General features: G+C 44.7%; 2 protein-coding genes across 2 annotated transcripts; both read right to left on the reverse strand.

The window, feature by feature from the left end:
• Positions 1–18,755: 18,755 nt before the first annotated feature.
• LOC139352766 (uncharacterized) lies at positions 18,756–20,133 on the reverse strand. The gene is made up of 3 exons (XM_070995396.1): positions 20,080–20,133; positions 19,836–20,025; positions 18,756–19,075 (listed from the first exon to the last, which is right to left on the reverse strand). Exons 1-3 carry the CDS (start codon positions 20,131–20,133, stop codon positions 18,756–18,758), a joined length of 564 nt encoding a protein of 187 aa, XP_070851497.1.
• Positions 20,134–41,070: 20,937 nt separating this feature from the next.
• On the reverse strand, positions 41,071–55,691 carry LOC136117567 (uncharacterized). The gene is made up of 3 exons (XM_070995397.1): positions 55,588–55,691; positions 46,015–46,369; positions 41,071–45,648 (listed from the first exon to the last, which is right to left on the reverse strand). Exons 1-3 carry the CDS (start codon positions 55,689–55,691, stop codon positions 41,071–41,073), a joined length of 5,037 nt encoding a protein of 1,678 aa, XP_070851498.1.
• Between the last annotated feature and the right edge of the window lie 16,398 nt (positions 55,692–72,089).

A 72,089-nucleotide genomic window follows, 5' to 3' on the forward strand; every position in this document is an offset into this window, starting at 1 on the left:
TTTATTTTAAATTTTGGTTTCTGAGTAACGGGTATCTGATAGTCGAGGTACTCGACTATAGCGTTCTTCCTTGTTTTATGAATAATCTTATCAGAGGTGATATTGATTCTGTAGATTTGGTAAGCCGCCTAAGTTTCAGTGTTCCTGTTAGACTAATGCGAAACTTCCATCCTATCAACTTGCCCCGATGTTCATCTAATTTTAGTCAGCATGAGCCCTTTCGCGTTCTCTCTAATAATTATAACAACCTATATCATTTAATTTGTTCCTCAACTTCTATCCCTGTACTAAAAACTAAAATCGTAGCTCATTTGCTTTAATCTTGTTGATCTATGTTTTGTCCTGTCTTTATTTGTTCTATGTACCTTCCTCGCGAACCGTATTTGCCCGAAATAAAAATGGGCCCGCGCGTAACAAGCACATGCTTGGTGTCGTTTGGGCCACTTGTTTGTACTGCTCTTAGTGCATCAACGTTCAACAATATAATATAAAGGAGGCATTATAAAAACCTCGGCCAAGGTTGCAAGACAATATTTTTGGAGGTATATGTCAAGGAACATTGAAATCAACTCACTATTACCGAATCACCAATACTCGACAGGGTTAGGTTAGGTTGGGTTAGAGCGGCTGCCAAATCATTGACACACTTAGTCCTTAAAAGGTCCATTGTGGTACCGCGTGGATCTGTATCCCCTTTCCTAAAAATCTGCTGCCTTTATTGCAGCTGGCTTAGCATAATTCCCATCCGGTTGCTTTAATGAATTTTATTATTCGTTTTAGGCTTATGTTTGCCAGTTCAGATATACTGCTCATGAAGGGATTCCCTAAGTGGTACAGTCTAGATCTGCTCAGGGCCGGGCAGGAACAGAACAGGTGTTCCACCGTTTCCTCTTCCTCCTCGTCCCTGCAGCTTCTGCAGAAATCGTTTCGGGGCGCGCCCAATCTGCTTGCGTGTGTGCCAACCAACCAGTGGCCTGTTAACACTCGTATTACCATTCCGCACTCGGTACGGTTTAGTCTTAATAGTTCCGAAGTTCTCTTCGCGTCAATGATTGGCCATGTCTGGCGAGAGATGCGACAGTGCTTAACATGTGTCCATGCTAGGCTCGCAAGTTTCTTATATTGGTTTTTAATGTTAAGCTTGCAGGTGGCCATCGGCATACCAATGTTCTCCTTGTCCGGAAGGAGAGGAACGGTAGTGCCATGCCTGGCCAGCTCATCTGCAATACAATTGCCTGTAATGTTCCGGTGACCCAGGACCCATATGAGGTAAATTTTAAACTGCAGAGCCATCTCGTGCAGAGATTTGCGGCAGTTTGATATGGTGTGGGAGTTTGTATTGGTCGAGATAATCGACCTGATAGCCGCCTGACTATCACTATAGATGTTAATCAGTTTATTCTGACAGTTTGCATCGTTCAGAAGCATCAAAGCTTCGATTATGGCAAATACTTCCGCCTGGAAGACGCTACAGTGATCCGGAAGGCTGAAGGATTTCCTGATATTAAGTTGTTCGGAGTATATACCTCCTCCGACTTGATTATTTAATTTTGAGCCGTCAGTGTAGAAATTGACTGCCTCTGTAGGGCTCGGCTGGCCTTGCTCCCAGTCTTCTCTGGTTGGGAGCAATGCTTCAAAGGGGGTGTGGATGTATTCATCAGGTTTGCATAGATCTGTACTGGGTGGGATCATTGTGTCTTGCTGGAGTATCCTGGCACTCCACTGCCCTAAGTCCCTCATCCGAACCGCAGCTATCTTAGCTCGTTCCATGCCGGCTAAGTCCAGACTTAGAAGGTTCAGAATAGCATTTAGCGCCTCGTTGGGGATGGTGCGAAGGGCTCCGATTATGCATAAGGATGCCATTCGTTGTACCTTGTTTAGGTTTGTTGTGGTTGTCTGCTTCATTAGCGCGGGCCACCATATTGACACTCCGTAGAGCAGAATAGGCTTAACTATCGCTGTGTGTATCCAGTTGACGATTTTTGGGGACATGCCCCATTTCGTTCCGATGGCCTTTTTGCAGGAGTAGAGGGCAATTGTTGCCTTCCTCGTTCTCTCTTGGCTGTTTAGTCTCCATGTCAGACGCTTATCTAATACTAACCCCAAATACCTGGCGTTGTCACTGAAGGAGAGAGAGTAGTTATTTAATATTGGTGGGTTTAGTTGAGGAATCTTGTATCTGTTTGTAAACAGCACCAGTTCCGTTTTCAAGAGGTTTACCCCTAGACCTCTTTCTGTTGTCCAGTCAGAGAGTATTTTAAGTTTGGCGGTCATTAGATCGCATAGTGTCTGAGGAAATTTTTCTGAGAAAATAATGGCTACATCGTCCGCATATGCCACAACCTTGCATCCGCCCCCTTCCATGTAGCACAACAGCTTATTTACTGCGATATTCCATAGCAGGGGGGAGAGCACACCACCCTGAGGGGTTCCCCTGTTGACGAACCTTGTTTGTGTTGAGATTCCTAGGGTGGAGGTTACCATTCTGCTCATCAGCAATTTATGGATTAACTCCACGACTTGGATCTCAACACACAGGTCGGTGAGGGATTCGGTTATGGCTGTAGGGAGAACATTGTTGAAAGCGCCCTCTATGTCCAGAAATGCAGCAAGTGCGTATTCCTTGTGATTGAGTGACCGCGTGTAGAGCTGATTCGGGGGACTTGCCATTTGAATATGCATGCTGCGCTGCTGATAACTGTTTCGAGTCCATGACTGACCTGATGTGCAGTCCAATCAGTCGCTCAAAGCTCTTAAGGAGAAAGGATGTCAGACTTATGGGCCTAAAATCTTTCGTCATCGTGTGCGAGGCTTTGCCCGCTTTGGGTATAAAGACTACCTTTGTTTTCCTCCATGTTGTTGGCAACGTTCCTATCCTAAAAACGGTACGGAAAATTGTCTTTAGCCAGTTGATGGCAAGTTGACCTGCGTGTTGGATGTGCGCAGGTGAGAGATGATCGGGTTCTGGTGATTTGAAGGGTTTGAAGCTGTTTATGGCCCAACTTATGTTGCGTTCGGAAAGAAGCGTTTCCAAGTCAATGCTTAGACCTGCATGATTTTCTGGGAGACGTTCTACCGGGAGACTACCCGGAAATTGGGTGTCTAGTATTAGGCTTAGGGACTCCTCACTAGAGTCTGTCCACGAGCCATCTGGTTTTTGAAGGTACCCCAAGGAGGGGGTTGTTTTGGAGAGGATCTTCCTAAGCCGAGCTGCACCGGCTGTTTCCTCTATGTTTGAGCAGAAGGTCTGCCAAGCTGATCTTTTTTCTTTCCTTATGGCCTTCTTGTAGGAGGCTAGTTCTAACTTGTACTGTTGCCATTTTAGATCCACATTTCCTGCTTTTGCCCTGTTAAAATGGGTTCTGCAACTGGATCTGAGTTCTGAAAGTTTCTGTGTTCACCAAGGAGGCTTTTTGGTTCCTCTCGGTTTGCGTTTAGGGTGGGCTGCTTCGAAAGCCGAGTTGCAGGCATTCGTGAACATCCCTACTATGTTATCAAGACTGAGTATATCACTGTTGTCATTTGGGGGTTCTATTGGAAGAATGTTTAGTAGGGCTTCCCTATAAGCGCGCCAGTTGGTACGTCTATGGTTGACGAATTCAGCTGGAGTAGAAGGGTCTAGTGATAAAGTGGTTTCTATAAATCTATGGTCAGAGAAAGAGTGTTCGTTTGAGACTTCCCAGTTTCTGACTGCTTCTAGCAGATTACCTGACACCATGGTAAGGTCAATGACTGTTTGGCTATTTTTTGTGATAAAGGTGGGGGTATTACCCCTGTTGCATAGAAATAGATTTGAGCCAAGGTTGAAGTTAAAAAGAGACTCACCCCTGTTGTTGCTTGTTGGGCTTCCCCACAAAGTGTGGTGAGCGTATGCGTCGCAGCCGATTACCAGTCCTATTTTGAGCGCCTCGCTATCTTTGACCAGTGTCCGGACAAGCTCGTCTGGGGGGTCTTCCTTCTCAAAGGCCATGTAAGCTGAAGCCACCCTGATTGTAGCCGCTGGAAGCTCCAGACTTGCTACGGTGTTGTCTCCGTTGCTGTAATTATGAAGCAGAAATATGCTAAGGTGCCTTTTGGCTAAAATGCAGGTTCGAATTTTGCCTTCTTTTGGATCAAGCAGCAGCTTGAAATCTTTGGTACCCAGTCCAGCAACCTTGCCTCCTACCACCCAAGGCTCCTGTATGAGTACTAGGTCTGCCCCGCCGTCAGCCAGGCGGAGCAGGAGGGCAGCCGACGCTGCTTTACTGTGATGGAGGTTCACTTGCAGTAGTCTTAGCGACATTTGCCGAGTTCCCCTCCACCACTGTGACGTCCGCTTCCTCGCTGCCGCTGGTGTCGCCGTCGTCTTCGTCCGCCGGATTCATCGCCTGCATCCCTCTGCTTAGCGACGCGTCGGTTGAGTAGCCATCTTCCGGTTCATCATCTCCAGGAGCCTCTATCTCCTCGGGAAAGACCTGTTCGGCTGGGTTGTCGGTCGGGTCCTCCTTCGAGTTAGAGTCTCCCTTATAGACTTTGATGCGGATGGCACTGAATCCGAAGTTCAGCTCCCCGTGAGCGGCCTCTATTGGGGATACTGACTCCTTATTCAGTACCACTATGGCCTGGCTGATCGGCCCCTCGTGAGATTCCACCTTTACGATTTTCCAGTCGTCCGTGGGCAAATTAGGGTTGCATCTTTGCCACATAAAGAGGATGTCCTCCGGTGCTTTGATAGACGACGGCAGCCATATCCTCGCTCGTGGTCTGCTGGGGACGTCGCACCAATCTAGTGCAACGATTTCCGCCCCAGGATACACCTCTCCGAGCTTCTCCGTCGCCTTCTTGTAGAGGTCAGCTGATCTCTGACTGTCGCAAGACACCACCTTGACGCTGCCCTGGAACCAGCCTGCATCCTTGCAACATGGCGTCGGTTGGGGAAAGTCCCGGAGCAAAGCCATGCAGATGATCCGGCCTCCGGGGTTTCCCTTGTCAACCAGTCCAATCAGAACCTTGTCCCGCGCTATCTCCGCAAATGACAGGTTCTGTTGGACCCTAGATCTCTTTGCCGCAGGTCCAGGCAAATCTAGAGATCGTTGTCTCTTTGGCTGTGCACTTACAGCATTAGGCTTCTCTTGCCCGTAGTTGGGGAGCACCGTCTTCGCCCATTCCACCTTCTTCAGCCCTTCGGCTGAGGGGTTGGCAATCTTGCTCCTGTTATGTGAGCGGAGTGGCGCGGCTGTCCGCTTCTCCGCATAGGTGAATTTATTTTGCTCGGTGGTTGGAGCGACCGTCTTAGTCATACCTCCTGCAGTTTTTGGCGCCGGCGCGCACTTTGCAGAGGTGCTGGCGGCCGACTGTCTTCCACCTATCACCCCCAGTTTGGGGTGGGGCCCTTTTGGGATAGCCCCCGAGCTGGTGCCAGCACAGGCGGAGCCAACGCTCGCAGATCCTGTCGCACCCACCTTCTCCTCTGTCACGGGTTTCTTAGGAGTGCCCGACTCCATTGTGTTTTTATTTTTATTTTTGTTGGCATTCATATTTGATTCCCACGAGTTGCGGAGAAAGGGAAGGTCCACCCGGGCAGAGATCCGCGATGCCCGGGTAAGGCGATAAATAGAGCAGGGGGCCGCCATCTCCCTGAGCCCAACGTTAGAGACTGAGCTAGTTTTTAACTCGGGCCCTCAGCCAGGCTGACTCTCGGCACGGTCCGATTTACACCTTAGTCCGGCCCGGGGTGAGATGTTGTGTGGGATAGGAAGGAGGTAGGTTGTGCGTTTGGGGAAAAAGGGTTGTGTAGAGCAACTATTTAAATGCCGCTAAACAGCGACAGATACCCGCTGGCTGTCCGGGGCTGTTTATTACAGAGGTTTCGGTCTGACGGAATCCGTTTGACCTAGCACACTGCTATTCACAGCTGGCCTTATAGGCCGTTCGCTATCCGCAACCTGCGACCCGCTTGGTTGCCTCCAGCTAGGCGTCCTCGGAACCATCTCTCAAGTTCCTTGGACCAAGCTCGACAGGGTTATAGTAGATACAATTTTGCCTTTACCCAAATCAGACAACGGAAATGAATTTGCAGTCACATTAATATTAGACCTAACTAAATACTTAGTGGCAGACTTGTATTTTGGATATGGGAACTGAATGCAAAAATTGAATTATCATTCAACTATGTAAAAACCTAAAAATTTACCTAAAGGTCATGTCAACAGTGCCCCACTACCAGACAGTAGGAACAGTAAGATGAAGCCACAGAACTTTCAATAAATATATACGTTCATATATATCAGTCGATAAAACTAATGGGGATGTATGGCTTCCATATTTTGTATTTAGTTTTAGCGCAACACTTTCCATGACGCTCAATTACTGCCCATAAGAACTAGTATTTGGAAGACAAAATACCCATTCGTTGTGCCCTGTAAGCAACGATCCGAAAGGTCTAATGGCTCTAGCCCCAGGTAAATTCTTAGTTGGGGATGCTCTACTCGCTCTGCCAACAGAGCAAGCCGATGAACTATGTGCAAGATGTGAGAGATGGAGGAACTACCAGCACTTGGTACACCAATATTTTAATTTGGTGGTGAAGCACTTTGGGGTTGCCTACCGCAAAAATTCATAAATAGCATAGATTTTTATCCAAGCCCTTTTGGCTGTAGGAGTTAAATCCCGTTTTTATAGGTCCTTCTATAATAGTTTTTAAAATATGTCCTTAACTTGCTCAAAAGGAATCGTATTTCGAAATGGCATACCTTAAAGGGTTTTAAGAATGATTATTTGGCGATCTTCATTAAATTATTCAATTTAAGTAGTATTACAAGTTATGACCGTTCTTATGTCATGCCTCTTAATTTTCCGAAGGTTGTTCGAAAACGGGCCTCCATCCGAGCTTTCATGGTCCATTATATGGTATTTAAAAGGGCTGTGAAATGATTTTGTCCCGAATTTAGTGTCAACGTGTTGTGAAGGATTTGTAAGCATCACTTTGAATTTTTATACCCGTTGTTCTTAGACTAAAAGGGTATACTAGATTCGTCGGAAAGTATCTAACAGGTAGAAGGCAGCGTTTCCGATCCCGTAAAGTATATATATGTTCCTGATCAGGATCACTAGCCGAGTCGATCTAGCTATGTCCGTCTCTCCGTCAGTCCGTATAAACGCTGTGATCTTTGAAAAATCTGCAAGTTTGCTTCCTCGCGCAAGCTTTCTTCCGCATAGTGGCGCCCACAATTTTCGTGCTACAAAAACTGTAACTGAAATGTAGTAGTCTCGTCAATACCTATCAGTTGACTCAAAAAGATTGCCACGCCCACTATAATGCCCATAACGCTTAAATCTATCTGCCGCGCATGTATTGAGATCGCGGGTAGGTGACGCATTACAATCTCGCTTTGTAGCTTGCATTTCTCCAGCTCCCTTTGGTCCCTTTAGCGGAGTAACGGGTATCTGATAGTCGGTGTACTCGACTAAAGCGTTCTTCCTTGTTTTTATTTATGATTTTTCCAGCTTGTGTTTCAATAGTGGTGTTTTTATTTTCAGCGACTTTCACCGCCTTGTATTTGGGTATAAGCTTTTTTTAATGGTTAGCAATTTTGGCATAGTTACGGACAAACTTTTTTGTGTAATTCCCCGTTAGGCGTAGAAAACTTCGAAGTTCTCTGATATTTCGTGAAACTGGATATTTTGTAACTGGTTCAATTTTTCCTGGATCCGTTTTAATTACAATAAGAGAAACAATTGTGAGGAGTGGAATAACTCCCCACAAATAGAAGCAGCAGCAGATGGCCGGCCGCTTACCAGATACGCGGCGATTTCGCGTAGTAACGGCGGGGCGAGGAGAGTTTGGAGACTTTGATGGAGAACGAGAGAGTTTGGAGACCAAGGATGGAGAGCGAGAGAGTTTGGAGACCAAGGATGGAGATCGAGAGAGTTTGGAGACCAAGGATGGAGAGCGAGAGAGATTGGAGACCAAGGATGGAGATCGACCCAGAATTGAGACTTCGCGGGCAAGGCAAGAGTGCCGTGTGCAAAAACAGGATACAGGATAACTTTGGACCGGGAGAAGAAGTGCCACATCTCGGCAGTGGATCGGCACACAGGCGTGCCATAAGCATCACGGGAATCAGCGGGATGGCAGCAGTGGGCGGAGCATCGATTGGAAGCGGTACGTGAAGGACAAGTGGGTCAACCAGGAGTCACGGACTTTGGACCCGGAGGGGAGAGATCCAGCGGGCCGTGCGCAAAAGGGAAACAACGGTACCCGGAGGCCCTATATAACACCGCAGAGCGCTGGCAGCTGGATCAGTCGATCACGAGGAACCAAACCTTCAAGATCAGTTAAAGTACCAAGTGAACAGTCAGTCAAGCAAGTAATCTACGAGGGAGCCACAACCAAGCGAGTCGTCGGAAGCAGCGCCGTGGGAAGCACACAAGGAGCAAGATCGCCACGTCGAGACGTTCGGGATTGGGACATCAGGAATCTCCGAATTGAGACACATTGGCTGAGTTCCGGAAGGCATCACGCGGCTAAGTCAAGGCGTTTGTTTTCTAACTTTGTCACGACCACACCCTGGCGAGTCGCCCGGCTGGTCTGTCATAGACAACCGTCAGCTTGGGGAGGAAAGTTGTCTGCGACCCAGCGTACCTTGCCCGACCAAGCAGGACCTGGCGTGACGGACGAGCGGTAAATCGATTTGCGGTTTCAAGACGCGGCCGCCTGGAGAGCCCTGCCATGACCGGCGAAGTTCCCGAACAGCAACCGCCCAACTGCCCGTGTGCCAGAACGACAAGCCACTGGTCAGGAGACAGCGCAGAGGACATCAACAGCGACGCCAGCAGACATTTCCGGCAGCCACGTTACCATCGCCGCGCGGAGCTCATTGGGGAGCGCAGGAGCGTCGCGGACGTCACGCATTAGGGTGAAGACGGGTGGAACGTTCGTTTGCGCTAGGCGTAAAGCAAAGTGAACTGCTATGCAGCTTCCTGTCGGCAGCCTTGACTGTCAGCGCGATCTGAGCAAGAACCTAGCGGGACCGTCCGCGACAGAGCAAGGGACAGGTATTGCCTCGAAAGGCGTCGGCCTGGAGAGCAAGGCTTGTTCACCCTAGTCTGAGAACGGTGACGCTTCCCTAAGCCCACAAGGCCGAACTCTCTGCGAGTCTAAGGCGCAACAAGCGACCCCGAGGCGAGCGTCCCGAAACCCAGGAGCCAGCGGAAGCCGAGCCAACGCGTCGAGGAGCCAGAAAGAGGCGCGCCAGCAGCCTCTACCGAAGCCTGCCCAGCCACACACCCGCTGTATAATAAAGCCCACTGTTACCATTTGAACCCTTTGTTTTCTCACTGATCTACAGGGCAGTGACGTCATATAAATTTGGTGGGACGAACACACAATCTTCTGAGCTAGCCTCACCAATCTCGTAGCGAGCAGACACAAAATCAGTTCGTTACATCTGGCGCCCAACGTGATTGTCCCAACAGTGAGAACAGCACAATAAAAATGGGAAAGAAGTGGATTTACCGCCTCAAGAAGGAGGACTTCGCTTAATGTCGCCCTGGAGGGCAGGCTAGAAGACATGAGGAAGGCACTATCGGAATACTACTCAGAAGCAGAGAACGAACCACAACTCGTCGACATCTGGGCCGAGCTGGAGGCGACATACCACGACAACATTGACAACATTGACAACATGCAAAAAGAGGCCCACAGGAGCGAATCAAGCCAAGATAAGAAAACAGCGGCGCTGACCCCGAGACCAAGCCAGTCGGACTATGCAAAGGTCGCTAAACAGGTCCGCGAATGGTCGTTCAGGTTCGACGGGGCGGAAAAACCATTTGAGTTCCTGGAGCTGGTAGAATGGTCCGATGGTAGAATGGTATGATCCCTCGAGCGATGCCGGAGTTGCTTAAGGGAAGGGCTTTGAAATGGTTCATCGCCAACAACAAGCAATGGAGAACCTGGGCAGAGTTCATAAAAAGCTTCCACACCTGTTTTCTGCCAAGAGATTTCTTCACCAGGCTAGCGGATCAGGTACGGCAACGGAAATAAGGCTTCAGCGAGTCGTTCAAGGACTACATGATCGACATGCAGACGATGGTGAGGCTACTTAACTACTCTACGAAAGAGACATTAAGGGTCATTAAAGAGAACTGCACCCCAAGCCTACGGATTTTCTTAAGAGCATACAAAGTGTCGGACCTGGATACGCTAATGATCCTAGCCGATGAGTACGAAGAACTTGAAAAGGAACGGGAAGTTTTCGCACAGAAGAACAAGTTCTCAAAGACCAACTCGGCGTTACCAACGCAGGTAACATGCAGAAGATGCGAGGAGACAGATAACCAGGACACACGAGGAAATGACCAATGGTCCCCACCACTCCAAGCCAGACGACAGCAGGCCACAGACGAACCACGCGGATGCCAATGGACACCACCCCCACAGCAACAGAGACAGCCAAACAATACCTTGTGGAGGCCGCCAAGAAACACACAGAAGCCAAAATATGCCACCCATATCACAGACCCGCAGGAGGCCTGTCGGAAATGCGGTGGGAACGGACACTGGGCTAGAGGATGTCGAAACCAGCGGCTGTTATTTTGCTGGCTTTGCGGCAAGGTGGGTGTCAGGAGCGTCGATTGCTGCCAACGATCGGGAAATGGCCAGCGATCTCAGCCGCAGAGAGGCGAGGAGAAGCTATCAGTAGCAGTCGAGTTGGACGATAATACAGCGTTCCTTGAAGCAGAGCTGGCAGACTTCAGCACAATGACGGGAACATCGAATATGGCAGAACACCAGATCAAAATGAAGGATGACAAGCCAATCAAGCAGAGATACTACCCCAAGAACCCAAAAATCCAAGGGGAAATCAACGCAAAGGTGGACGACCTGCTCCAAATGGGGTTCATAGAGCATTTAAAGAGCCCATACAGCTCCCCCATCGTGATGGTGAAAAAGAAGACAGGCAAGTGGAGACTGTGTGTCGACTTCAGACAGATCAACGCGAAGTCAGTGAAGGATGCCTACCCAATGCCCCGCATAAACTACATCCTAGATCAAGTAAGGTGAATCGGCGTACCCTGGGAGTTCATGCGTTGCCGCGAATTACAATATATATGTACGAGTATATACTTTCCGAGTGTGCAGTGTGCGATTCCAGTATCCAAGTATCGCCTTAGAGTTCAATGTATGATTTTTGGGTGCCGTTTGAATAAAAGAAAAGAACCTTGTTCGTTGACAGACAGAATTATAATGCCCTTTATTGTTTCGTAAACTAAGAACTAACTTATGGGATCAGGTGAATCGTGTAGCTTTCAATGCGGCTGGCTTCGTTCACTTCCGAGGCGCCTGGCTCTGCTCACTGCTCAGGCGGTTGGCTCTGCTGACTTCCGCAGGTGTATGGGTTAATGACCTGTAAGTCCGCAACGACGTGTGCGGTAACTCGCGCGTTCAAATAATATGTTTAACTTTTGTCGTTTATATTTATTTGTTTATTTTGAGTAAGCCACTTTTTATTGTGACGGTATGGACGTCACTCCATTTTTTGTGATAAATATTCGCATTTCCATTTTAGGTCAGTAACATATATCATTAAAAAAACATTACATCAAGATTGACTTTTAGTAATTGTATGGAAACGTAAAAGTCCTATAATTGCAAAGCTTACGTTTTGCCAGATTCACCCCTAAAGAAAAAAGACGTTTTTTATTGAATAAATATAAAAGATGAAAAGATTTTTAGGTTTTTAAAAATTTTAAAAGGTAGACATGAAATTCCATAGATATGGTGCCAGCGATTTGTATATTAATAGGATTTTTGAACAATGTTAATTTTAGGAAAGGCTTGAAATGCAAGCCGGTAAACACAAAAGTCAGCCAACTCGAAGGGACACCCTGGCAAAGTATTTTTGATAATTTTAAAAATATGATCAATAAAATATTGAAATCTTTAAGAGTAGCGCAACTCAATCCGGTAACCTTAAATAAAAACGGTATAGACCAAGAAGCTATTATGTCTATATTCCATGATGCTCCAGTACAAGGACACATAAGGAGGCATTATAAAATCCTCGGCCAAGGTTGCAAACCATTATTTTTGGAAGTATATGTCAAGGAACAATGAAATCAAATCACTATCACACCAACATGTGCATTCGTCAGGGTTATAGTAGATACATTTTGGCCTTTACCCAAATCAGACAGTCACATTAATATGAGACCTAATTAAATACTTAGTGGCAGGTCCAATAGCAAACCAAAGCAGAAATAGTGTAGCTAAAGCAATTTTAATTTAAGTTCAATTTACTGAAGACTTGTATTTCGGATATGGGAACTGATTGCAAAAATTGAATTATCATTCAACTATGTAAAAACCTAAAAATTTCAATGAATATATACGTTCATATATATCAGTCGATAAAACTAATTGGGATGTATGGCTTCATTATTTTGTATTTAGTTTTAGCCCAACACTTTCTATGACACTCAATTACTGACCATAAGAACTAATATTTGGAAGACAAAACACCCATCTATTACAGCTTCGTTGTGCCATGTAAGCAATGATCCGAAAGATCCTTAAAAGGTTGGTTGGATGATCATTTTTTGATCTGCATTAAAATTTTTTATATGTCCATGTCATACAATAATTATGAGCAGCACTCCAACAAATGAGCGCAGAGGATTCGAAAGCCGTTTCGCTTGCTGGTTATCTCTCATATTTCTCAACTCGAGATGTAGTTAAAGAGCAACTCAGCTTTACTGACTACTGACAGGGAAAGAGCTCGGACTAGTTCTCCTAACCTACTCACCCCAACTCCTTCTTCATGGACCTTCGAGTCATAGCCAGCCAAGAGCGCAGTGTCCTCGCTAATTTCTGCAACTGCAGCAACTTCAACAACATCAACGGTCACCGTCATGAACAGCTCGACTTGGTAAACTTTGTCAACTTCAGCAGCACCGATTAAAGATATAAAACCAATTGTAAGTACGAGGGCCAATATCGGCAATAACAAAAAACAATAAGCGCATCCGGAATGGATTGTTACATCCAAATCAAGCTTAGCCCGCAAAATAAAATAGTCGGTAAACAACCGTCGGATGTTGAAAATAATCAATCGGAACCTGCACAAGCGGTCCAAAAAAATCAAAGCCCCCAGCTTCCATAAGGGAACAGAACTCGAATGACCTAGAAAATAACATGGTACACGTACCAGCTCAAGGCCAGCAAATGCTTGCAAGTAGTGTTAAAGGGCATGGAGCCCGACGTATCCGCCGCGAGATAGCATAGGCTTCAAAAGAAAAAGGCCTTTTTCGCCAAAAATATTATAAATATAATCAACAGAATGAAATTGTCGCAACTACTGTTTAAGGTCGAATTGGATCCAGGGAGCAGAGCCTTGATGAAAAAACGACGTACATTGCACAGGAGGATTTCTGTTAAAGAATGCAATGCAATGCACAAGCTGGAAGGAATATATACACAGTAAAACAATTGCAGACTTCGGTCAGACTGCGTAGCTTATGGAGGCGTTTACAAACCATACCGCACACTACAGAGGCTCCAACGAGAAAAAAATCTGCACGCTACCAGAATACACAAAATGAGTTCGGACAAATACTAAATAATATCAAAGCCATGTTGTTAACCTTACAAACAAAGTATGATGGAGCATATGTCCCTTATGAAAAAAACAATGCAAAACCTTAGTCAAAATCAATGCATAATCGATGCCTTGCTTTCTAATATTCATGGGCAATGCCAACGGCGCTTCACGGTGGAACCGGATCTTAGTCAGGGAACGCATCAAACACCACTTTTACACGAAGCTTGCAAAAAATTATTTGCAAGCTACATCTATAAAATAACAATCAGGCAACGACAATATTACTATTGCCCTCTGTCTGTCTACTGCCCACCGCGCTTTACAATAACGGAAGATCAATTCTTGGACTTCTGCAATTCGCTCGGAGATCGCTTTATAGCAGAAGCAGGCTACAATGAGCAGCTGACCCCAGAAAAGTTCCGGACTTAATTTCCTTCGCTGTTACAAAGAAGATCCCAAGAATTCTAATACGCAGGAAATCTCTATCGGATTTATCATCGGACAAGTCGCCGGTCGGAATACCTCTTCTTCAAATCCCAGAAATAATCAAGCACCCCTACGGGCTGACGCTCCATAGAACTAACTGGCTAAAGTACAAGAAGTACGTAAGTTCCCACATTGATCTCCCCCCACAACTCAACACCAAGAATGACATCGACTACTGTGTCGATGCCCCGGAATCCCTACTCATTGCACCTCAACACCGCAAGAGACGACTCTGCATAGCAACCAATACAAAACTAATCTGCAATCGAACAACTGCAAACGACGGCTACAATGCACATGGCAACCTAGCAGATCGTCCCATTCGAAGCAACTTCTTTTCGAAGCCAACCGCAGACTCACTAAAACCCTAAAGCAACCAGAAGAGCATGCCCAGTTCAAAACTTAAAAATAAGGTACTTCCCAGAAAACGTGAAAAAAATCTTTTGTTATAATAATGCCTGAAAAAACCTAACAATTTCCTTGTCGTACCTGTCCAAATTATTCGAAAAATACTTTCTCACTCGCATAGGACCATTACTAAGAGCACACAATGTAATCCCGGCACACGCATTGGAGTGCCGGGGAAGGCACAGAACTATCGAGCAGGTCAAACAGATAACATCAGAAATTCGCACAGCCTATGAACATCGGGAATATTGTATTGCGATATTCCTCGATGACTCCCAAGCATTTGACCCAGTTTGGCTAAAAGGCCTTATGCATAAAATCATAACATTACTGCCAGAAAACACTCATAAGTTGATTGAGTCGTACCTCTACCACAGAGTCTTTTCGGTGTGATGCAATGCAACAACATCCAACTAGTATACCATTGAAGCTTGAGTTCCACGAGGAAGCGCACTGGGCCCTATTTTGTTTATCTTGTACACAGCAGATATTTCTACAAACGAAAGGCTTATTACGTTAACATGTGCTGACGACACCGCAATACTGAGCCGCTGAAGATGCCCAACTAGGGCTATTAGACTGGTGATTCCAAATTAATGAACAAAAGTGTAAACATATAACAGACAATCGTGCTCCCGGCTAGTTTTGAACAATGCGCAGATCCCCCAAGCCAACGATGTAACATGTATCGGCGTCTACCTCGACAGACGTCAAGCCTGAAGGAAACACATTGAATACAAGAAAGTACGTCCTAAACTTAGAGCTAGCAGCCTACACTGGATTATAAATTCTCGATCACTCCTGGGTCCTCAAGGTTCTTCTCTACAATTCCACTCTTAAGGCCATTTGGTCTTCCAGCTTTGGGGGAACGCAGGCAACAGCAACATTGACATTATGCAGCGCTCACAATCAAAAATATTTCGAACAATAAAAGATATTGGGTTACCATATTCTGTTCGAAACGAAAACATCCACAGGGATCTTGGCATACCGACGGTTAAATATTATATATTATATATGTTATATACTGCACCTAAATAATCTCGCTAGGGATCTAACACGTGTCTCGAACAGAACTCGTCTACTTCGAAACGATCTTCAACATAACTGTTAGTTAGTTTATATGTATTTCCAAGATTTGATCCACTTATTGTTAGTCTCATTAAAGTGAAGATTCAACAAATAAAGAAAATCATAAAAAATATATTCTTCTTTTTTGGAAGGTTTGCAGAAAATTGACCTCCATTTTAACTTTTTTACCCGTTAACTTGGCCACTAAAACTCGGATTGCGAAACCTTAAATGGTTTGTGGAATGATTATATTATGATATGCATTCAAATATTTAACTTTAAAGGTAGTCGATACTCTGACATTTCTTATGTCACGTTGGCTAATTTTGCGAAGACTTGCAGAAAATGGGGCTCCATTTAAACTTGTTAAACCCACAACTTGGTCAAAATGAAAAGTATTTTGAAACGGCATACCCTTAAAGGTTTACAGAATGATTATGAAGGTGTTTCGAAAATGCGCCTCCATTCGAACTTTCCTGGCCCATAATTTCGTCTTTAAAAGGGCTGTGAAATGATTATTTTTTCCCGACTTTATAGTCAACTTGCTGTGAAGGATTTCTACGCGGCACTCTGAATTTGTATACCCGTTACTCTTAGACTAAAAGCGTTTACTAGATTCGTCGGAAAGTATGTAAGAGGTAGAAGGAAACGTTTCCGATGCCATAAAGTATATATTTGTTCTTGATCAGGATCACCAACCGAGTCGATCTAGCTGTGTCCGTCTCTCCGACACTCCGTATGAACGCTGTGATCTCTGAAATTAAGAAAGGGCCACGCCCTCTCTAACGCCCACTAACCGCTCAAAACTATATATCCTACAATTTAAGTTGTAGAAAAAAATGTTAACTTAAATGTATTGTTCCCATCAATACCTATAGATTGACCTAAATAGAACGTTGCCACGCCCACTCTAACGCCACAAGCCGCCCAAAACTGTAGCGCATCCAGTTTTAGTCCTAGAATATAAACTTAAACTGAAATAAATTGTTCTCGTCAATACCTATCGGTTGACTCTAACGCAAATATTGTAGTAGTCTCGTCAGTACCTATCGATTGACCCAAAAAAAGTTAGACACGCCCACTTTAACGCCCACAAACCGTCCAAACCTGTGGCGACCAAATTTTTCAATACGGCGCTCCCCAGAAAGACTGCGTAATTCCAATAGGATAGAATCCCAAGGGCCTTCTCCCCTGTCGAAGTGTTACATATCGGAGGCACCGCCTGGGAAGCGGGGAGGCGGTGGAGTATGTTACTGGGTTAGAGTCCCAGACTTAGGCAAGCTATCTCGTCTCCAATTTGGCTTTTGATGCTTTGATGACACCTCTAACCAAAAAAACGCATAGAGTTTCTGAACGAAGCTTGGAAGGAGTTCTACCAGATCAGCGATTGCATTGCTCTTCACGAGGAAGTGGATGGTTACGTTGATCCGGAGATCGAAAATGCGGTCTTTGAATCTAAGTACCTAAGGGCAAACGCTAGATTAAAGGAAACAAGTAACGACGCAATCTTAAACTTGCTGCAGCAAAACCAACTTTCAGTGACTTGCTGTATGTCAGAGCAAACCGTACACGCCGGATCAAGTCGTTGGTGATGTCACATTGGCGAATTGTAACTTGGTACTCACGCAGATTTCCAATCCGTACGAATTGCGAAAAATGTAAATTAAACTGTTCTATGGCACCTACACAGAGTGACCATCTTTTAAATACATAAATGAAAGCACAATCCATAACAAACAGCTCTTGTCCACCACCAAGTTCCAATACTTCTCGTTGATAAAGCTGACTTGATACGACATTTGGCCATTAAGGACACGGAGTACAATACTGCATGAGAACGTCTTAAGGTAAGATACAATTATTTATGGGGCTGCCAATATCTACGAAGATCGATGCAACAGTTCTACGAAAGGTCTAGATTGGATGCGTTGAATAAAACGGGACACGATTGCTGGATAATATATCTAGCCGATTGAAAGCAGAGGCTGCTCCATATGTAATTCTGCAGAACACACTTCGTATGGATGTCAGAAGTTCATGGATATGTCTGGAGTGCAGCGGCAGTCTTTTGTGAAGGAGAAGTCCCCATTCTACAACTGTTTGCGACCTGGCCATGGGGTCAATAGGTGCAATTCGACCCAGAAATTCAGGCAATGCCCTTCTTCATGTTCAGTCGAATCCACAAGCTATTGGGAATCTTGCCCAAGTAGCAGAGGAAGACAAACGATGCATAAATAGAAGTATGTACAGAGCTTTCCAATTTTTAGAAAACAAAAAACTAATCACAGAAATCTTAAGTAAATGTTTCATTCCAATTTTCTACCGTATATGTTTACCGAAATCAAAATATCGTTGTATTATTTTGAAATTAATTATCCGATCCTTCCTATGGCAGCTATATGTCAAAGTCGTCCTTTTTTTTTAATTTTTTCGGAATTCTGAAGTATAAAGAGAACGATATTACCAAGATAAGAAGTTAATATATCGAAAAGCATTAAAATTATTATTTTTTACATATTTCTAAAATATTATTTTATCGTTCCTATGGAGCTATACGATATATAGTAGTTGTCCGATCCAGCTCGTTCTGACTTAAATACTCCGTGCAATATAAATAAGACATGTAATGAACTGATATTGTTGGTCTGCTCGCTACGAGATTCGTGCGGCTAGCTCAGAAGATTGTGTGTTCGTCCCACCAAATTTATATGACGTGTCTGCCTCGTTGATCAGTGAGAAAACACAGGGTTCGAATGGTGACAGTGGGTTTTATACTCGTGTTATTAATACAGCGGATGTTCGCCTCGGTGTCTCCTCGCGCTTGTTCCACAGGCTGCTGATGTTCTTCGTCCTGGCTTGTCGACGCGTTGTCTTGACGATCGCTGGCTCCTGTGTCTCGGGATGCTCGTATTGACCCGCCTCTGCTCGCTTGCCTACGCGCTGCCTTGGGGTCGCTTGACGCGCCTTGTACTCACAGAGAGTTCGGCCTTGTGGGCTTAGGGAAGCGTCACCGTTCTCAGACTAGGGTGAACAAGCCTTGCTCTCCAGGGCAACGTCTTCGAGGCAATACCTGTCCCTTGGTCTGTCCCAGACGGTCCCGCTAGGTTCTTGCTCAGATTCCGCTGACAGTCAAAGCTAACGCCAGTAAGCTGCCTAGCCGCTCACTTTGCTTTTCGCCTAGCGCAGGCGAACGGTCCACCCAGCTTCACCCTAATGCTTGACGTCCGCGACGCTCCTGCGCTCCCCAATGAGCTCCGCGCGGCGATGGCAGCGTGGCTTCCGGGGATGTCTGCTGGCGTCGCTGCAGATGTCCTCTGCGCTGTTATCTGTCTTGGCGCTGGGCTTCTCCAGGACAACGCTTCTTGAATGCCTCAACGGGCCGACCAGTAGCATGGCGTTTCTGGCACTCGGGTTTTGGGTAGTTGCTGTTCGGGAACTTCGCCGGTAATCGCAGGGCTCTCCAGGCCAACGCCTCTGAAACTCCTCCTGAAACCACAAATCGATCCACCGCTCATCCTTCACGCCAGGTACTGCTTGGTCGGGCAAGGCACGCTGTGTCTCAGACAACTTTCCTTCCCGAGCTCACGGTTCTTCGTCGCAGGGACATCGATACTCATGGGCTATCGATCCCCAGCTCGCTGCTCATTGCCGCGTCCTACTCCTTTCCATGGTTCCTCCGTTTGCTCACACTATCCGTGCGTGATTGATGTTTCATCGACTAACGACACCGACGGTGAAGCGTTGCCACCTGCTCGTTGCGATATTTCCACCTTTTGCCGATATATCCAGCTTTCATGTGCCCATCGATCGCGTTATCGTCCAGTACCAATCGATCGCCTATCGAGGCGCCCCCTTCCCTGGCTCGTGGTGATTTTGTCTCGTATTTTGCAGATCACTGGAGAGACGAAATCTACAACCTGGTAAGGGCCATCGTACCTTGGGGCTAGTTTCGCAGCGAATCCTTCAGCCGCTTTGGACAGATGATGTTCCTTGGCCCATACTACGTCGCCCACCGCTGATGTCCATTGCCTCCTTCTCAGATTATAGTGTCTGGCTTGATCCTGGGATGCCTTAGACGCGGTTCTCTGCCCTGCGTAAGAAACGCCGGTGTATGACCGGTGGATTGCTATGTGCTCGTGTTCACTGCTGGCAAAATCTCCAGCCACTTTTCGTCACAGTTTGTTTGGTCCTGCCCTGCGAATTGCGCAATCATGGCCTTGACTGTTATGTTTGCTTGTTCGGTCGGATTCTCTTGTGGTGTTTATGGTGCGGTGAATTGTTGACTGATACCCATCTCAGCCAGGAAACTTTTGAAGATACGGCTTGCAAACTGTACTCCGTTGTCCGTTATGACCACCTTCGGGACCTCGTACCTTGCGAATTTGCGCTCCCTAAACGCCTTCTTGAGCGACTCTGCTGTCGCACTGCGCAGGGGCACCAGTTCCGTCCATTTCGAAAATCTGTCTATCATGACCAGCAGCTTTTGGTTGCCGTGCTTAGATCTTGGTAGCGGTCAAACGAAGTCTGCACGTACTGTGGCCCATTGTTCCTCCGGCACTTGGGTCAACATCTTCATGGCCGCCTGCATTTGATTGGGTTTAAACCGCATGCAAGTCTCGCATTTTCTTACGTGGGCTCTGCCATCTCTATGCATGCCTGGCCAGTAGTATCGGGCTGTCAACTGTGCAATTGTCCTCCGGCTACCTACGTGTCCTGCCGTCGTGGTTTTTCCTCAACTCTGTTTCCCGTAGCGACTTTGGGACGCACATGACGTGACGTCTTCGCTGTATGTTTGTTTCTGTACAGTGAATAACCTTCCATCACATAGTCCGGGTACTTCTGCGCTTGGGTCCTTATCTTTTCGCGCATGTCCTTGATCCAGCTGCACCTTCCCGAAGTTTATGTCGCCGTTGCTTCCTTTAACCCTCGTAGCGTCTCTGGTAGTGGTTGTCTTAATAATGCGTCAGCCGGCACGTTTAGCTGACCCTTTCTGTACGCTGCTGCAGCTTTCGGATCGCTCAGACGATCGCCAAGCACTCCTTCTCCGTTGTTGAATAGTTTTTTCCGCGCCGCTCAGAGTTCGGCTCGAACAGGAGATTACTTTTTCGCCCTTTTCAGTGTCTTGGGTGAGTATTGCTCCGATGCCGTAGTCGCTGGCGTCTGTTTGCAGGATGAAAGTTCTACTTTACTTCCTTAAACGTCATCTGGTGCTCTGGTGTCCGTTGGAGTGCTGCCTTTGCGTAGTAGGTCATTCAGGGGTTTGAAGATTCTGGAAAAATCTGGTACAAACCGGCGGTACCACGACGCAACTCCTAGGTATTGCCGGAGCTCTTTGACGGTCAATGGGGGTTCCAGTTCAGAGATGGCGGCTACTTTTCCGGGATCTGTTTCTATTTTTCTGGATGCAGCCTCAGGTTTGCTTCTCTTAGACGCCGGAACACCTCTCTAAGGTTTCTCTTGTGTTCTTCTAGCGAGCGACCGATCACTGTTATGTCATCCAGGTAAGCGAATGCGTGAGGTGACATCTCGGGGCCTTACTTGGTCCAAAACCCGCTAAAACGTTGCCGATGCCGAGTGGAGACCGAACGCCATTAACCTCCACTAGAATAGACCTTTGCCTGGTACCTTGAACGCCGAATGTAGTTTATGCGGGGCATTGGGTAGGCATCCTTCACTGACTTAGCGTTGATCTGTCTGAAGTCGACACACAGTCTCCACTTGCCCGTCTTCTTTTTCATCATCACGATGGGGAAGCTGTATGGGCTCTTTGAATGCTCTATGAACCCCATGTAGAGAAGCTCGTCCACCTTAGCGTTGATTTCCACTTGGATTTTTGGGTTCTCAGGGTAGTATCTCTGCTTGATTGGCTTGTAATCCTTCATTTTAATCTGGTGCTCTGCCATATTCGATGTTCCCGTCATTGTGCTGAAGTCTGCCAGCTCTGTTTCCAGGAACGCTGTAGTATCGTCCAACTTGATTACCTGTTGAACGACTGCTACCGAAAGCTTCTCCTGGTTCCTGGCTGGTATTATTATTTCGTGTCAAGCACACCTTATCTCGGTTTCGACTTGTTTCAGGAAGTTCCTTCCCAACACCAACGGATCCACTACTCCGGGTAGAACCAACAGGCTCATGGTCACTTGTTTGTGGCCGAATTTGACCTCCACTTCGAGCTGCGCGTTAATTCCGCCTCATCTTCCGTCTGCCAACCCAACTTGCCGTCTCGTCCTTGAAGTCCTTCCTAGAGCAGCAATGTTGTCAGCCATTTCTTCGCTAACGAAGCTTGCCGTTGCTCCGATGTCCATTGTGGCTTTGTAGCTGCTCCCACCAATTATCACAGCTGCGGACAAAAGCTGCTCCTCCTCGATTATCTTGCCCGTTAGTTTGGAGAGATGGGATTGTGCGATCCCCGCTCGCCTCTCTGCGGCTGAGATCGTTGGCCATTTCCCGATCGCTGGCAGCAATCGACGCTCCTGACACCCATCTTGCCGCAAATCCAGCAAAATAACAGCCGCTGGTTTCGACATCCTCTAGCCCAGTGTCCGTTCCTACCGCATTTCTGACAGGCCTCCTTCGGGTCTGTGATATGGGTGGCATCTTGTGGCCTCTGTGTGTTGCTTGGCGGCCTCCATAAGGTATAGTTTGGCTGTCTCTGTTGCTGTGTGGGTGGTGTCCATTGGCCTCCGCGTTGTGTTTCTGTTGCCTGCTGTCGTCTGGCTTGGTATGGTGGGGACCATTGGTCATTTCCTCTTGTGTCCTGGTTATCTGTCTCCTCTCATCGTCTGCATGTTACCTGCGTTGGTGACGCCGACTTGGTCTTTGAGAACTTGTTCTCCTGTGCGAAGACTTCCCGTTCCTTTTCAAGTTCTTCGTACTCATCGGCTAGGATCATTAGCGTATCCCTGGATCCGATACTTTGTATGTTCTTAAGAAAATCCGTAGGCTGGGGATGCAGTTCCCTTTAATGACCCTTAACGTCTCTTTCGTAGAAAAGTTAAGTGGCCTCACCATCGTCTGCATGTCGATCATGTAGTCCTTGAACGACTCGCTGAAGCCTTGCTGCCGTTGCCGGACCTGGTTCGCCAGCCTGGTGACGAATTCTCTTGGCAGAAAATATGTGTGGAAGCTTTCTATGAACTCTGCCCAGGTTCCCCATTGCTTGTTGTTGGCGATGAACCATTTCAAAGCCCTTCCTTTTAGCAACTCCGGCATCGCTCAAGGGATCATATCAAGATCCAAGCCGTACGTGTTGGCGGACCGTTGTACCTGCTCCAGGAACTCGAATGGTTTTTCCCCCCCGTCGAACCTGAACGACCATTCGCGGACCTGTTTAGCGACCTTTGCATATTCCGACTGGCTTCGTCTCGGGGTCAGCGCTGCTGCTTTCTTAACAACCTTCGGAAAATTAACAGGCATGACATAAGAACGGTCATAATTTTTAATACTACTAAAATTGAATAATTTAATGCAGATCGCCAAATAATCATTCTAAAAACCCTTTAAGGTATGCCATTTCGAAATACGATTCCTTTTGAGCAAGTTAAGGACATATTTTAAAAACTATTATAGAAGGACCTATAAAAACGGGATTTAACTCCTACATTCAAAAGGGCTTGGAAAAAAATCTATGCTATTTATGAATTTGTGCGGTAGGCAACCCCAAAGTGCTTCACCACCAAATTAAAATATTGGTGTACCAAGTGCTGGTAGTTCCTTCATCTCTCGGTGGCACATAATTCATCGGCTTGCTCTGTTGACAGAGCGAGTAGAGCATCCCTAACTAAGAATTTACCTGGGGCTAGAGCCAATAGACCTTTCGGATCGTTGCTTACAGGGCACAACGAATGGGTATGTTGTCTTCCAAATACTAATTCTTATGGGCAGTAATTGACCGTCCTGGAAAGTGTTGCGCTAAAACTAAATACAAAATATGGAAGCCATACATCCCCATTAGTTTTATCGACTGATATATATGAACGTATATATTTATTGAAAGTTCTGTGGCTTCTTTCTACTGTTCCTACTGTCTGGTAGTGGGGCACTGTTGACATGATTTTTAGGTAAATTTTTAGGTTTTTACATAGTTGAATGATAATTCAATTTTTGCATTCAGTTCCCATATCCGAAATACAAGTCTTCATTAAATTGAACTTAAATTAAAATTGCTTTAGCTACACTATTTCTTCTTTGGTTTGCTATTGGACCTGCCACTAAATATTTAGTTAGGTCTCATATTAATGTGACTGCATATTCATTTCCGTTGTCTGATTTGGGTAAAGTCCAAAATGTATCTACTATAACCCTGACGAATGCACATGTTGGTGTTTCGGTTACAGTGATTTGATTTCATTGTTCCTTGACATATACTTCCAAAAATAATGTCTTGCAACCTTGGCCGAGGATTTTATAATGCCTCCTATTGTGTCCTCCTTGTACTGGAGCATCATGGAATATAGACCTAATAGCTTCTTGGTCTATACCGTTTTTATTTAAGGTCACCGGATTGAGTTGCGCTACTCTTAATGATTTCAATATTTTATTGATCATATTTTTAAAATTATCAAAAATACTTTGCCAGGGTGTCCCTTCGAGTTGGCTGACTTTTGTGTTTACCGGCTTGCATTTCAAGCCTTTCCTAAAATTAACATTGTTCAAAAATCCTATTAATATACAAATCGCTGGCACCATATCTATGGAATTTCATGTCTACCTTTTAAAATTTTTAAAAACCTAAAAATCTTTTCATCTTTTATATTTATTCAATAAAAAACGTCTTTTTTCTTTAGGGGTGAATCTGGCAAAACGTAAGCTTTGCAATTATAGGACTTTTACGTTTCCATACAATTACTAAAAGTCAATCTTGATGTAATGTTTTTTTAATGATATATGTTACTGACCTAAAATGGAAATGCGAATATTTATCACAAAAAATGGAGTGACGTCCATACCGTCACAATAAAAAGTGGCTTACTCAAAATAAACAAATAAATATAAACGACAAAAGTTAAACATATTATTTGAACGCGCGAGTTACCGCACACGTCGTTGCGGACTTACAGGTCATTAACCCATACACCTGCGGAAGTCAGCAGAGCCAACCGCCTGAGCAGTGAGCAGAGCCAGGCGCCTCGGAAGTGAACGAAGCCAGCCGCATTGAAAGCTACACGATTCACCTGATCCCATAAGTTAGTTCTTAGTTTACGAAACAATAAAGGGCATTATAATTCTGTCTGTCAACGAACAAGGTTCTTTTCTTTTATTCAAACGGCACCCAAAAATCATACATTGAACTCTAAGGCGATACTTGGATACTGGAATCGCACACTGCACACTCGGAAAGTATATACTCGTACATATATATTGTAATTCGCGGCAACGCATGAACTCCCAGGGTACGCCGATTCACCTTACTTGATCTAGGATGTAGTTTATGCGGGGCATTGGGTAGGCATCCTTCACTGACTTCGCGTTGATCTGTCTGAAGTCGACACACAGTCTCCACTTGCCTGTCTTCTTTTTCACCATCACGATGGGGGAGCTGTATGGGCTCTTTAAATGCTCTATGAACCCCATTTGGAGCAGGTCGTCCACCTTTGCGTTGATTTCCCCTTGGATTTTTGGGTTCTTGGGGTAGTATCTCTGCTTGATTGGCTTGTCATCCTTCATTTTGATCTGGTGTTCTGCCATATTCGATGTTCCCGTCATTGTGCTGAAGTCTGCCAGCTCTGCTTCAAGGAACGCTGTATTATCGTCCAACTCGACTGCTACTGATAGCTTCTCCTCGCCTCTCTGCGGCTGAGATCGCTGGCCATTTCCCGATCGTTGGCAGCAATCGACGCTCCTGACACCCACCTTGCCGCAAAGCCAGCAAAATAACAGCCGCTGGTTTCGACATCCTCTAGCGCAGTGTCCGTTCCCACCGCATTTCCGACAGGCCTCCTGCGGGTCTGTGATATGGGTGGCATATTTTGGCTTCTGTGTGTTTCTTGGCGGCCTCCACAAGGTATTGTTTGGCTGTCTCTGTTGCTGTGGGGGTGGTGTTCATTGGCATCCGCGTGGTTCGTCTGTGGCCTGCTGTCGTCTGGCTTGGAGTGGTGGGGACCATTGGTCATTTCCTCGTGTGTCCTGGTTATCTGTCTCCTCGCATCTTCTGCATGTTACCTGCGTTGGTAACGCCGAGTTGGTCTTTGAGAACTTGTTCTTCTGTGCGAAAACTTCCCGGTTCTTTTCAATTTCTTCGTACTCATCGGCTAGGATCATTAGCGTATCCAGGTCCGTCACTTTGTACGCTCTTAGGAAGATCCGTAGGGTGTGGGTTCAGTTCTCTTTAATGACCCTTAATGTCTCTTTCGTAGAGTAGTTAAGTAGCCTCACCATCGTCTGCATGTCGATCATGTAGTCCTTGAACGACTCGCTGAAGCCTTGCTTCCGTTGCCGGACCTGATCCGCTAGCCTGGTGAAGAAATCTCTTGGCAGAAAATAGGTGTGGAAGCTTTCTTTGAACTCCGCCCAGGTTATCCTTTGCTTGTTGTTGGCGATGAACCACTTTAAAGCCCTTCCCTTAAGCGAGTCCGGCAACGCTCGGGGGATCATATCTAAGTCCAAATGGTTTTTCCGCCCCGTCGAACCTGAACGACCATTCGCGGACCATTTTTACCGACCTTTGCATAGTTCGACTGGCTGGGTCTCGAGGTCTCCTGTGGGCCTCTATTTGCAAGTTGTCAATGGTCAGGCTTGCCACTAGGTTGTCCCCTGCAGCGTTCGTTAACGTGATGCTTGGGCCGGCTTTGTCGTGGTATGTTGCTTCCAGCTCGGCCCAGATGTCGACGAGTTGTGGGTCTTTCTCCGTTTCTGAGTAGTATTCCGACAGGGCCTTCCTCATGTCGCCTAGCCTGTCCTCCAGGGCGACATTAAGCATCTGTGCGACATGGGCGAAGTCCTCCTTCTTGAGGCGGTAAATCCACTTCTTTCCCATTTTTATTGTGTTGCTCTCACTGTTGGGACAATCACGTTGGGCGCCAGATGTAACGAACTGATTTTGTTGGTCTGCTCGCTACGAGATTCATGCGGCTGGCTCAGAAGATTGTGTGTTCGTCCCACCAAATTTATATGATGTGTCTGCCCCGTACATCAGTGAGAAAACACAGGGTTCGAATGGTGACAGTGGGTTTTATTCTCGTGTTATTAATACAGCGCTTGTATGGCTGGGCTGGCCTCGTTGTCTCCTTGCTCTGGTTCCGCCGGCTGCTAGTGCTTCTCGTCCTAGCTTGTCGGCGCGTTGACTTGACGATCGCTGGCTCCTGTGTCTCGGGATGCTCGTAGGGACCCGCCTCTGCTCGCTTGCCGACGCGCTGCCTCGGGGTCGGCCTTGTGGGCCTAGGGAAGCGTCACTGTTCTCAGACTAGGGTGATCAAGCCTTGCTCTCCAGGGCAACTCCTGTCCCGCTAGGTTCTTGCTCAGATCACGCTGACAGTCAAGGCTAACACCAGGAAGCTGCCTAGCCGGTCACTTTGCTTTTCGCCTAGCGCAGACGAACGTTTCACCCGGCTTCACCCTAATGCTTGACGTCCGCGACGTTCCTGCGCTCCCCAATGAGTTCCGCGCAGCGATAGCGACGTGGCTGCCGGTGATGTCTGCTAGCGTCGCTGCAGATGTCCTCTGCGCTGTTTCTTGTCTTGCGTTTCAAGTTGGAGTTCCTGATGTCCCAATCCCGAACGTCTCGACGTGGCGATCTTGCTCCTTGTATGCTTTTCACGGCGCTGCTTCCGACGACTCGCCTTGTTGTGGCTCCCTTGTAGATTACTTGTTTGACTGACTGTTCACTTTGATATCTTGACTGATCTTGATGGTTTGACTCCTCGTGATCGACTGATCCAGCTGCCAGCGCTCTGCGGCATTATATAGGGCCTCCGTGAACCGTTTTTCCCCTTTTGTGCACGGTACGCTGAATCTCTCCACTCCGGGTCCAAAAGTCCGTGACTCCTGTTTGACCCACTTGTCCTTTACGCACAGCTTCCAACCGAGGTTCTGCCCACTGCTGCCGTCCTGCTGGTTCCAGTGATGCTTGTGTCACGTCTGTGTGCCGCTCCGCTGCCGAGATGTGGTACTTCTTCTCCCGGCCCAAAGATCACGGCAGAGTACAAAGTCCGGTGAAGTTCCGTTATCCCCTTTTGCACACGGCACATTATACCCGTTACTTGTAGATTAAAAGGGTATACATATTGGATAACTAGCTCCTCTGCAGGTGGTAAATTCAATATTATCCGCCACCAAAATACTTGTCAATTAAATTAATTTCATTCACGGCATCTGCCGATATTTTAATCAATAAATTAGTAACGTGTAAGAGAATTCAAAACCATGAAGTGCTAAACGTTTCTTAAGAGGGGTGCTGACACGAGAAGTAGAGTAGGGTATGAAGAATGCCATAACTTTCGACGGACAACCTTAAAAATAGGGGGTCGTATTGCACGTACCGCGACGATTCATTCGTCACACGAACATGTAAGGGAGAGGGAACATGGCCGAACATATTGTGTTGCGATCAAGCGACAAAAAACCTTGGGATGTGTGGGAAGTGTGGTCTGACGACTGACGAACTTTTTAATATTATCTATCTTTATGTTGCTTATGGTGCTCACTTACCAGCGTACCTTACAGAGAAGATTTAAATAGTCTACTCAATACATTTATGGACATCTTTAGAGAAGCCATAATAATTGCGTGTCCAAGCACTGCATTGTAGCCCCCCTGGTAGAATCTAAAAACAGCGAGTTTAGAACTCCCTTCAACAAAGTTAAGTACAGCAAGAGCGAAACTACGTGGAACGTAAAAAAAAAATTAGAATAGCGAAACAGAGACTGTGCCAATTTTTGTAGTAGCATTAAGCCAACCGCAGAGGCATCGCGACTCATAAAAATCTTAGCAATGGCTCTTTCAATTATTGGCTACCTTGAAAACAAGGGTGATACCTGGACGAAAACATGCTAGCACACTCTGAAACTTCTGCTGGACTTTCTTCCTTTAAACACTCAAACAGTTGAGGACTCCTCCATAGGGGGAACCTCGAGGAACATAGCGTAATTAATATTTGAAACACTGATAGTAAGAGTAATAGACACCCACATCAGTCCACTCATTATGACCATGTATAGAGAGAGGTTTCCACTGTTTCCACCTCAACGGCTTTCTCTGGATAAATAGTAGGCCAATAGTGCAATAATATACTTCATCATGAGCTCAGCACAAGCGACTAGAACTGTCAGTAGTAAAACCCCGCAAAGAGGGGAACTCTCCGCTCTTGTATTTGTTATATTAGGAAATAAACTTCTACTTCTTCAAGAGGAGGCAGAAAATAATGGTTCTCTAATGCACTAGTCACACGCATTCTTCTGTACAAGATCAATGTTTGGTGGCATTTCCTTGAAAATAAATGCCATCTGACGAATCTACACAAGAAGTGCAAGACTCGGTACAGTGGTGCGCTTCGCACTAGCGTCACTGATGTTAAATACAATCCTTAACCTTGAACCCCTGAACCGGCTGCCAAGAAACTAGGCAAGAGCGACTGCACTGAGTCTTCGCAAAGAAACAGCCTGGACAACTGACTTAATTGGGCACTCTACCATCTAAACTTTTATTTGCCTCCCACACCAAACAGAGAACGCCGTCGATATAAACCACTTCTGAACTAAAAATAAAAATTTCATTTAGTCTACAAGAACACTGAAGTGTTTTCCAGGCGTAAATCACCTGGAGGCAACTAAGCCGTCTTCATCTTCTCAGAGAGTCACGTAGTCCTCAGAGCTCCCGACTCCTACATAACAATCTCTGTAAACATTTCAGAATGCCTCAAATATCAGAACAAGATGGCCACACAAATCAGATTCAACCTCATCTTCGTGACTGGACACCGTAACATTGAAGGTAACTGCATAGCTGACGAGTTATCAAGACAAGTGACAGCCACCGATATCCTTCGCATCAAGGACACGTTGGGCATGGCCATGGTTACCTGTAATCTCTTCCTAAAACGTAGGGTATAAATCCTCTATGCTATACCTCAAAGTCTACATGGCCAAAGTGTATCCTAAAAAGAGCCCAAGTTCTCTCAGTTTAATTTTTTAATCATGTGTTGGATTCTCATAATTTATGATTATCTCTTTGTCCCTTGATTCCCAAAGCCGAGGGTACAATATTCACGTATTGATAACAGTAGATTTTTAGAGAGGAATAAGAACCGTACAAATAGAAAAACGATTTGTGAGCTAGTTCAAAAAGTCGATCCAAAGTTGTAAATAAACAAAGTTCTAAAAATAAAATATATATTTGTATACTTTTTCAGAGGGTATAATAATTTCAGTCAGAAGTTTACAATGCAGTGAAGGAGACCCCGTAATGTTTATATATTCTTTATCAGCATCACTTGAGGAGTCAAGCTAGCCATGTCCGTCTGTCCGTTTCCACGCAAGCAAGTACTATGCTATATACAAAATATGTGCTATATTATATTTCAATTTCAGTAAACAAACTGCGGTTATGTGTTCCCTGAACGCTGCGTAGCGGCACCAGTCCAATGGATAACCTATCTATTGACACCAGCAGCATTATGTTGCCGTGTTTAAGGTTGTGTGCTTATTTTTTTAACATTTATTGAGTCCAGCTTTACGCACCTAAATCTTCCGCCGCAGAAGTCTACTTTATGCCCCGTAGCATTTTCGGTTGTGGCTGCCTTGACAAGGCGTCTGCCTTAGACAATTGATAGGCCCCCCTTCTCCGTCGTTGAGTTGTTTTAAAGTTAAAAGTTCCGGTATCCATATTTTAGACCTAAACGTCTTTTAAACTGTGCTTTTCTTAGCTGGTCTAAGATGTAGCTTATTCGAGACATCGGGTAGACCTGTTTCAGAGATTTTACGTTGATCTGCCTTAAATTGACCTCATCATACCCGAGATTCGTAGAGTAAAAGGGTATACTTGCCATGTCTGTCTGTCCGTATGAACGCTGAGATCTCGGAATCTATAAGAATTTGAGTGTAGGGACTTGGCTGGTTTCAGCATGGTGCCACGCCTACTAGTACGCCCATAAACGACTATAGCACTAAAACCCTTCTAGCTCCCAAGCCACTCCAACTAAAGAGAGAATCAGAAACACTCATTTCTAAGCGGCTCCTCTTATCTTTCTGTTAATTGGAGTACACAGTCTGAGCCCGCCTCTCAACGCCTACGGTCCGTCGCCAGCGCATACATTTGGTTTTTTTTGTTGTTACTTGCAAGCTGCGGTGTTCGCAAAGCCCGTTAGTAAACTGAAGTATTGAATTTATCTCGCCTTGTGATTTGTTTTTTATATATGATGGACGTTGATGCACTACGAGCAGTACAAACAAGTGGCCCAACGACACCAAACACGTGCTTGTTACGCGCGGGGCCCTTTTATCAATTTGGGCAAAAAATGCGAGTTCGCGAGGAAGATACAAAAAACATATAGAGACGGGACACAAATGAAAATAAAAGAAGCAACTAAGAATAAAGCAAATGAGTTAAAATATTAGTTTTTAATACCGGGATAGAAGTTTAAGTGCAAATTAAATGATAAAGGCTGTTATAATTTTTACACAGAACGCGAGAGGGCTCGTAACATTGAAAGTTATGCAGCTTAAAAGTTCTACAGAATCAACATCGCCTCTTATTAGATTTTGCATAAAAATAGTACCAAGCATTGTTCTACGATTTACATGTGTAGGTAAATTAAGCAATAGTAATCTACTCTGATAGGAAGGTAGCCTTATGTTTTGATCCCAGTTCAAACTACGAAGGGCAAAAAGAAGAAATTTTTTTTGTACCGACTCAATACGGTCAATATGCACTTGATATTGTGGACTCCAAACCGAAGAACAATATTTCAAAATAGGACAGACAAGGGAGGTAAATAATAATTTGGTTGTATAAGGGTCATCAAATTCTTTTGACCAACGCTTTATTAACCGAAGAACACTCATGGCCTTGTTGACAGTGGACATTATGTGGCAGTGAAATCTAAGTTTTGGGTCAAGAAGAACGCCTAAGTCACTAATTGAATATATACGGTCGAGTGGCGTATTTTGAAGAGAGTAACTAAGAGTAAAGTAGGAGTAGCCCTATAAATTCAAATTTAAAAGGTTGTACTCACACCATCCCTGAAAACAATCAATATCTGACTGTAATTTGAAACCCGACGCTATATCATTATATGATAAACAAAGCTTAACATCATCAGCATACATTAGTAAACGAGAATGTGTTATGATAGAAGGAAGATCGTTAATAAACAAAGTAAACAGCAAAGGGCCCAAATGACTACCCAGAGGCACTCCAGATGTCACGTAGATCAATTTTGAAGCTGCGTTCTTGAATATAACCCTCTGAGTCCTACCATTCAAAAACCTTGAAATCCAAGTTAATAGATTACATGGAAACCCAAGCTTATTTAATTTGAATAAGAGGAGAGAGTGGTTGACAGAGTCAAAGGCCTCACTAAAATCTGTGTATATAACGCCAGTCTTCATTTTATTCTTAAATCCATTTATTACAATAGATGACAATTCAAGAAGGTTGGTGGTGGTCGATCTTCGCTTAACAAAACCATGCTGACACGGTGATATTAGCGAGGAACATAAATGTTGCAAATGAGAAGTAATAATACGTTCAAATGCTTTAAAAATTTTGCCGACAATTTAGAAATACCTCTATAATTCTGGGCATCCGCCTTCGCACCCTTTTTGTGAAGTGGAATGGTAAAAGAGTCCTCCCAGATAGTAGGAAAAACTGATGATGAAATAGACAAAATAAAAGGTTAAGACTCGGTTTACATATGGTTGACGCACAAAACTTAAGCACACACCCGGGGAGTTCATCTGGACCGGGAGAATAAGTTGGCGTTTTTCTTGCTAAGTCTCTTAAGAGAGAAATTTCCGTAATTTCAGGGGTAAAAATACAATTTGCCCTATTTATGGGATTAGGGTATTTAGAATTTGACCAAGCAGCCGAACTATAAGTAGTTTGGAAAAACTCGGCAAATAAATCAGCAATTTCAGAATCCGTCGATGCCTCCGTTGAGTTAAAACGTACCGATGAAGGCAATGCTGACGACTTACGCTTGGCATTGACAAAGTTATAAAACTGCTTCGGATCATTTGAAAATTCAAATTTACATCGACTTAAATACATAGAATAGCAATGACTATTGAGAACATTAAAATCCGATCGAGCCACCACATATTTCGAAAAATCAGATGGCTTACCCGATTTCTTATACTTTTTATAAGTGTTTGTCCTAAGGATTTTAAGTCTTTGAAGCGCATTGGTAAACCAAGGTGGCCTGTTTGTCTTTGAAGGAAACCTATCAGGAACGCATTCATTAAAAAAGGTATTTAACACTATATAGAAGTGTTCAGTGGCATTTTCAATATCCATACAATTGTAACAACTAAAGGAGAGAGGGTATCAACGCATGGGAGGCAGATTGTCAATTCCATTGTTGGATGATATCGGTCTTCAGGTACAACAAGAGCGTCAATTCTAGATACCGTGACTTCAGACGGGTCTGAAACAAACACAAGATCTAGTTGTCTATTTAATGAATTCCGTATAAAGCTTACTTGCTGTAACGATAATTCTAGAAGACCATCTACAAAATCATGTGGTGATAGAGGTTTAGCGACTAGTGAGTCAGTAGGAGGAGACCAAGAAGTATCAGGGAGATTAGTCACCCAAAACAATCAAAAGGTCTCTGTTAGAAAGAAGGGATAGAACAGATTTTATCGCAGACAGATGGTGCTCATAAATTATTAAATCAGAGCCAGGTGGAATATAAGAACATGTAACAAATATAAATAATGATTGCAAGGAAACTTTCACACTAATAAATTCAATTTCGTCAGGGGTATCAGAGTGAATTCTCTCGGATGTTAGGCTAGTGGTAACGGCAATCAGCACACCGCCTCCCCTACGTGAGGAGCGACCGGTCCTATAGGCAATAAAAGTGTTTGACGGAACTTCAGAGTCAGATGTCTCTGGTTTCAGCCAAGTTTTCGTAATAGCCAAAATATGTGCAGTAAATGCAGAGGAGTCAGCATAAAGCTTGGGTAGCTTCATATTTAGTCCCCTAACATTTTGATAAGCCAAAAATAAACTTTTTATTTTTTTGGCGCAGTGGAAGGTCTGTTATTTGTTCTCGGTTTATTGGGAACAAATTATTTTATTACTAAATCTTCATTAAGCCAAAAGCTTTCAGAAAGTAGTACCTTAAACACATCAGGCGGAGCAAATATTTTAAGAGACGGTATACTACGAGCGTATAAAAATCTAAATTGTTCAACTGAAATATTCTGAAATAAGAGCGCGAGATCGCGTATTAATTTAAATGTAAGAGAGCACGAGAGAATAAATCTTCTATCGACTGAGCGTTGCTTGTGGGACACTGACACCTTTACGCACGAACAGTTACAATGTAAAGCAAGCAAGAGAGAGAGAGAGAGAGAGAGAGAATAAGAGAATAGCACACCAAAAGTCTACCAGAAATTTGGCAGGTTCAGAGAGAGTTTAAATTACAGTTGTAATATAGAGCGGGAGAGAGAGTGAGAATGAAAGAGTTTTAGCAAGTTTAGTGAGTGTAAAATTACACTAACAAAGCTAGGAGAATAAACAAATCTAATAGAAATGTTAAAATAACTATAACCACATACCCGTTTACTGGGATATCTAATCAAAAACACTAACCCAACTGTTAGGCTAAGCTTTGTTAATAAACAAACATAAGACACTCGCAAAAAATCACAGAATAAGACAAAAACTCAGAGCACAAGAGTTAACACATCTGTTCACAAGCGACGCTGTTATATAGGTATTTTAGCTATTTTTTGTGAAAATTCGTTTGTGCAAAAGAAACAGTGCACAAAGAAGACAAAAAAGTCCCGCGTAGACAACTGTTACATTAGGCTGGTTCCGCTTTAAGCTGGTCCTAATAAAATATTGTATGTTATATAATTGCAAAAATATCGGCATACATTGCAAGGGCTTATATACATATAGTGCTGTTTTTATTTTGTTTTCTATTATAATTCGTTAATTCACTTCCTCGCCAACCGGTCACTGTACTTGCTTGCCGTTACAAAAAAAAAACAAAAGTCTTCTGACAATTGTAACGGTAAACTCGCGTGTTGTGCAGTGCGTTTTGGGTTGCTTTATACCAGTGGTCGGCACACACATATCATCACAAGTTTGCCTTGCATTAGTGTGAGTGTAACAAACACGAAGTTTGCGCGCGGCGTGCTGTAGCGAGACGTTTCTCTGCTTTGCACTGAGATCCTCTGCCACAGCAACAAAAAAGCGCGCCGAAGTTGAGAAAAAATGACCCGAAGACCCATGCCGAAGTCACACGAACATGTACGTTATACGTGAGCGAGCAGAGGATGGGCAGAACACTTCCCTATGCTCACTAGATAGGCCGCTGCCGACCACTGCTTTATACCAATACATACACGCAGATGAATTCCGACCGAGGCAACACAGTGGCAGCCGATAATATTATGACGACTGAAAATAGAGTGCTGCTTTCGAAGTGCAAGTCCGAATCGGTGTACAGTAGCATAAAGCGCCTGGATATTTCGCTGACAGTTCGGCTAGAACTTATTGAGCATAATCAAGCCTCTTTCAGACTTACCCACAATGCGTTGGAGGAGCTAGATTATTCGGAAATCGGCAGTGAGCCTAGCGACAATTTTGAAATGCTCATGGTATCGGTCAAGTCACGGTTGAGGCTGCAATTTGGCAACTGCCAGCTTCGAATGCTAACATCTTCCACCATGCACCTTGATCCCAGCCTGGATCATTTAACTGTCACTGTTGATCGAGTGCATAGGACTCGCCTGGCCGAAGTAAAGCTGCCTACATTCTCCAGTGGATACATCGAATACTCTGACTTCCTCTCCATGTTTACCTCGGTGATAGATAGGCTTCAAACATTTGCGGTTAACACAGAGCCGGTTCCCTGGTTTCTTGCCGAGTCCTACTAGATTCTGCATCTCAACTTCACCTAATAACATCTCGCTTTGGCCAGGTGTTGCAGTTAAGGAAATATCGGTCAGCAGCAACTGTAACTGGCCTTGTTGATACAGCTGTTTCTTCGGAAGAATCTACAGTCAACATCTGCCTCTAGTCGCGCTCTTCTGAATAGTCTGCGGCTCTTCTTGTGCCAACGATTACGGACAGTCAGCCAAGTTACATCATTGATATCGCTGATTGGAATATGCCGTCTAACATACAGTTAGCTGCTCCTTGGTGCTAGCCTGTTTTATGACCTGTTATGCGTGGGCCAAATTAAGGTGGATCATGGATTGCCTCTACTGCAGAAGACTCGTCTTGGCTGGCTCGTGACTGGTGGTGGAGATAGGCTTCGCGGCATTACATCTCTTTTGGCACCTCAAGGCTTGGAAAATGGCGATACCCTACATCATGTCCGCTTGGAGGATCTGGTTAGGCCATTTTGGGAAGTCGAAAATTTGGACAGTGGAGTCATAATGGCCAGCAAGGTAGAGCTGGAGTGTGAGGATCATTTCATCAAAAACTTATATCGTCTTCCGTCTGGCGCTTACTCCGTTCGCTTGTGTGAAACACAGGCACACCGGAGGTTTCTTAATCTTGAACGCAAACTGCAAAGGAATCCCCATTTGAAACATCAATATGTTGCCTTTATTAAGGAATACTTGGAGTTAAACCACATGTCCAGAGTCAGCTCCGAGGCTGTGGGCCCTTGCAGGTATTTCCTGCCGCTCCATTGTGTTCTAAAGGAGGATAGCACAACAACCAAGCTTCGCGTTGTTTTCGATGGATCGTCTTTAGCCTCACTCGGATCGTTCCTTAATGATGTCCTTATGGCTGGACCCGTTATACAGGAAAGGCTGTTTAATATTTTGGTAAAATTTCGTACTTATTAGGTGGCCCTTACTAAAGACATTTGCAAGATGTATCGGTGAGTAAGGGTGAGTGAACCCGATACCTACTTGCAATGCATTTTATGGCGAGACGAACCGGACAAAGAGCTCTAAGTTTACAAACTGGATACAGTGACCTACGGAACTAAGCCTGCCTCATTCCTATCTGTTCGAGCAATGCACCAGCTGGCCATTGATGAGAGGGATTCCTTCCCTGCTGGCTCAGTTGCACTGCAGCAAAATTTCGATGTCGATGATTTTATCTCTGGGTGTAGCTCTGTTGGTGGGTCTATCGAGAAAATGCGACGACCACTGAGATACCAGCTCGAGGTGACTTCAAGTTACGAAAAAGGTGCTCCAGCCACTCCGAGGTTTTAAAGGATGTGTCAGATGATGACAAGGAGAAGTATTTGAAGTTCGGCCTCGACAGCGATATAACCAAAACTCTTGGTCTTGCATGGGATCCGGCAACAGACGAGCTGCTGTTCTCTTTAACGTCTCTAGATCCCGGCTCCAAGGCCTGCCGACAATCAGTTCTGGCCACCATTGCTAGTTTCTATCATATCCGCATATCATCCCCAAGATTTTGGCTTCTTTCAGAAACTGATGTTGAAATTAATGGATTTTGCTATGGTAGCGAGGAAGCTTACGGCGCTTTCATATATGTGTTATCTAGAGGCACTTCTCCCAGCAGCCATCTATTATGTTCCAAATCCCACGTAGTGCCTCTTAAAACGTTATCTGTGCCTAAGCTGGAGTTATGCGGAGCCGTGCGATTAGCCAAGCTGATGAATGAAGTCATTAAAATGGATATGTTCAATGGTAATTTTCATTGCTGGTGTGATACCTCTGTGGCTCAATCCTGAATCAGTAATGAGCCCTGCAAATTCAACGTCTTCTTGGCAAACCGAGTGGCTTCTATACAGGAATTGACTGCTAATATGGAATGGCATTATGTTTCGACTGCACTGAATCCTGCCGACGTTTTGTCCAGGGGCACTACTCCGGATCAACTGGCGCTTTCTGAGATTTTGTCATGGCCCACCATTCTTACTTGGTGGTCGCAAGTATTGGCCCACGCGTCTGCATTATGACGATCCGAGCCTTGAGTTACGTAAACAATGGTCAAGTCTCCTCACGTTGATATTACCCTTAGATCCAAATATGGCAACTCGTTCCCTTCCATGCAGCGCGTGTTCGCGTACATTTACAAATTCTCTCACCGCTTATGACATCGTGGTCTTGAGGTGTTTGATGTGCAACGTGGGACATATATGCTCTGGAGAGGCGTCCAACTGGCTCATTTATGGAAGGATATAAAGGAGCTACGTTCAAATGGCATTGTTAAGAAATCAAGTTCAGTTGCATCGCTCTTGCCCTTCATAGATGCATTTGGCCTCCTTCGAGTTGGTGGACGCCTCGAAAATTCAACACTTGCGTATGAAGCTCGCCATCCAAAAATAGTGCCACTTCGCCATCAACTCACCTTAGCGTTCATCAGTCACTTCCATAAGATGAACCTGCATGCAGGACCGCGCGCTCTGTTGGCAAGCATACGACAACAATACTGGCCTATTGGATGACTGCGAACGGTCTCAAATGTAGTGAAAGGCTGTGTAGAGTGCTTCCGGGCCAGGCCCAAATTTCTGGAACCAATCATGGCTAATCTTCCGAAGGAGCGCTTGGAGTGCTTATGGGCCTTTGCTGTTTCTGGCGTCGACTATTGTGGGCCCTTCTTCTACAAATCAGAAGTCCCATCAAGTGCTACGTATGCGTGTTCATCTGCTTTACAAGCAAAGCTGTGCACTTAGAGCTTGTTAAGGATCTAACAACTGCATCGTTTTTAAGTGCTTTGAAAATATTAATGTCTACACGTGGAAGGCCTAGTCAAATTTGGGCGGACAATGCTACCAACTTGTAGGAGCAAAAAATGAGTTGGCGGATCTGAAACGGCTGCTGCTTATGCAGTCTGTTCATCCATATGCAGTCTGTTCATCAAGCTTGCTTGGCGGAGGGAATAGGCTGGAAATTTATTCCCCCTCGCTCACCACACTTTGGCGGGTTTTGGGAGGCAGCAGCCAAGACGGCAAAACACCATTTCTAACGCTCTGTTGGCCCCCAAACCCTTAGTTTTGATGAGCTTCGCACTCTGGTTTGTCAGATTGCGTCAGTCATTAGTTCTCGCCCCTTGCTATCAATTTCAGAGAATCCACTTGTTCCTGGACGAGATGGCGTTTGCCGAGTTGCTGATCTGAAGACGTCCACAGGTGACATCAGGATCATCATTGATGAAGTTGTAACGGGGGGATTATGTTGAGCGCAGAGGCAACACGGGCCCTTAACCGCTAAAATATAAAAATCTCTCTTCGTCCAGACCACTGCAGTGTTTTTCAAGTCCTAGCAATCCAAGTGGTCATGTCCCACCTTGTTACATCAGAACACTATGACTCAGACATTTTTTCAGGGCTCATAACCTTTAAACTTCCAGCTCGGTAACTATCTCTATGTCGCAAATGTCTGAACGAGACAAGGTGCTTGCTCACCGTAACATTGAAATCAACTGAATAGACGAGTTGGCAAGACAAGGATACAGTAGGCATGTGGGTAAACTCCTCCAATAACCGGGTAACACGCCACACTTCCAAGCTTATATGGCCGAAGTATAAACTGAAGAAAAACAAAACTCTCTGACAATGCTACGGTGTAGAAATTTTCTTTAAATTCTTCAAAAGTGGTCTCAAGGCCCACTGTCTCTTAGCGACAATCGCGCGCCGGCTAAAAATCGCCAACTTTGAGGAGGAGAACATTGAGCACCTCCTGCCCAGCGCACAACCAAAACCGTTTCCAAGCCTTAGGCAGTAAGACCACTAAACTCCTCCAATAACCGATGGAACGTGATCAACACACGCTACACTTCCAAGCTTATATGGCCGAAGTATAAACTGAAGAAAAACAAAACTCTCTGACAATGCTACGGTGTAGAAATTTCTTCTATAATCTTCAAAAGTGGTCTCACGACCCACTGTCTCTTAGCGACAATCGTGCGCCGGCTAAAAATCGCCAACTTTGAGGAGGAGAACATTGAGCACCTCCTGCCCAGCGCACAACCAAAACCGTTTCCAAGCCTTAGGCAGCAACACGTTTTCGAACTTCGCCAACTACACCTAACTACCTGCATACCGACAAATGCAAGCACATTAAGCAACGAAGGTGTGCATCGCCGATTCGAAAATCCCCGACATGTAGCACTTCAGAGTCTCAAGCGCTCTGAAATAACTTACAGAGTTTTACAATGCAACTATCGAGATTCTGTCATCGTACCAGCGCGAGGTGACTTCAAGTTACGAAAAAGGTGCTCCAGCCACTCCGAGGTTTTAAAGGATGTGTCAGATGATGACAAGGAGAAGTATTTGAAGTTCGGCCTCGACAGCGATATAACCAAAACTCTTGGTCTTGCATGGGATCCGGCAACAGACGAGCTGCTGTTCTCTTTAACGTCTCTAGATCCCGGCTCCAAGGCCTGCCGACAATCAGTTCTGGCCACCATTGCTAGTTTCTATCATATCCGCATATCATCCCCAAGATTTTGGCTTCTTTCAGAAACTGATGTTGAAATTAATGGATTTTGCTATGGTAGCGAGGAAGCTTACGGCGCTTTCATATATGTGTTATCTAGAGGCACTTCTCCCAGCAGCCATCTATTATGTTCCAAATCCCAAGTAGTGCCTCTTAAAACGATATGTGTACCTAAGGTGGAGTTATGCGGAGCCGTGCGATTAGCCAAGCTGATGAATGAAGTCATTAAAATGGATATGTTCAATGGTCATTTTCATTGCTGGTGTGATACCTCTGTGGCTCAATCCTGAATCAGTAATGAGCCCTGCAAATTCAACGTCTTCTTGGCAAACCGAGTGGCTTCTATACAGGAATTGACTGCTAATATGGAATGGCATTATGTTTCGACTGCACTGAATTCTGCCGACGTTTTGTCCAGGGGCACTACTCCGGATCAACTGGCGCTAAATATAAACTGAAGAAAAACAAAACTCTCTGACAATGCTACGGTGTAGAAATATTCTTTAAATTCTTCAAAAGTGGTCTCACGGCCCACTGTCTCTTAGCGACAATCGCGCGCCTGCTAAAAATCGCCAACTTTGAGGAGGAGAACATTGAGCACCTCCTGCCCAGCGCACAACCAAAACCGTTTCCAAGCCTTAGGCAGCAAGACCACTAAACTCCTCCAATAACCGATGGAACGTGATCAACACACGCTACACTTCCAAGCTTATATGGCCGAAGTATAAACTGAAGAAAAACAAAACTCTCTGACTGGTTAGAAATATAAACGACGACGTGTGGACTGTATGTAATTTTTATTCTTGACGGTTTCGAAGCCTATTTGATACTGATCTGAATTTCACAAAAAGACGCCGACGTAGCAGCGTTGCCAGAAACGAAAAAATGGTATATATATATATATGTATATCGATATTATATTACATAGAATAGAGATGGCATTATGCGCCTAATGATGAGAGGTTATTAAAGACTGCAACCGTTCAGGAACATCCCGGCCCGCCCTGAAACACAGTTTCTGAACTGGGCAAAACGGCAATCTTCGTGATTGGCCTGGTCATCTCTCCTGTTGAGGTCTTCAATTTGACTGCTCGAACGAGGTTGTCCTTCCCTGGATAGGTTTCCATAACCCGTGCGATGTGCCAAGATGCTGGTGGTGTATTAGACTCCTTAACGAGAACTACATCATCGATCGAGAGGTTGGGTGTTGAAGTGGTCCATTTCGGACGTTGTTGCAGAGTAGTCAGATACTCCTGATGCCATTTCTTCCAGAATCCTTGAAGCATAGCCTGGATGCTTTGCCAATATCCTAATCGGCCCACAGGGATGTGGCTTAAGTCAGGATCTGGTACGGTGGTTAACGGTCGCCCAATTAAGAAGTGGGCGGGTGATAAGTAGTTGTCTTCGGTATCCGATGTGTAGCATAAGGGGCGTGAATTTATCACTGCGCTGATTTGAGCAAGCAAGGTGCGCATCCGTTCGAAGGTGAGCGTTGAGTTGCCGGTGACTCGGCGCAGATGCAGTTTGACGCAGCGAACTGCCGACTCCCATTTCCCACCCCAATGAGGAGCTCTGGGGGGAATGAGTACCCACTGAATTCCGTCATCTGCCAGAGTGGATGTGACGATGTCCTTATGTCGTTGTGATGAAAGCAATTCTTGCATTTCGTTGAGGGATCGCTTAGCTCCAACAAAGTTTGTTCCGTTGTCGCTGTAGATCTTGCTACACTTGCCACGTAGGGATGTGAAGCGGCGCAAGGCAGCCAAGAAGGTTTCTGTTGTCAGGTCTGTGACAAGTTCCAGGTGTATGGCCGAGGTGACCATGCAGACGAACAGGCAAATGTAACCCTTGCTGATACGTGGCTTCCGAACCTTGGCATCCTTCAGAAAGATTGGACCTGCATAGTCGCAACCAGTATTGACAAATGGAAGGGCTTGAGTGACACGCATGCTGGTTAAATCAGCCATTTGTTGTTGGGCGGTGTGGTGGCGTTGACGAAAGCAGCATAAGCAGTCGTGTGTAATTCTGCGAATGAGATTACGTGCTCCAAATATCCAGAATCTCTGCCGAACGATTACGAACAGGGAAGACACGCCAGGGTGAAGATTTACTCGGTGCTCGTGTTCCAGAAGCAGCTTCGAGATTCGGTGCGTTTTTGGTAGCAAAACTGGGTGTTTTGCCTCTCGTGACAACTGCGATTGGTGCAGTCTTCCGCCTACCCTCAGCAAATCGTTTTCGTCTATCATTGGTGCAAGTTTGACCAGCTGCGATCGGTTCCTTAAGGGTTTCTTGGCAAGGAGCAATTGGTAGTCCTCGTGGAAACAGCGTTGCGCGTGTTTTATACAGATGATCCTTGCTGCCTTAATTTCTTCAAACGTAAGAGCTTTTGAGGCCGTATCGCAGGACGGGTTTTGTGTGCGTTGAATGAATCGCTTCACATAGGCGACAATGTGAACGAGCTTGAGCCAGGAAGAAACTCGTGCGATCAGCTTATCGAGTGGATGAACCTGAGTTGCAGCTGCCACTGTAGCCAAACAGTTCGACTTGACTTCTCCTTGAATGCGTTTGTCTGAAAGAGATAAACCAAAACGTGAATCGCTCAACTTTTCCAGGTATTGATCCTGGTCCCGTAGCCACAAAGGTCCATTCCACCACAAATGGAAGTCGATGAGGTCAGCAGCCATCAGACCTCTGGAAGCGCAGTCAGCTGGGTTTGATTTGGAGTCTACGTGCCGCCAGGCCTTCCGAGGAATAGTGTCAAGGATTTCCGAGGTTCTGTTTCCAACAAAAGTCTTTAGTTGGGCTGGTGCATAAGATAACCAGGACAGCACTATTGATGAGTCAGACCAGGCAAAAACAGTTATGTTCTTGTGGCGCAATCCAGAAGAGATCGACCGAATGAGTTGGCTTAGAAGAAGTGCTCCGCAAAGCTCCAGGCGTGGCAAAGATTGTTGTTTCAGTGGCGCCACTTTTGTCTTCGCAGCCACAAGGGACACCGAGATGGATCCGTCGTCATTTGTAACTCTGCTGTACACCACAGCAGCATACGCCTTGGTTGAGGCATCCGAAAATCCGTGAAGTTCGATATTGTCTGCGTCGTTGGCAACGAAGCGTGGTAGTTGGAATTTTTGTAGAGTGTCTAGATCTGCTCTCCACTTCAGCCAGTTGTCCGCTAGTTTAGTTGGGAGCGGGTCATCCCAATCCATGTTTAGGAGCCAAAGTTTTTGGAAAATAATCTTAAATTGGATTACAATTGGTGCTAAGAGTCCGAGAGGATCAAATATCCTGGAGACGTCGGACAAGACTTGTCTCTTTGTGCAGTCAGGACTTGCCGCTAGACCAATGTTGTACGTTAGAATGTCTTTTCCAGGATCCCAGTATAGTCCGAGAACCTTAAATGGCGACGATTGTACGTTGGTATCATCCTTTTGTATGAATGAGGTGTTGGATACCCATTTCCCGAGTTCCAGATTTGGGCACGACATTAGCTGAATCAACTCGTCTCGATTTCGACGTAGTTCATCCTCACTGTTTGACCCGGTAAGAACATCATCGACGTAAAAATCCTCCAGTAGGATTTTTGAAGCATTCGGGAATTCGTCTTGATGATCCACGGCGAGTTGTTCCAGCACTCGTACCGCCAGGAATGGTGCACATGACGTTCCGTAGGTTACAGTGCACAATTGGAAATGCTTGATCGGATCGGATGGATCCTCTCTCCAAACGATCTTCTGGTAGTTTCTGTGCTTTTCGTTTACCCATATTTGGCGGAACATTTTAACGATGTCCGCTGAGAATGCGAACTTGTACATTCGAAAGCGTAGGCACACAGCAAATAGATCGCGCTGGATACTGTGCCCTGTGAAAAGAGTGTCATTTAAGGCCTTACCATTGGCGTCGCGAAAGGATCCATCAAAGACCACTCGCAGTTTTCGGCCTAGCACTGGGTGGTGGGGAAGAAGGAAGTGATTCCCAGTAGCGATTTCCTCTAGCGGCACCTCACGCATGTGTCCCAGGTTGATATACTCCCGCATAAAGTATACGTACTGTGTCCGCAATTGCTCGTTTTGTTGTAGTCGTCGCTCCACCGATTTGAAACGTTTAAGAGCTCCATGTAGAGTTTCTCCGAATTCAGGACTTTCCGTGTTGAATGGAAGTTCAACGATATACTTCCCGTTTTCATCCCGACTGTGGGTGGCGAGAAAGTGCTTCTCGACCTGATCGTCTTCCGGTTCCAATTTTGTGTTGCTTTGAACGTTCTCCAGTTCCCAAAACTTCTGAAGCGTGTTGTCGATATCCATTGTTGTGGTTAGTGCAATAGCGTTGCTTGCGTTCGATGTGATGAGTGAAGTGATTACGCATCCGAATACCGAGGAAATAGCGATAAGATTACCCTTGTTGTCGTATATCTTTCGTCCTGTGAACACTGACCATACGTGTTCGCTTCCCAATAGTATATCTACTGGTGTGTTTGCGTTGAAATGTGTATCCGCCAGCTGCAGATCCTTTAATACCTCGAGTGTCGATGCGTCGATATGTTGGCGATCCAGAGATGAGGTGATTCTGCCTAGCACATGGGCATAGACAACCAAACGATCATCGGATATGCGAGACTTGATTTGCAGCGTGCTGCATCCCCTTGTAGTGTCTGCTTTTACGGAAGAGATTCCCGTAACCAAAATGCGTGATGCCGACCGTGTCAATCCGAGAGCTTGGATGCAACGCTCAGATACATACGACAGCTCTGACCCTGTGTCCAATAGAAGACGGCATGTTACGTGGTCACCTTTTGCGTTTTTAACATACACCATAGCAGTTGGTAATATGCTTCGTTTGAATTCCGTTTGATGTGTAGATTTTGCAGTGCCTTGTGCACATACAACCTTTTGGGTGCCCGCTCCTTGGGCCACATGACTGAGTGTCACTGAGTTTGTGTTAGACGCGCTTAAGTTTTGCTCGTCTCCCTCCGCTATTTGGGCAAGATTCCCACTAGCCTGTGGATTCGGTTGGACGTGAAGAAGGGAGTGATGATTTCCCTTGCATTGCCTGCACTTGTATGTTGACTTGCACCTGTTGACCCCATGACCAGGTCGCAAGCAGTTGTAGCATAGTGATTTCTCCTTCACAAATGATCGCCTCTGCAGTCCAGACATATCCAGAAACTGCTGACAGCCATATAGAGTATGTTCCGCAGAACTGCATTTGGTGCAGCCACTACTTTCAACCGCAACCATCGATTGTGTGATCCGTTTTGGCTTTTCAGGATGTGTTGTTGTCTTGCTTCCAGTCGCAAGCTCCCTTTTGCTCAGCTCCAGTTCCTCGCAGCGAGAATCGAGAAACTTGAAGAATTCCTCTAGAGTGGGCGAATCGGTCTCCATGCTGCGCTCAATCCACCTGCGCCGTGTGTCAGCGTCAAGTTTCTCTAGGGCTAGATATATGATCCAACAGTCGCGTCCCGTCTGATTCACCGCATCCAATCCACGAACAATTTCGTTTGCTCCGTCCGAAACCTTCCGTAGAACTGTTGCATCGATCTTTGTAGTTGTTGGCAAGCTCATAAACTGTTCCAAAAACGAGTTTACAATGTGCCGTGGACGATTGTATCTTTCCTTAAGACGTTCCCATGCAGTGTTGTAAGCCGTGTCCGTAATTGCCAAGTGTCAAACCAAGTTGGCAGCCTCATCAACGAGTAGTGTTTTTAAGTGATGGAACTTCTGGGTGTTGGACAAATGCTGTTTGTTATGAATTGTGCTTTCATATATGTCTTGAAAGGATGGCCACTCTGTGTAGTTGCCCGAGAACCGTTTGATTTGAATTTTAGGCAATTCGCTCAGATTTGAATTCGCCGTGAGTACCGAGTTCCGAGAATTCGCTAATGTGACGTCACCACCATCATGATCAGGCGTGTTCGGTGTGCTCTGACTTACTGCAAGTCGCTCAAATAGTTGTTGGTTTTGTTGCAGCAAGTTCAAGATTGCATCGTTGTGTGAGTGTAGCCCGTTGCTGCCACTAGCACCGCTTGTAGATGTCCCCGGTTGTAGATCATTACTCCTTTCCTTGAGAATAGCGCTTGCCCTTAGGTATTTTGCTTCGTAGACCGCATTGTCAATCTCCGGATCGACATAGCCTTCCACTTCCTCATGAAGCGCAATGCAATCGCTAAACTGGTTGAACTCCTTCCAAACTTCGTTGAGAAGATCTATCCGTGTGACGATCTCTGTGTGTGTAGCAATCTCCGTTTGTTCAGCCCATGCCAAGACACGTGTGATGTTGGCCTTGAGTCTGGCACGGCTTTACACCAATGATTTTAATTGTTCCATTGCAAACAATTACCAATTGAGAATCAAAGCACTTCAAAACTGTCCAAGAATCCGGAACGATGGACCAGCAATATGGTTAGAAATATAAACGACGACGTGTGGACTGTATGTATTTTTTATTCTTGACGGTTTCGAAGCCTATTTGATACTGATCTGAATTTCACAAAAAGACGCCGACGTAGCAGCGTTGCCAGAAACGAAAAAATGGTATATATATATATGTATATCGATATTATATTACATAGGATAGAGATGGCATTATGCGCCTTATGATGAGAGGTTATTAAAGACTGCAACCGTTCAGGAACACTGACAATACTACGGTGTAGAAATTTCTTCTATAATCTTCAAAAGTGGTCTCACGGCCCACTGTCTCTTAGCGACAATCGTGCGCCGGCTAAAAATCGCCAACTTTGAGGAGGAGAACATTGAGCACCTCCTGCCCAGCGCACAACCAAAACCGTTTCCAAGCCTTAGGCAGCAACACGTTTTCGAACTTCGCCAACTACACCTAACTACCTGCATACCGACAAATGCAAGCACATTAAGCAACGAAGGTGTGCATCGCCGATTCGAAAATCCCCGACATGTAGCACTTCAAAGTCTCAAGCGCTCTGAAATAACTTACAGAGTTGTACAATGCAACTATCGAGATTCTGTCATCGTTGAAGGTTCTGCCCATTTTCTTACAAGTTCCACAGAAGTGCTGATTTTTCCATTAGAGGGGCGCTAAACACGATCATAAGTTTTCTTGACCTGCAAGCCAGCGCTGAGGTTATGCGAAGTACCAGCTTGGATATTAGGCCTAATTGGTCAACTAACTGGTTTTCAACAAAAGAGACTATATTCCACTCTCGGTCAACTTCGATAAAATGTAAAAGCTTTTCAAACTATCCTGCACAGACTGGGTAATACTCAATGAACCAATGAATGAGAACATTGCCAGGCGGTGGAGTATCTTTACAAGCGAGTTGTCAATGTTTTCCCAATGTCGAATACCTCACAAGCAATGTGCTGCATGGATCCGCGGATGCTTCATCACAAGCAGTAGAAGCCGTTGTATACAGTCCAGTTACAACAGAGACGGACACCAAGACCAGCCAAGACTCTGGTAGCCCGCATTAAAACTAAATCGATACTGCGGTTTTAACTCACAGCAGCTGATCTACTAACCGAATTGCCGTCTTTGTAAATTTCAATTATCGTATTGACTGATAATTGCTGCTGGTAGAGCAGTAGAATAAATTCGTACCTAATAGAAATATAAATGAAGTTGAATGTAAACATGAAGTTAGAGATAAGAACAATTTAAACAAGCCAGATGTAATGCAAGCTTAGCTTAGAGTGGGCTCCAGCTTCCTTATAGCTAAGCGGCGAACTCTTATACTAATAAAGATTTCGTAACTTCGTGAGCATTTGTAAAATTTGGCACTGCTCGTGTGAGAAGTCGCTCATTATCGCTGAGAATCGCTGGCTGCGTTAGCGCAATAAACACTAGTACTTTGATTGCTGCGGATTCTTCTTTCGCCGGTGGAAAATCCCCAGCCAGGTCTCTGAGTTGTATTTGCCTTTTTTTAGTAACTTTTCAGGGAAAACTCTCTCAGATTTTTCATGGCACCCGAACAGGGACTACGGCTAGCAGTTTTCGTTTAAATTTGCTTTGAAATTGGTGGGTTTCGGCGCAACAACTTTCGGCGCAGCAACTTCGTTGGACTCTCAAGAAAAGTTTGGGAAAGTCATGGCACTTCGAAAATTGGAAAACCAATTATACACCAATAAATAAAAGAAATAAATAAAAGTGAACTGTCTTTGACAAAATAACGTGTGTGGAAAATTATTTGAACATTAGAAAAATGTTTGTGTGCACATGTACATAATGTACATCTGAAAAAATTACCGCATAAATCAAGATGGCGATGTGCCGGTAATTTGCGATTTTCTTTTGTGCAGAACGGTCTCCAGTTGCAGACAGTTCTTTATTAGCAGTAGATACTGGCAGTGGCTCAGTGGTCAGTGGCATTTATCCCGGCATACAGTTGTACATGTGTACTTATGCATTTGTGCATAGTCAGTGAAATTTAAATATTTGGCGAATTTCGGCGCAGTGTGTTGGCATAGTAAACCATTTCGAAACACGCACATTGATCGTATTTATTTATAGATTCTCACAAAATAAATAAACGATAAATTATGAATTTTGGGCATCACTAACCCGTAGAGACCCGTAGAGTCCAACAAAAGATTGTTGGACAAATAAGATTCAATAGCTGGTGTACTTTGTCGCTGTGTATTTGGTATTACAAGTATATACATAAACCTTTTTTAATTTATTAACCCGTATATGAGCAATACATTTTCTGTCTTTTAATATTTAAGAAATGTATAAAATAGGCATGGTTCCGTTAGCAAAGAAATCATTTACCCTTGGCCGGTGTAATATATTCGTATTTGCATTCCCTCTTATTAAGTTAACTTACAATATTTTTCGAAATGAGTGAAAAAGAGATAGAACCAGTTGCAAAGGAAGCAATTGTAAGGGAAGTTGTTCCAAAAACAAAATTACTGTCCGCAATGCAAAAACACGACAGGGTTATGGACAGGCGAATGAAAACAGCACTCGAAGAGAAAACAATTTCTTTTGATCAATTCCAATTGGAATATCGGGAGGAATAGATATACTAAACCCAAACATTAATTTAAGAGAGTCTGTTGACGATATATGTATTATCACAAAGGCTTTATATCGGTCGGTAATGAAAGCAAACGAGCGACAGCTGAAGAGAGCGGACATGTCTCGTGCGAGCTCCACGAAAAGTGCAAGAAAGTTAATAAATTAAATGCAAACAAAACACAAAAACTAAACTGGTTAATTTCAAATAAGCGAAAAGACGTTAAAACCGAAAGAAAGTTCGATTTCAACTCCCAAAATCGGTGCAATGACTTAAACTAGCACATACATTTTTAATTTTATAATAATAAATAAGTGCCACGCTAATAAAAGCTCAATGAGCTACGAACAAAATAAAGAGCGACTAAGCTTCGCGCACCAACAACATGCAACGGTATAACTTCTGCATCCGCTCTAAATTTGTCAGCAACAACTACAGCTACGGCAAAAAAAACCAACAACAACCACAGCTACGGCTATTATTTTGGAATCGACTGCAACCGCAGCTCTAAATACAACGGCAACAAAAACCTCGACAACAAGTCAAAACCAAAACAAAATTCAGCGAGCGGGTCCGGCCATACAGACCGGACTATATCGGTACATTTATATCAAGCGTAAGCTTAACCCGCAGAATACCGCGGTATGTAACAAGTCAAAAATAAACCGTGTCCAAATAGAAAATAAATTACCCGGGAGGTCCAACAGCAATAGATTTCCGCTTCTTTCAGAAAATGAACCAGAACAGGCTCAGGAGACCCAACCTAAGCCTAAGCCCCCACCAATTTACATTAGGGAGAAAATGCCGAACCTGGTTAACAAAATTGTTGCGCTGACCGGGGACGGAAACTTTCATGTTTTTCCGGCCACAAAAGGGGATATCTATGAAACCAAGCTTCAGACCAAATCAGAAGAACATTTCCGAGCAGTATCCAAATACCTGGAGGAAGCTAGGAAAAGCTACTACACGTAACAACTAAAAAGCAGCAAGGGCCTGCAAGTGGTACTAAAAGGAATCAAGCCCGACGTAACCGCCAAGGAAGTTATCGATGCTCTTAAGGAAAAAGGGTTTTCTGCAAGGAACGTCAGTAACATTATAAACAGGAAAAAAGGGCCGCAACCCTTCTTCAGGGTCGAGCTGGAGCCAGACAGCAGAGTCTTGAAGGAAAATGACGTGCACCCCATTTATAACCTGCAATTCGCCTATGGCGTTTTACGGCACAACCTCGAAGTAACACAGTTCCTGAATGATAATCATATCGACATTATGCTACTGGTAGAGACGCACCTCACAAACAAATACAACTTCCAAATAAGAGGCACAGACCGTCTAAAAGGTAAGGCCCGCGGCGGAAGCGGCATCCTCATCTGGTAACGCATCAAGCACCACTTTCATCAAATATTTGCAACTAATTACTTACAAGCCACGTCTATCAAAGTGCAGTCAGGCAACGGAAACCTCACCATAGCCGTTGTCTACTGTCCGCCTCGCCTTACAATTTCTGAAGGACTTCTACAACTTGCTTGGAGATCGCTTTATAGCTGCTGGGGACTATTATGCCAAACACACGAACTGGGGAGCACGCCAAAGGAAGGCAATTATACAATTGACTGTTTCCCCTGGCAGCCCCACATACTGGCCAACAGACCCCAGGACCCCAGGAAAGTTCCAGACCTAATAGACTTTGCGGTGACAAAAACATTCCCCTCAATGTAATAAGCGCCAAAGCTCTTTCGAACCTGTCGTCAGACCATTCGGCAGTGCTAATAACTCTTTTTCAAGGCACAAAAACTACAGAACACCCTCTCAGGCTGATGTCGCACAGAACCAACTGGTTAAAATATAACAAGTATGTAAGCTCACACATCAAATTAACTCCTCACTTCAACATCGAAGCGGACATCGACTGCTCTACCGATTCTCTTGAAGAAGTATTCGTGGAGGCAGCCACTATCTCAACACCACAAGTCAGGGACGTGCAAGCCAACCACTTCAAAACTAATCTGCAAATTGCACTTTTCGAGATTTTGGTCAGCAATGACACATCTCTAAGCAACGTTGAGAAATTCAAACATTTGCTTTCGTTTCAAATTTCGGAGAAGGCGTTGGCCAGTTTAAAATATGTTTATGATAGTAAATGTTTTATCTTTTTTGACACAATTTCGCAATTATTCGATCTTCCCCAAGTATTAAAACCCTCTGAGTTGTATTCGCCTTTTTTTAGTAACTTTTCAGGGAAAACTCTCTCAGATTTTTCATGGCACCCGAACAGGGAGCCTAAGCCCCCACCAATTTACATTAGGGAGAAAAATTGTTGCGCTGACCGGGGACGGAAACTTTCATGTTTTTCCGGCCACAAAAGGGGATATCCATGAAACCAAGCTTCAGACCAAATCAGAAGAACATTTCCGAGCAGTATCCAAATACCTGGAGGAAGCTAGGAAAAGCTACTACACGTACCAACTAAAAAGCAGCAAGGGCCTGCAAGTGGTACTAAAAGGAATCAAGCCCGACGTAACCGCCAAGGAAGTTATCGATGCTCTTAAGGAAAAAGGGTTTTCTGCAAGGAACGTCAGTAACATTATAAACAGGAAAAAAGGGCCGCAACCCTTCTTCAGGGTCGAGCTGGAGCCAGACAGCAGAGTCTTGAAGGAAAATGAAGTGCACCCCATTTATAACCTGCAATACTTATTGCACCGAAGATTCAACGTGGAAGAGCCACATAAAAAGAACGGTCCAGTGCAATGCACAAATTGTCAGGAGTATGGACACACCAGGGCATACTGTTCACTTCGAACAGTTTGTGTAGCTTGTGGAGACTTCCACAATTCGGCTAACTGCCCCGCTAACGAAGAAGACCCCAAAGAGAAAAAATGCGTTATCTGCCAAGGTAACTACACGGCAAACTACAGGGGCTGTCCGATCTACAAGGACATGAAGGACCGCATGCGAAAAGTGACAGCAACGCGACATCAGAACACCCCAAATGGCGTACACTTACTCGCGTACGACGCCGGAAGTATTTTTCGGCACGGCTGCAAGATCCTCATTTGGTCAACTAAACACCCAGAAGGGCTTCTCATACGCCGATGCCCTTCGGTCAGGGACGGAAAACCCACTACATTTTAATCTAGGAAACGCTCAGCAGATCCAAGTACAGTCACAAAGCACTCTGGAATCTATGATGGTCACTATGCAAAGTATGATGGAATTCATGTCATTCATGAAAACGACCATGCAAACACTGGTTCAAAACCAGAACATGGTGTTACAGCTACTTGCAGGTAAGCAGTCTAAATAACAGATGGCAAGTCTACGAATAACAAAGTGGAACTCCTATGGCGTTTCACGGCACAACCTCGAAGTAACACAGTTCCTGAATGATAATCATATCGACATTATGCTACTGGTAGAGACGCACCTCACAAACAAATACAACTTCCAAATAAGAGGCACAGACCGTCTAAAAGGTGGAAGCGGCATCCTAATCTGGTAACGCATCAAGCACCACTTTCATTAAAGATTTGCAGCTAATTACTTACAAGCCGTTGTCTACTGTCCGCCTCGCCTTACAATTTCTGAAGGACTTCTACAACTTGCTGGGAGATCGCTTTATAGCTGCTGGCGACTATTATGCCAAACACACGAACTGGGGAGCACGCCAAAGGAAGGCAATTATACAATTGACTGTTTCCCCTGGCAGCCCCACATACTGGCCAACAGACCCCAGGACCCCAGGAAAGTTCCAGACCTAATAGACTTTGCGGTGACAAAAACATTCCCCTCAATGTAATAAGCGCCAAAGCTCTTTCGAACCTGTCGTCAGACCATTCGGCAGTGCTAATAACTCTTTTTCAAGGCACAAAAACTACAGAACACCCTCTCAGGCTGATGTCGCACAGAACCAACTGGTTAAAATATAACAAGTATGTAAGCTCACACATCAAATTAACTCCTCACTTCAACATCGAAGCGGACATCGACTGCTCTACCGATTCTCTTGAAGAAGTATTCGTGGAGGCAGCCACTATCTCAACACCACAAGTCAGGGACGTGCAAGCCAACCACTTCAAAACTAATCTGCAAATTGAACGGCTAGACCTAGAAAAGAGGCGCCTGCGACGAGCGTGGTGCTTTCCACGAATGTAAAAATTTTATAAGTCTTTTCGAGATTTTGGTCAGCAATGATACATCTCTAAGCAACGTTGAGAAATTCAAACATTTGCTTTCGTTTCAAATTTCGGAGAAGGCGTTGGCCAGTTTAAAATATGTTTATGACAGTAAATGTTTTATCTTTTTTGACACAATTTCGCAATTATTCGATCTTCCCCACATATTAAAACCCTCTGCGTCAGGTTAAGATCTCTTATTGATAAAATATTGGCTCTGTATGCATCATTACAGTCACTGGGAAGTGAAGAAAAAATAAATAATGCCATTTTTATTCATATAGCTGTATCCAAAGTGGATCATGCTACAAATTCTCGCTTTAAAGAGCAGTTAGACAATATAAGCATTTGGCTGCTGAGGAAGCAACTAAAAGCATGGGCAAGGTTAAACAAAGTTCGAATATAGGGAAATCAGATCGTCGGACTGAGTCAAAATGTAGACATTGCTCAGCGACGAATCACAGTTTAAGCATTCGATTTCGCCAAACACAATCGTTTATATATCAATTGCCTAAATCCAAAACATGTAGTAAAGAAGTGAAAGGCAGCAAAGTCGATACGGGGTAGATCAGCTACAAACTGTTGCCTAGTGCCGCAAGGGCATTTTCAGACACAGTCAGTAGCCTTTGATCATCCTAATCAAGCACATTCATGCCATGCTGCTAGTAGTGATCAAGTTGTTCTTGCTACTGCCGTAGTAAAGGTAAGGGATAGATTTGGACAATTTCAGTTGGCAATAGCCCTTTTAGATTCTGGTTCGCAAATCAATTTTATGGCCGAGGATTTAGCACACCGTCTACGGTTAAACAGAGAAGAATCGCTCATCATTCTTAAGTAAATTCTCATAGTTTCGCAAGCGATTTTTGGGTTTTAAAATCGAATTCAACATATCAACATGAGGTCAATTTTGAACAATGGAGTATTCCAGCAAACATTGAGTTGGCGGACCCTCGATTTTACAAGCCCGCAAAAGGGGACTTACTAATCGGCGCAGAATCCTTTTTCGAACTGCTGAGCGTAGGCCAAACAATGTTGGGATCCGAACATCCATCAATTCAAAAAACTTGCTAGGTTGGATTGTTTCAGGGAAGTATACTCAACAGAGATCAAATAGAGCTCAGGTGTGCAGCGTCACTGTCCATGAAAATATAGGTTCTCTCGACTCTCTGGTTGAATGTTTCTGATCGAAGGCTGATTATACAGCTGAACAAGTCGCTTGCGAGCAACACTTTGAGCGCACCGTACACAGCCTTTCGTCGGGTCGTTTTGAGGTGAAGCTACCATTTAAAAGGGACCCAAGTATTCTATTCTTATCCTTTGAGACGGAAAAGCGCAGATTTCTTGCATTGGAGCGCAGACTTGCAACTAATAATGAGTTGCATGACATGTATCAGAAGTTCATGAGAGAGTATCTTAACCTTGGTCATATGTCATTTCTTCCAACCCCTCCTCCAGGACCCCACTTATATTCCGCATCAATGTGTCCTAAGACCTGACAGTGGCACCACAAAGTGGAAAGCCGTGTTCGATACATCGAGCAAGACGTCAACTTATATTCCATTGAATGAAACCTAAATGGTGGTTGGAACTATTCAAGGGGAGTGTTACGCAATTTTAGCAAGATTTCGATTGCACGAATATGCCTTAACGGCTGACATTTCGAAAACGTATAGGCAAGTTTACGTTGCCGCAGAAGATCGGAACCTCCAACTTATCTTATGGAGGGCAAAATCGACAAATGTTCTCTAAGCCTATTGTCTGAACACGATCACTTATGGGACAGCCTCAGCTCCGTTTTTGGCCATCCGTTGTGTCTTTGAGCTATCAAAGATCTACGCTGAGTCATATCCTGCCGCATGGAAAGTGATATCCAGTGACTTCTATGTCGATGATATGCTCAGGAGCTAACAGTTTGGAAGAGCTGAAAGTCATACGCAGAGAGAGACTAAAGTTTTGAAACTAGGGGGCTTCGATTTAGCCAAATGGGCCACAAATCATCCAAGTTTGCTGGCTAATAAAGGACTAGAGAAGGCTTTAACATTTAATTCGTCCGCTTCAGTGAAAAAAATTGGCATGAGATGGAATCCTCAAAATGACGTGTTTCATTATCACTTGGAGGATTCATTTGATTTTTTACCACCAACTAAACGTAATATCTTGTCCGTCACATCTCGGTTATTTGATCCTTTGGGCATATTTTTCCCGTTGATCACAAGAGCAAAGATATTACAACAGGAGCTGTGGCGACAAATTAAATTGGGACGAGTTGGTTCCAATGAATGTGTGTACCAGCTGGAATAGATTTAAGCAGAATTTGGGAGAGTTAGACAAAATATCTATACCTTGATATATCTGTCTTTCGGTTCAGGTCCACGGATTGGCTGATGCATCTAGTGGAGCATGCGGCTTTTGCATCGATGTCCGTACCACTGTTGGAAGAAGTCATTCGTCGAGATTGCTAACTGCCCTTAAAAGAAAATCAATTGCAAGGCTTGAGTTGTGTGCAGCACATATTCTCGCCAAGTTATGGTCTTACGTAGCTCCCTTGCTCAACAACTTCGAATTGGAAAGTATGATTCCGTGACAAAAGGACAACCAAATGTGCTTGCTGAGCTTGTTGAAAGATGTTTATCTTTTAGTTAAGCTTAAGTAGTTACTGCGGATCATGGCATACGTAAATCGGTTTATTCAAGGAAAGAAACGTCATCGCGAGGAGGTTATTTCGGCTAAAGAACTACGGGTATCGTTTCTTAAGCTAGTGCAAATAACTCAAAGATTTGAGTTCATATCAGAGTACAAAAAGTTAGAGAAATCGGAAAGCTTGGCCCAAGCAGCAAATTAGATGGTGTGACACTTCGTTTGATTCGGGTTGGAGGCAGATTGTTTAATGCGCCAATCCTGTATGATGCCAAATTTTCTTTACCTAGGACCCATTATCATGCATGGTCCGATAAGTACTTAGCCTCCAAAAGAAAAACGAAAATTTTCGAAAAGTGGCGATTTATTTCTCAACATAATCTCCTTTTAGCTCGATACACTTGATGCTCAAACTTCTTTAACCCGTCTGAAAAATACGTTTTCTCGAGGTCTGCAAAATAGGCCTCTGTGGCGGCGACGACCTCCTCATTCGACGCAAATTTCTGTCCAGCGAGTGACTTTTTCAAGTTTGGAAACAAAAAAAAGTCACACGGGGCCAAATCTGGAATATGGTGGATGGGGTAGCAGTTCGTAGCCCAATTCGACCAATTCTGCCTTGGGGAGGGCGGAAGTGTGAGCCGGTGCGTTGTCATCATGGAAGATCACTTTTTTCTTTGCCAAATGGGGCCGTATTTTTTATTTTCTGCCATTCGGCGGCGAATCGGCCCAATAATTCGGCATAGTACAGCTCTGTGACCGTTTTGCCCTTCTCCAGGTAATCGACACCTTTTGAGTCCCAAAAAACGGTGGCCATCACCTTTCCGGCCGATGGGGCAGTCTTCGCCTTCTTCGGAGCAGGTTCGCCGGGTGAAGTCCACTGTTTCGACTGTTCCTTGGTCTCTGGTGTGTCCAAGTGGATCCATGTTTCGTCGACGTTCACGAAACGACACAGAAACTCCTTTGGGTTGCGCTTAAACAGCGTCAAGCACTGCTCTGAAGAATTTTCTCACGGTTGCGTTTGTTGTCCGGTGTGAGCAAATGCGGCACCCATCGCGCCGACAGCTTTCTCATGTCCAAAATATCATGCAGGATATGACCCACGCGGTTTTTTGACATGCCTACTGTCTCACCTATCTCGCGTATCTTCAATCGGCGGTCTGCCAATACGAGATCGTGGATTTTTGTCACGCTATCATCCGTGGTAGCCGTTTTCGGGGCACCTGGGCTTGGCTCATCAAAAACCGACATGCGACCGCTGCGCGATTTCCCTTCCAAAAACCAGAATCGAATCACAGACCGATATGGCTCTTTCTCCATTTTTCTAAAATCCGCGGGCCCGTCCGATTCCACACGCAGTCAAAACTACGAGTCCGATTCGGCTGAAATTTCGACAGTAGCCGTCTACGAGAATGTACTACACGATAGTAAATTTCTCTTGCGATAGTGACGCCATCGGGCGGTGAGGCCAAGTACTTATCGGACTGCCCTCGTAAACATCATTTTAACTGAAATGTATTGTTCTCGTCAATACCTATCGATTGATCCAAAGAAAAATTTGCCACGCCCACTCTATCGCCAAGAACGCTTAAATCTGTCTACCGCCGGTAGGTGACGCATTTCAAGCTCGCTTTGCTGCTTGCATATCTCCATTTCCCTTTGGTCCCTTTAGCTGAGTAACGGGTATCTGATAGTCGAGGTACGAGACTGCAGCGTTCTTCCTTGTTTATTTTATTAATTTCATTATTCAGAAATTATGTTTCTTAGACAATTAATTCATTTCTCATTACTTAGACCATTATTTTGAAAAAGTTTTTTTTTCAATTTATATATATTTAATTTAAGATCTTTGAATATATATTTTTATTATAATTATCATAATGTTTTGCGTATGCATTTAGATCTTATCTAGATCGTTTGCTTGGCTTAGGGCCCTTTTTGTTATACACCTATCACTGCGGACGGCAGTACACGTAGTGTACTCTTTTCTTAATTTTTTTTGTCGACACCTCCGCGTCTACCCCATCACTCACACTCTACTCACTCAGACTTTTTTATTTTTTTCATCCAAGTCGTCGTGCCGATCCTGTTGATTTCCGTTAACTTTCATTCAGTTTGGACCATTCTCGTCTTCCGCGGTAATCTTCTCATCTCGAGTTGAGCTGTAGACGGCGGAAGTTTCCTGGTCTTATGTTGATGTTCCAATAAGATTTAAGCCAACCTTTGCATTGAAGTTCTCTTTATTCAATGAATTTTTAACTCTATTACAATTCTTTGTACAGCTACTGAGAGTGTAGCTGGCGAAGAGTCGCCGCGGTGGAGGGGCGGTCTTATGTTCGCTTGGTGACATGTCAAATATGCAGACTCAGCACTGTCCAGTCCCAGCCCAGTCCAAGTGCACTAAACGGCGATCATATTACCGGGGACTTGAAGAACTGTTTGGGACTTGTATTTGTGGCTTACTTATTGTGGCCAAGTGCTGCAATGTATATGTAATAATATTAATGCGAAACACTGAGTTCAGTGTGCATTCAATATGTGAACATACTACAATATAATAAAGGGAGCAAATAATATAATCCGATTTTATCGCAACCTGAGTGAGAGAATGATAAAACCTCTCAACAAAAAAACTAAAAAACTAAAAAAATAAAAAATATACGAGGGTGGTCCGATATGTACTTATGTAAAAAACGAAAATTTTCGAAAAGAGGCGATTTATTTCTCAACATAATCTCCTTTTCGCTCGATACACTTGACCCAGCGAAAAATAGGCCTCTGTGGCGGCGACGAGCTCCTCATTCGACGCAAATTTCTGTCCAGCGAGTGACTTTTTCAAGTTTGGAAACAAAAAGAAGTCACACGGGGCCAAACCTGGAGAATATGGTGGATGGGGTAACAGTGTGAGCCGGTGTGTTGTCATGATGGAAGAGCACTTTTTTCTTCGCCAAATGTGGCCGTATTTTTTGCAATTCGGCGGCGAATCGGCCCAATAATTCGGCATAGTACAGCCCTGTAACCGTTTTGCCCTTCTCCAGGTAGTCGATGTAGATCACACCTTGTGAATCGCAAAAAACGGTGGCCATCACCTTTCCGGCCGATGGGACAGTCTTCGCCTTCTTCGGAGCAGGTTCGCCGGGTGAAGTCCACTGTTTCGACTAATCCTTGGTCTCTGGTGTGTACCAGTGGATCCATGTTTCGTGGTCGTTCACGAAACGACACAGAAACTCCTTCGGATTGCGCTTAAACAGTGTCAAGCACTGCTCTGCTCATCGCGCTGACAGCTTTTTCATGCACAAAATTTCATGCAGGATATGACCCACGCGGTCTTTTGACATGCCTACTGTCTCAGCTATATCGCGTATCTTCAATCGGTGGTCTGCCAATACGAGATAGTGAATTTTTGTCACGTTATCCTCCGTGGTAGCCGTTTTCGGGGCACCTGGGCGTGACTCATCAAAAAACGACTTGCGACCACATTGAAACTCGTTAAACCAATTTTTGACGGTCGCCATCGAAGGAGAAGAGTCACCGTCCAAAAACAGGAATCGAATCACAGACCGATATTGCTCTTTCTCCATTTTTCTAAAATCCGCGGACACGTCCGATTCCACACGCAGTCAAAACTACGAGTCCGATTCGGCTGAAATTTCGACAGTAGCCGTCTACGAGAATGTACTACACGATAGTAAATTTCTCTTGCGATAGTGACGCCATCGGTCGGTGAGGCCAAGTACTTATCGGACTGAATCGCACGGAAAACCCCCTATCAAGACTTACGTGGCCGTCCTCGTTTGTTTTTTGTCAAAGGCTGTTCACCTTGAACTAGTTGTCGATCTATCATCTGACAGCTTTTTATCTGTTTTCAAAAAGTTCGCCGGCCGGAGGTATCTTCCGGAGCAGATGTACAGCGACAACGCCACCAACTTCATGGGAGCAAAGTTCAGGAGCAGATCAGACGGTACGCGGCTCAACGAGGAGTCGAGTGGTCGTGTTGTGTGTTGGGAAAACATCAAACTTCAATGTTACGTAACAGAAATTTTAACAGAGTCACGATCTGCTAAAATATCGGCTGTTAAAACAGCTGTTTGGTATCACAGGCGCACGAAAGCTGCTTTGCGAAAAATAGAGTCGGTTTAAAATTATAAAAATAAGGCACCAAACTAAGTTTTTATCAAAAAAGTTATAATGACATCGAAAAAAAGCGGCTTGTACTATATGTTTGTGGTCGTCACAAGTTGGATTTGTTTGTGTTGTCCCTGTAATTGAATGTTTTTAATAGTCGCTTTACGTGTACAAATTTACAATAAAAACGATTTTTAAACAGAGATTTAAAGTGAGTTTCACCAAGTTTCACCTTTATACTTACACCGCGTTGTCGGTAGTTCTGTTCTTGTTCATATGAATGCAATCCTAAAGAGCTTTTTTGCGCACTTTTGTCTCAGTTTACCTTTTTAGGTCACAACCTCAGGTTGGCCAATACAAAATTGTTTGGGATTTTGAGTTCTGGAGAGACAAAGCAGGCAATATTTGGCAGATCTCCGATAACTGGTTCAGATGCTTATGAGGATGTTTTAAAAAAAGCAAAGCGAAGCTTTTTGTTATAGATTGGCCGGTAAATAGACATCTTGCAAAATACATTTGAATCATTTCAAAAGAAAGTACTCAACTTGTCTTACATCCCACACTGAGGCTTGCATAAATAGGCGCAGATCGACTGGCAGGCCAAAATTGCCTTACTGGTTGTCGCAAGCAAGGGCTCAGAGAAGAGCAGCTTCAAGTTTAATCAAATCCACGGCTGGAAATATTAGAAAATTAATAAATTCACCTAGTGTGGCTGCGCGTAAGGGCGGTAACACGTTAAAATGGGCGGTGCCACACCTTTTTTCTAAATATATGTTCATTATATCAACATAAATCCAAATCAAAACAAGGGAGAACGCTATAGTCGAGTACCTCGACTATCAGATACCCGTTACTCAGCTAAATGGAGATATGCAAGCAGCAAAGCGAGATTAAAATGCGCCACCTACCGGCGGTATACAGATTTAAGCGTTATGGGCGTTAGAGTAGGCGTGGCAAATTTTTTTTGGATCAATCGATAGGTATTGACGAGACCAATACATTTCAGTTAAAATTTTTTATCTAGCATGAAAATTGTGGGCGTCACAGGGTTTTGCGGTTTGTGGGCGTTAAAGTGGGCGTGGCAAACTTTTTTTTGGGTCAATCGATAGGTATTGATGAGAACATTACATTTCAGCTAAAATTTTCTATCTAGCATCAAAACTGTAGGAGCCACAGTTTTGGTCTCAGCGCTCATCCGGACAGACGGACAGACGGACAGACGGACATGGCTAGATCGACTCGGCTAGTGATCCTGTTCAAGAATATATATACTTTATGGGGTCGGAAACGCTTCCTTCTGCCTGTTACATACTTTCCGACGAACGTAGTATACCCTTTTACTCTACGAGTAACGGGTATAACAAGGAAGAATATTATAGTCGAGTACCTCGACTATCAGATACGCGTTACTCAGCTAAAAGCACCAACAGGAAATGGAGATATGCAAGCAGCAAAGCGAGCGGTAGACTGATTTAAGCGTTACGGGCGTTAGAGTGTGGCAAATTTTGTTTGGATCAATCGATAGGTATTGACGGGACTAATACATTTCAGTTAAAATTTTGTATCTGGCATGAAAATTGTGGGTGCCACAGGCTTGGGCGGTTAGTGGGCGTTAGAGTGGGCGTGGCATATTCCCGAAACCAACTTGCGCTGCGTACAGGGCTACGGAATTTAAATCTGAGATCCCTATATTTGATAGTTTCCGATTTGTTGAAGTTTATATACTTTATGGGGTCGGAAACGCTTCCATCTGCCTGTTACATACTTTCCTACGAATCTAGTATACCCTTTATCTGTGCCATGCCTTTTTTCTGTTAATTTGCTAATTATAAGCCCGAATATAAAAACCGAACTCAAATATTTGGTTTTGCTTGAAGTTATTAATTTGGCCACAAAAAGTGTTCAGCCAGCCTATAGTGTGCTGCCGCCAAAATCCGACATAAAAGGAATCCCCAGCTCACAGGACGCGTGGTAGCAACAACACTCGGCGAGGACGGTAGAGTGCTTGTGGCCGAAGTTCGGACGGCTGGAAGCTTCATCAAGCGCGCTATCCACAAATTGGCTTTGCTGCCAGTTGGCAACACAATCGAGCAGGTTAAAGAGCCGAAGGGCTTCAACGGGGCCGGAATGTTGGAGCAGTTGAATAAATTCGTACATAATAGAAATAAATATGAAATTCAATGTAAACATGAAGTTAGAGATAAGAAAAACGTAAACGAGCCAGATGTAACGCGAACTTAGCTTAGAGTGCGCTCCAGCTTCCCATATAGCTGAGCGGCGAACTCTTATACTGATAAGCTTTTCGTAACTTCCTGACCCTTTGTAAAATTTTGCATTGCTCGTGTGAGGAGTCGCTCATTATCGCTGAGATTCGATGGCTGCGCCTGCGCATTAAACACTAAAACTTTGATTGCTGCGGATTCTTCTTTCGCCGGTGGAAAATCCCCAGCACCCAGCTGAGTTGTAGTCGCCTTTTTTTTAGTAACTTTTCCGGGAAAACTCTCTCGGATTTTTCAGTTGCCTTTCAACGCAAAGGACCTGACTATCGTCTCAAGGAAATCTCCACTGGCTCTACTCCTCATAAGCTACGTTCACAAGGTTAACTTTCGTTCGTCAGAAATACTGAATTTTGGAATGCAGAAACTTGATTCGCAAGGATGTTTTTCGTTGTAAGCCTTATAAATCGCCGCATAATACGCCACCAGATTTTAGCTGACTTAGCGATTCCGCGCGTCCATCAAAGCTCACTATTAAAATCTACGAATCGAAAGGTCGCATTCCTCACATCGGCAAAGCTTTCTTCGCCATATTTGTATGTTTGGCTACCAAGGCGATGCACCCAGAAGTCGTTAGCGATCTCACAACGAAAGTCGGGAGTGCAATCGATAAAGCTGCACCTACGTTTAATTGTCAACAGTGGTCGCACAAAGAGAAGCTATGTTAAACTCACGGCCACTGACCCAGCTCAGCGATCATACTCTAACGCCAGCTCATTTTGTTTGTTGGACAGCCATACACAGCTGTGCCTGAGCATTCGTCCCTGAACATACAGATGAATTGACTGGTACGGTGCAATCATCGATAAGCCATGGTACAGGAATTTTGGAAGCGATGGCACAACATAACTTGAACTCTTTACAGTCACGCGGCTAGTTGCAACCCTTCAGCTCTGCAGTAGGGACGCAGTGATATGGCTCAAGGCAAAAAGCTTTTTTGTCTTTTTTTTTGGGCCTAAAACGCTGTGCCGCTGTTGACGTCAGCAGAGAAGTTGGCACAGCGATCGTGCAACAAGGAGAGGCAGATATTCGGAGGTTCCCTCTCTTTCTTTGTCTTATAATCTGCCTGCACTCGGCGTTCTCCGAGACAAATTTCGGCCGGTCCGTAATTTCGTTTGCGTCTCTTCGTTATGTTCGTGGCGCAGCGACATGTGAATGCCCTAATACTTTAGGAGCATTATTGTATATAAAAAACAAGGAAGAACGCTATAGTCGAGTACCTCGACTATCAGACACCCGTTACTCAGCTATATGGAGATATGCAAGCAGCAAAGCGAGATTAAAATGCGCCACCTACCGGCGGTATACAGATTTAAGCGTTATGGGCGTTAGAGTGGGCGTGGCAAATTTTTTTTTGAATCAATCGATAGGTATCGACGAGACCAATACATTTCAGTTAAAATTTTTTATCTAGCATGAAAATTGTGGGCGTCACAGGTTTTCGCGGTTTGTGGGCGTTAAAGTGGGCGTGGCAAACTTTTTTTTGGGTCAATCGATAGGTATTGATGAGAACAATACATTTCAGTTAAAATTTTTATTCTAGCATCAAAACTGTAGGAGCCACAGTTTTGGGCGGTTTGTGGGCGTTAGAGTGGGCGTGGCACTGTGCTGAAACAAACTTGCGCTGCGTAAGAAGCTCAGGAATCTGCACGCCAAATCTCAATAGCCTAGCTCCCATAGTTTCCGAGATCTCAGCGTTCATCCGGACGGACAGACAGACGGACAGACGGACATGGCTAGATCGACTCGGCTAGTGATCCTGACCAAGAATATATATACTTTGTGGGGTCGGAAACGCTTCCTTCTGCCTGTTACATACTTTCCGACGAATCTAGTATACCCTTTTACTCTACGACTAACGGGTATAATAAAACAACTAATATTGTTTTATAAAAGTAAATTATTTGATTATAGTAAAATTAAGTAAATCGAATTTACTTTTAATGCTATGCTTACGTATTACACATTAATATTACAATATAATTTTATAGTTAAGTTATAGAAACTGAGTACGTTAAAATTGATTTAAATATTCAAACATTTTAGTATTACCATTTTTGGAAATTTCGTATTGTATATTTTACTTAAGAAGTAAAAATTATACAGTCGGATATTTTTCGCTTTAAAAAGGGTATAGGTGCAGTGGCGCGCGCCAACGGCGAAGAGAAAACAAAAGAAATCAAGTAAAGGAGTGAGAGGAAGACTTGGTTCATTCTGTGTTCACGCCAAAAGGGCGTTTAATTTCAGGAGGCAGTGTCGAGCGGCAGTTTTATCCAGATTTCTATATCTCGCGCGCTCGCACTGCCGTCCACTCTCCCTCTCCATCTCTCCCCTAAGTCTCCGCTCTGCTCTGGAGCGCTTAAGTTAAGTTAGGCTTAAGCAGTTCATGTTTCAAAGTGTACTAATAAACACCTAAGCACGTCGCGAAAAAACCCCAAAATACTCCCGTGTTTTTTGGGTATCATTCAATCTTGGGGCTTCAATTATTTCATCGATCAAGCCGCACCGCCCCAACATTTTGGTCCTTCGAGCCGGATTTCAAAATCTTTGGACTTTCCTCTCCTGGAGTTTCCTTTGATTTTGTCCCAGCAGGCTTGAAACACTCCAGATAAGTTCCGCTTACTATAATTGCCGGTCATACAGCCAGTTTTTCGAACCCTATTTCGACTAACTTTCTGTATGATATATTGTCTAAATCCAGAAGAGATTAATCCGACGCAACGGCATTTAATATATGTATTTAAATTCCGTTACTTGTGCCCGACAATATTCCAGTTTCCTTTGCCCACAGTTGCACACTTGAAACAATTCCAGTAAATATTTCAGTGCTACTATTCAACGAAAATATTTGTCAAATATATTTTCAATTCCAATCGTGTGTAAAATATAACTCAGCCGCAGTAAAAAATTCCCGGTCATAAAATTTTTCCTTAAGATTTGCACTCTTTATTATACCCGTTACTCGTAGAGTAAAAGGGTATACTAGATTCGTCGGAAAGTATGTAACAGGCAGAAGGAAGCGTTTCCGACCCCATAAAGTATATATATTCTTGATCAGGATCACTAGCCGAGTCGATCTAGCCATGTCCGTCTGTCCGTCTGTCCGTCTGTCCGTCTGTCCGTCTGTCCGTCTGTCCGTCTGTCCGTCTGTCCGGATGAACGCTGAGATCTCGGAAACTATGGGAGCTAGGCTATTGAGATTTGGCGTGCAGATTCCTGAGCTTCCTACGCAGCGCAAGTTTGTTTCAGTAGACTGCCACGCCCACTCTAACGCCCACAAACCGCCCAAAACTGTGGCTCCTACAGTTTTGATGCTAGATAGAAAATTTTAACTGAAATGTATTGGTCTCGTCAATACCTATCGATTGATCCAAAAAAAAATTTGCCACGCCCACTCTAACGCCCATAACGCTTAAATCTGTATACCGCCGGTAGGTGGCGCATTTTAATCTCGCTTTGCTGCTTGCATATCTCCATTTAGCTGAGTAACGGGTATCTGATAGTCGAGGTACTCGACTATAGCGTTCTCCCTTGTTTTTTACTGTGTTCCAGCTGCGTGTGTATATTTACATAAATATTCTAATACAGTCCACTCTAACTACTCTTTCTAATACAGTCCACTCCAACTACTTTTCTCGACCTACAAATACGGCTAAACTATTTCTAAAATTAAAAACAAAGTGACAATATCCACAAATTTACTCCAGCAAATCGTTTGCAATTTAGTTGTGCAGGTGACAAACAAACGCACCGACACACAAACATAAGCGAAGTCTTTCCCATTCCCGCAACGTTATTCTGCTGTTCGCACCCGACATATACATACGTACAGTGTACATACATACGTATACCGTATATCGCCAGTGCACAGTGGTTCAAGAGCTCACAAAAAGTGTTCCTTTCAAAAAAACAATATTAAAGTCCGTAATTCCTTACATAAGTCCGACCATCCGATATAATAAATATTTATTGCCTATCCGACAGTGTGACCGTATATATTTACAATCTTAATTGGTTCCTAAATTCCAATTTGATTCCAATCCGTTTCCTTACATCAGAATTAAAATTCTAAATTAATTAACGTCATGGCAACATCAGTAAAATCCGCTTTAACCCGATTTATGGCCACAGCTGACTGTCTGATCCATTTTGAGGCCACTGTGAACGCTCCAGGTGCTCCTACACCAACGTTATCCGCCTGTAAAATCCGTCGCGATCACCTCAATTCCTTGTGGCAAACGGTAAAGGCAGCATACGACATATGCTCCGACTGCATTATAGCTGCAGGCGAGAGCGCCGCAGACACAAAATCCATACTAAAGTCCAAGTATTACCAAACGTACTCAACTTACGAAATATTTGCCGCGCAGCTGATGGAACAAATCCAAAAGGGCTCCTCCCAAATACCTCAAGCTCCAGTAACTCCGTCCCGAAATTTCACGTCTTATGGCTGTCGGCTCCCTCCTATCGACACAGAGGTTTTCTCTGGCGATTATCTTCGCTGGCCGACTTTCCGGGACCTTTTCACGGCAATATACATAGACAATCCGAGTCTAACGCCCGTTGAAAAATTATTCCACTTAAATTCAAAAACAAGTGGCGAAGCTCATTCCATAGTTTCAAGATCCCCACTCACCAATGATGGCTTTCGCTCAGCCTGGAATAACCTAACTGAGCGTTTCGAAAATAAGAGATTGCAGGTAAACAGTCACATGAAAACACTTTTCAATGTGCAATCCATAGCACAGGAGTCGGGAGCAGCCTTAAAGGAACTTCAACGCACTTTTCAAGGTTGCTTAACTTCCTTAAAATTTTCCGGTGTTAATATTGAGAATTGGGACCCTATCCTGGTTTATATGTGCTCGACAAAACTACCGAAGCTCACTCTCTCATTATGGAAGCAATCCATCCAAAATAAAGCCGAAATTCCTACGTGGCTTGAGCTTGATTCATATTTGACGGAGCGCCATCTAACTCTTGAGGCCGTCGATAGCTTCCGATCTGCCAATTTCCACCACGTCCAGTCCAAAGACACAAATCGAGATGCAAAATTTCCAAAAATAAATTCCTTCAACACAAGGTTTGTTCCGATAACCAAAGGCTGCGATCTGTGTTCGAAGAAGAACCACCCCGTGCGTATATGTCCACGCTTCCTACAGATGACGGTAGAAGATCGCTTAGCCTATATCCAAAGGAAGCAGTTGTGCTCCAATTGCTTTGCAAGTAGCCATCAATTCCGGGATTGCACAAGCGCTCACAACTGTCTCACTTGCCAAGATCGGCATCACACATTGCTGCATCGAAACAGCGGTCCTACTACTCCGACGATTCCATCCGACCCTCCAAGGCCAGTATCCGCCTCAGTTCCACACATCATTTCGTCCTATTCAACGCAAGTTTCCGTACAAAAAGTTCCTCCTAAGAATACTCCATCCGAATATTGGGTTCCATACCCCGCCTTGGATGGCAGACGTACTCGAGGTATTAAATCCTACCAATGCCGAGTGTTGAACTAATAAGCTTTTTTATTAGTTGTTGCTAAATTAAAATACGAATTTCAGGTTGCTTTAGGCTTGTTAACAATTTATTAGCGAGAGAGAGTACAGCAGGCGAGACGAGAATGCGTTTTATGTCGAGATCAGAATTCGTACTGATTTACAAAGGGACAGCCAGCCGAAAGCTGGGCCGAAAAATGCAAGTACACAAAAGACGAGAGAGCTAGATAATGAGAGCTACCTTTCGCGATGCCATTAATATAAGAGATCGAATTAAGAAGTTAGTTGGCTGCTGCGGCTGCGTGACCCGACATACTCCCCCCGTTGGAAGCCTGGGCTTCAACATTATCCTTAAGGGGTAGCAGACACAGCTTGTTTACTGCTCGCTTTGTCACTCCTGATGCTGTCTTCCGAACGGCAACTCGAGCAACCCCATCTCCACCGAAGAGAAGCTCGATCACTCTGGCGAGGGGCCACTTCATGGGAGGCAAGTTTTCGTCCTTAACCAGAACTAAGTCATCGACAACCAGGCCAGGTTGTGGGGTGCGCCACTTGGAGCGCTGTTGTAGCAATGTTAGGTATTCTTCCTTCCATCGGGACCAAAAGATCTGCTGCAAGTAAGCCACGCGTTGCCATCCATCCAAGCGATTGAAGTTAAGACTGGTCACATCCGGCTCGACGAAAGAAGAAGGCGGACCACCATTCAAAAAATGTGCTGGGGTTAATACATCCAGATCAGCTGGGTTTTCTGAAATCGAGACTAATGGTCGAGAATTAACAACCGCCGAAATGTGACACACCAGGGTCCGCAACTCCTCAAAGGCTAAAACAGCAGTGCCAACAGCGCGGTAGAAATGATGCTTAGCGATCTTTACAGCCGCTTCCCAAAGACCGCCAAAGTGTGGCGACCTAGGAGGAATGAAACACCAATCAATAGCCTCAGCTAGGCAAAAGTCCAATGTAGCTCTCTGATGATCACTGCTGAGGAAAAGACGCCTTAGTTCGAGCAGCTCATTGCGAGCTCCAACAAAGTTGGTTGCATTATCAGACCAAATCTGCCGCGGCCTTCTTCTAGTGCATATAAATCGTTTGAGGCCATGTAGAAACGATACCGTAGAGAGATCCTTGACCAACTCCAGATGAATAGCCTTCGTGGCGAAGCAAATGAAGACACAACCGTAACATTTTACTGGAGGCTTGCTTCGCACCTCTGACTTGTAGAGAAATGGCCCGCAAAAGTCAATGCCAGTGACTTCGAATGCATGAGATCCATCAAGTCGTTCCTTTGGAAGATCCGCCGTCTTTGTCCCCCCAATAGGCCAATATTGGGATCGAATTATGCCAAGTAATGCCCGTGGCCCAGTGTGCAGATTGCGTTCATGAAAGTGAGTAATAATGGCAATAGTGACCGAATGACTCCGTGGTAATATAATTGGATGACGCCCATTAAAATCCAGAGAAGAATTCCTCAGCCGGCCATCCACTCTAAGAAGCCCAAATTGGTCAATGAATGGCGAAAGAGATGCGAGCGAGCTGGAGGAGTGCACCATTCCCTTTGACTGCACTGATTTGATGTCATCCCATAAATGTGAGCGCTGGACAAGACGAAGCAACAGCAGCGTACCGCCTTGAAGGTCAGACACCGTGAACGTAGGGCGATGGATGCGATTACTAAACTTATAGACGTATCCGAAAACTCTTTGAAGGGCAGCAAAGGAATTGGCAAATTTGGAACTGGACACTATGTCTTCATATGGAGATTTTATTAGCAGAATCCTCCGGCGAACCTCAAGCGTTGGCTTTTCAGCAGTGATTGGGGTCGGCCAGTCAGCTTTGGGACCACAGAGGAATTTTGGTCCATGAGTCCAGAGAGGAGACTCGTTGAGCGAATAGCCTGAGGAACTGGCCGCCGATCCATCAAAAACTACGCGAAGCTTTGTTGTGGAGCTATCTTCCTTTATGACGCAATGATGAGGCAAGAAATATCGGCACAACCCGATGTCAGCGGCAGAAACTGATGACATATGTCCTAGATCGAGATATTCTTTTATGAATGCTGCATATTGAGCCTTCAAAGATGGCTGACGATTCAACTTTCTCTCTAGGGACAAAAATCTTGGATAAGCTTGCTGGTAGGACTCTCCCAAAAGATCTAGATTTGCCAGCCGAACAGAATAATCACCAGCTGGCAAACGATTGACGTGTCTTACGAAATGTGCTTCACAGTCCAATTCTTCCTTAGTAGCGCGTATAATTGGCTCGGCGCAGCTTTCCACTTCCCAAAATCGTCGAAGAAGATCATCTAACCGATCGAAACTATTCTCTCTACTAGCGAGAAGTTCATCTTGAGACGACATTAAAACCGAGCCATCGGAAAGGCCATAGCCTCCAGAAACAACCCAACCCAGACGCGTCTTTTGAATTAGGGGTAATCCAGGTGGGAGCTTGATTTGGCCAACGCACAACATCTCGAAAAAGAGGCTGGCTCCGATTAAAAGATCCACCCGCTGGGGAGCATAAAACCTTGGGTCAGCTAACTGTATATTTTTGGGTATGTTCCAGCTGCCAATGTCGACGTTGAAGCTAGGCTGTCGCTCTGTTATGTTCGGAGCAATCACCGCGGTAATGTTGGCCGAGTATTCGGAAGTTCGGGACTGAATCGTAATATTGACCGAGTGACCGTCCGTCACAAAACTGGAATCTCCAACTCCAGTTACAGATGCTGAGGATTTTACTTTCTTTACTTGAAGCTGATTTGCGAATCGGGACGTTATTAGATGCAGTTGGGAGCCCGAATCGAGTAGAGCTCGACAGGGAACGAAAACCCCAGAACGGTTTTTTACTAAAATGCTAGCCGTTGCTAAGAGCACAATATCATTACTAAATTCCTGTGCAATAAGAGCAGTCGAAGTGGAAGGCAGTGCAGAGGGTGAAGCAGAAGGAAGTGCTTCTTGAAGCTGTGCTCCTTCTTGTGAAGGAAAAGAAGGTGAGTTTCCCAGGTGAAGCAGGGTGTGGTGCTTAGATCCGCATGAACGACAACTACTAGAGTTGCATTGCCGAACTTGATGACCAACCTTAAGACAATTTATGCAAAGACCGAGCCGCTTCGCTTCTTGAAACCTATTCGCAGGAGACAGGATTTTAAAATTCTGACAATAAGAAATGGAATGCCCTGTATCATTACAGAATATACAAATCCAGGGGTTAGCGTTCGAGGCAACAAATGCTGATCTACGCGCATTGGGTATTCTGTTACTTCCCACCTGATTGCCCGGCGTATAGTTTGCCATGGCGAAATCCATAGTCTCCAACGTCCTGCATCGCTGCTCCAGAAATGATGCCATTGACTCCCACGTAGGAATTAAATTGACGAAGGCAGGGTCCTCTAACCGTCTTCCCACTTTGCCTGACTTGCCGGATCCAACCTTTGGAACAGAACTTGGACGATGATGCATCCTGCGATTTGTTCTGTCGTGCCCAGTCCCTTGAGAGCACGAATATGAGCATTGAATTTATCGGACAGATCCCGAAGTGTCGAGACGGAACCACTCTGCACCGCCTTTAGTCCCAGGATCTCAATAATGTGTGCCTGAAAAACCAAACGTCGATTATCAAATCTATTTTTCAGCAAATCCAAAGCAATTGCGTAGTTGCCATCCGAAATTTCCAATGAGCGAATAGTTTCCAACGCTGCGTCCCTCAGGCATGATCGTAGATGCTGCAGCTTTTCTATGTTGGTGAGGTCCGGATGACTATCTATGATCGTGGTAAACATAGAATAAAAGTCAGACCAATTTGCATAACCTCCAGCGAATTTTGGAAGCTCAAGTGGGGGCAGCAATGCTGCCCTATGTCGAGGCTGACGCTGCTGGGGGCCGAAAACTCCCGGAGTGATGCCGTCAGCAAAAGTTGAATGCGAAAGAAGCTGTGAGGTGCGCTTTGAAATTTCGGATCGAACCGATGACTTCAGAGTTACGAGAATGTCATCAAATTTCTCACTTAAATCACTTTCAATTTCCTCTAAATCCAATTCTTCGAGCTCACCGAGCACCTTTTTAAATGACTCTTGAAGCTCATCAATCAACTTTAACCTCACATGAAGACCGGATTCGTCGCATGAAGTTAACGCCGCACTTGATAGGGAATCCACTAAGCGCTCCACTCTATTAAATAAAGCCGTTGCCTTGCGCTTTAAAAATATTGCCCTGTTTGCATCAGCGGTAACATCTCCAAAAGCTCCCGTAGGCATGGCTACAACAACAACAGCAGACGAAATGCCCGAAATTCGGCTCCAGCGGGAAGATGAGCGCAAAG

This window comes from Drosophila suzukii, chromosome 3 (assembly GCF_043229965.1).
Source record: "Drosophila suzukii chromosome 3, CBGP_Dsuzu_IsoJpt1.0, whole genome shotgun sequence".
NCBI lineage: Eukaryota > Metazoa > Arthropoda > Insecta > Diptera > Drosophilidae > Drosophila > Drosophila suzukii.

Bases quoted from the DNA above. Each gene is read 5' to 3' on its own strand.
- LOC136117567 (XM_070995397.1), bottom strand. From the start codon at position 55,691: ATGACTTCTTCCAACAGTGGTACGGACATCGATGCAAAAGCCGCATGC. The intron at 46,370-55,587 runs GTATAGATATTT...AAGCCGTGCCAG, and splicing joins CGAAAGACAGATATATCAAG to ACTCAAGGCCAACATCACAC. The intron at 45,649-46,014 runs GTAAGTCAGAGC...TTTTTGGAACAG, and splicing joins AACTATTTGAGCGACTTGCA to TTTATGAGCTTGCCAACAAC.
- LOC139352766 (XM_070995396.1), bottom strand. From the start codon at position 20,133: ATGCAGGCGGCCATGAAGATGTTGACCCAAGTGCCGGAGGAACAATGG. The intron at 20,026-20,079 runs GTACGTGCAGAC...GGCAACCAAAAG, and splicing joins CGGAGGAACAATGGGCCACA to CTGCTGGTCATGATAGACAG. The intron at 19,076-19,835 runs GTATCAGTCAAC...CCGACCAAGCAG, and splicing joins AAGTTTCCTGGCTGAGATGG to TACCTGGCGTGAAGGATGAG.